General features: G+C 36.2%; 2 protein-coding genes across 6 annotated transcripts in view; both read left to right on the plus strand.

Annotated features, from left to right (window-relative positions):
- Window positions 1–2,412: 2,412 nt before the first annotated feature.
- SALL3 (spalt like transcription factor 3) lies at window positions 2,413–40,498 on the plus strand. 3 transcript variants are annotated; one of them, XM_014056775.2, is made up of 6 exons: window positions 2,413–2,585; window positions 15,990–18,929; window positions 19,146–19,486; window positions 21,468–21,722; window positions 28,705–28,751; window positions 38,827–40,498. In XM_014056775.2, the coding sequence occupies exons 1-5, from the start codon at window positions 2,507–2,509 to the stop codon at window positions 28,711–28,713; spliced, it is 3,624 nt and encodes a 1,207-aa protein (XP_013912250.2). In that variant the 5' UTR covers window positions 2,413–2,506; the 3' UTR covers window positions 28,714–28,751; window positions 38,827–40,498. The 3 variants fall into 3 exon arrangements, with proteins under 3 accessions (XP_013912250.2, XP_013912247.2, XP_013912249.2); XM_014056772.2 differs by lacking the exons at window positions 28,705–28,751; window positions 38,827–40,498 and having other exon boundaries at window positions 21,468–24,482; XM_014056774.2 differs by lacking the exons at window positions 2,413–2,585; window positions 28,705–28,751; window positions 38,827–40,498 and adding an exon at window positions 5,396–5,582 and having other exon boundaries at window positions 21,468–24,482.
- Window positions 40,499–49,825: 9,327 nt separating this feature from the next.
- The window catches only part of ATP9B (ATPase phospholipid transporting 9B), a 152,942-nt gene continuing 130,678 nt past the window's right edge, over window positions 49,826–72,089 (plus strand). For 2 of the 3 annotated variants that reach the window (XM_087707337.1, XM_087707338.1), the window contains exons 1-2: window positions 49,976–50,106; window positions 62,139–62,312. In XM_087707337.1, the coding sequence (XP_087563463.1) occupies window positions 50,012–50,106; window positions 62,139–62,312 (269 nt within the window). In that variant the 5' untranslated portion in view covers window positions 49,976–50,011. The other variant, XM_087707339.1, reaches the window with a different exon arrangement.

The following is a 72,089-nucleotide window of genomic DNA, read 5'->3' on the forward strand; positions in this document are numbered from 1 at the left end:
GAAACCCCTTTTTATACAAATCCCCCTAAGGCCCCTTTCCCGCGAGGAGGGGCGCTTGCTGCCTGACCTCCAGCGGGGCTACCCGGAGAGGAGAGGCTCAGGAAGTCCGCCATCCGCTTCTCGCGGAAAAGGATCCACCGGAGGTGGAGAGATATCAAATGCAAGCCAGGGAAATTAAGCACTGATTGCAAAACACTGACACGGGGGTGGCAGGAGGAGTGTCGGTGCACAAGAGGGGAAGAAAGACCCTAAACAGGCCGGGGTGGGGAGGGTGGGGAGAATTGCAGGTTTTGTTGGGAGCGCTCGAAGGACCGGGACGCAGGCGAACATGTCAGTGGATGTAGTAGCGATGCAGCCCGGTACCAAAGAGATGTCTTCAGCGTTACTTTTCCCTAAGAGAAGGAGGAAGGGGAGAGGGGGAAAACTTGTGGTTCCAGATCGCATTTCCCCTTTGGAGAGAGATCTGGCTATCAGAAGCGATTCTAACTAAGCCAGCTTCCATTCTTTCTTTGCCCCGGCCAGCCACCACGAAACAGAGCGAGGACGGGGGGAGGGAAAGAGATCCAGGCCTGGGAAGGATCGGAAGTTAGGGCAGGGAATCCCTCCCTCTTCAAAGAGAGCGAGTGTAGCGGCTGGCCTCAAAAGCCACGGGTGGGCGAGGGTTTCTGGAGGGGCGCTCTCAGTGGCGGCTGGGCGACAGCGGCACCAGCGAAGGGTGGAGACGGAGGAGGAGGAGCCGCCGCTCCAGCCACGCCGCTCTCAAAACTTGAAAGTTTCTCTTGCCGAAATCAGCGACGCCCCGGCTGTGCGCATTCCTCCTTTCCCAGCGCGCGGGGAGGCATCGATTGGCGAGCGCCCGTGTGCCAAGCCGGCCTCGCACCCAATCGAGGCTGCGGGAGCGGCGAGGAGGAGAAGGAAAGCGGAGGGGGCCAGAGGAGGAAGGCGCGGCGGCGGAGGCGAGGGGGATACCCTCCTCCGCCCAGCAGCACAACAATCAACACCTTCGCCCACCAACACACACACCCACTCCTCAAAGGCTCGCTGGGGGTCGCCGTCGGTGCCGGCTTCAGATTTTTTTGCCGGGGAAAGCGGGATTGTCTCTTTCCAAACAAAAGCGAGATCCTTGGCACGGGAGGCGCAGCAACTCAACACGAGCAGGACCAGAAGAAGCCTGGAGGAGTGGCACCTAAAGGGGCCGCGGAGAAACCTCGCCACCTGTCTCGGGGCGAGAGAGGCGGACCGGAGGGAGAGAGAAAAAAACTTCCGACCACCGGACAACAGGAAGTGACCAGCTGCAGCTACAGCGGCGAGAACCAGGCGGCTCTGGACGAGAGAGGCTGCTAAGGCACAAAGAAGGGAGGTCGAACGCAAGAAGCGAAAGGCAGAGAAGTGCTCAAAGTCTCCAAGTTTGGCTGTTTTACTTTTTTCCCTCTCCTCTTCCTCCCCCACAAGAGAAACAGAAGCCGCTTCCGGGCCAGGCTTGAAGGAATAAACTACGGGAGACTAGGACGCGAAGATTTAGGCAGCGAAAGCAAAAGTGATAAGGAGCGAAAATATTTTGCTTGCTTTTCTTTTTTTTAAAAAGTCTCCCATCAAGGACATTTAGAGGCGCCGCAGAGAAACTTAAGCGCGATGAAGAATAACTTCTGGGTAAAGAGGAACCTGGAAAAAAGACAAAGAGTGATGTAATTTCAAAAGAGAGAGAGAGAGAGAGAAACAACAGCGAGGAAAACAAGGGGAGCAGAACTACCCAAAAAAGCAAACCGCTGAGATCCTGCCCTTCTCCCAGCAGTGAAGCTTGTGCACCTATGTTGTGTAAAGTCAATTGCACCCGCAGAGAGTGGTCCCCCCGGACTGCGTGCGTGTGTTTTGCTGCCGCCTGTGTCCCCTCGGTTACTGTCGCCGTCGCAGTCGGTGCCTCTCGCAGGAGGCGCTGCCGGTGCCGGGCAGACGCAGCATTTGGCCGAGCGAAGCGTCTAATTGCCGAGCGCCCTCCCGCATTTACATATGCAGCCCGAGTCCACTGGAGCCGGGCCAATCCGCGCTTGCCCCCAGCATCATTAATCGCCATGCATTATTCACAATCATAATTACTGAGCCCCATGCGCGAGCCGCGCAGCCGCCCTATCTTTGCAAGCGCGCTCAGCACCACAACCCCGCGCAACACCCCGCCCGGCTGATCCGCCGTCGCCGCTTGGCTCGCTGGCGGATTTTATTTATTCCGCTTTCTCTTTACACGCACCACAAGCCACCCCCCATCCGCCCAACCATCCAACACCCCCCCCCGCCCCGCGCTAATTTGTTGCCGGTGAAATAAGGAGGGGGGTGCGGTGGTGGCGGCGGTCCGACGCCACCAATACACTTTTTTTCCTCGCCACCAAGTCTTTTTTTCCCCTCCCACCCACCTACCTTACCCACCCCACCCACCCCCTCTCCCCGCAGCGCTCCACCTCTCGCCGATGTCTCTGCAAAAAGCAGGCACAAGAAGCCACCCCAGCTAGCAGTTATGTCTCGACGAAAGCAAGCTAAGCCCCAACATCTCAAATCCGACGAGGAGCTACAAGCGGAGGTGCTTCCCGAACAAGGTAAGTCAGGCAGAGCAGGCAAAGGCAAAAGCAAGCGGGATTGGGCGACCGGAGTCGGGTGCCTACGTGCGCCTGTGTGTCTTGAGTGAGCGAGTGTCTGTTTATGTGCGTGCGCGCGCGGTGGGTGTTTTCTAAGCCCGGGGATCTTTATCTGGTGGATTTTACTCTCTTTGGAGGGGAGCTTGAGCCAGCCCCAGAGAAGGCCACCTCGGGGAAAAAGAGGTAGGAGAAACTCGGGTGGGAGTTTAAAGTTTAAAGCGAGCAGAAGTTTCTCGCCTCCCCCTTCCGGAGCAAGTGTTCTCTTCCACACCGAAGTCCCTGGCTGGCAAACTCGGCGTGCAGCGGAAGGCTTGAATTATGGCTGGACATCTGAAGTGTGTGTTGGGGGGGGGGGGAGAGGGAGAGAAGAGTTAGAGCGTCCCCGCTCTCGGGAGTTGGAGGGTGGGGAGTGAAGGGCGCGCTTACAAATTCGCGCTCTCCCCCCCCCGCCCCGAACGCACGCGCCGCTGTTTCTCCCCGCCGCTCTTAGCGTGGATTTGCCGCTTTTCCATTTCTTTTTTTTTTATCATCTGCGTTTCTTTCCTAGTGTTTTGACTTTTCGACCGTAACGGCCGTTTCCTTTCTTTTTTTATTCTTCCTCTCAGCCGTTCGTCGTCCCCGTTACCCGAGCAGCTTGCCTTCTTCTTTTTTTTCCCCCTCCCCTTCAACGGCAGAAAAGTTGCCAAGAGAGTTGAGGATGGGGGGGGGGGGGGGTCGGTGAAGGGGAAAGAAAACCAAGCGGCGAAAAATCGTTTCTGGGTCTTTACGGGGGTGGTCCGACCTCCCTTCCTTTCCCCCCCCCCCACCACCTCCAAAACAACAACCCCAAACCACCCCGGAAGCGGCCCTGCTGGAGGCTGAGGCGGTGGCGGTTTCCCTGGCCCTGGATAAACCCCAGCGAGGCGCTCCCGCCTTCGGCCTCCCGCGCGTCTGAGGGAGAGAGAGAGAGAGAGAAATAAATAAAAAATATCTCTTTCGCGGTTCGCTTCGGCTTTTACTCTGAAGTAAACCGCCGGCGGCGGGTTCGGCTCCTAGGCCGGCTCGATTCCGGATTAGCGTTTTAAGTGTAATTCCTAAAGTAACCGAGGGGGAAGGGCTCTTGGGGGGGGGTGTTCCTCCCCCCCCCCTCTCTCCCACTCACACACACTCTCAGCAGATTGTTTAGGGTTAGTTCTCTGAAGCAAGGTTTCTCTTTGGCCCGCCGAATTTTGGGATGTAGGCCTGGGGTGGGTGGGTGGTGGTGGGGGCCTGCTTCCAAAGGCCAGGGAGTGTCCCATAAATAAGTGGAGGTGGGTCAGATGTTCAAAGGCAAAAAAAAAGAGGTCTCTTCTAAATGTTAGGGAGGGAATAGGGGGTGACGCCTGGGAATAATTGTCAGGGCCTGGGGTGGATAAATTGTCTGCCCTGGGGCAGAGCTTAACTTGCCTCACGCCTGCTTTCATTTGCCACCACAATTACCATGAAGATGTTCTTAGGTTTTCTTAGGATTTGAGGTGGATTATAAAATGAGAATATTCGTTCCGCGCTTATTGAAAAGATTTTTTTTTAAAAAAAAAAGAATTTATTTGGGCCCCTTGAGGCCAAGAGAGCCTCCAGGCATGCTCAGGGTGCTTATAAAACAAGTTGTGTCTGGTTTGGAAATGATTTAGCGGCAGTTGGTTAAAGGGTCTTTGAGCTGTCTTTAGAAGTCAATTTGGAATAATTCTAAACTCCAAAATCTGCATATGATATTAAAGCTTACCATTCCGGGTTGCTGTTTTCCCCTGTACCTCAGATTGCATTTTTTTTTTCAATTATGAAGGCAGAATGAAGTATTTCATTCTTCCTGTGGTTATCACTTAAAATTTCCATGCTGATCAGGATAGTGATAAAGAGGCAATCATTGGGAGAATGATTCTGTTGCTCCTAAACGGCACATTTTAGCTTGATTGCTTTCATTTTTAAAAAGAATCTCCAAGGAAAATTACACAATTAAATGCTTCAGGAAAAAAAATACCCACACACTTCATTGGACAAGAGGGGGCTTGGGAAGGTCGAGAACTAAGCCACAAAAAAGATTTTTGGTTACTTTAAATCGTCACTGCAACCTTGCAGTTTAGTGCAGCATGAACTGACTTCCCAAGGTAAATGCATTTGCTACACTGGCAATTATTCAGAACTTGTAATTTCCTCCATCTTTTTTTTTTTTAAAAAAAAGAAAGTTCTTGGAAAGAAGGGAAAGTCTGACCACTTCTGATTTGAACAGCTTCTTGGATAATGGTAATAATAAAAGGAAGTGAAACAAGTCTCTTGAAGGATAGTTGCAATTAAAACAAGATATTCCTTATTTTAAAATGTTTTTTTTAAGCCTTCCGGATACTTCAGTAAAAACAGGATATTTATCTTTAGTAAAATAAAAATGATAGAAAAAAAATCTATCAGGGTAGATTGATAGATTACTTGGTTTAAGAATGTAAACAATACTCTGAATACTTTAAAAGTTAAAAAGGAAAAACCTCAGTGCCTCATTATGGCACTTCTGGTGAGTTAATAAATTGAAGAAAATTGTTCAACTAGCAGGGGTTTTTTTGTTTTGCTTAGTGAGTCTTATCTATGTAGCCATGTCACCCAAGATTAGAACAGGAGATATGCTAAAAAGAAACGCTTGCATATGGTGTGTAGATTAAGAACAAAGAATCTTTTTGTCATGGAAATGGATTTTCTCTCTCTTTTCCCCCCTTTTTGGGGGGTTTTGTTTTGTTTACTTCATCACATAGAATTTCTCACACTTGGTTTGTTTTGTATCGCCCTCAATGACTACATGATCAAATGAATGGATTTATTTCTGGCGAATAAGAAAGACAGTCTTCCCATCAAAAGGACTACATTGCATCCCAGTGAGGAATTTTAAAGCGTTATTATTGTGGCCACTGAATAGCTCAAAATCGGCTTTACCAGCAGCCTTAAAAATGCAACAATGTAAATACTTCACTATTTTAGAGAATTGTAATCAAAATGTGTTATTCTCTTGGTTAATAAATGCATGTCAGAATATAGAACATAATATATCTTGATAATTAGTTACGTGCAGAGTTCTGCAATTTCAGAGCTCTGATTTACCAAAATCACATCAGTAGCTAAATTGGTTAAGTGTTCAACATTTTTATCAGTGCAAATATTTTTCCTGCAAAAAAGATTTAACTAGTTGTGTATATTCTAGAATAAGATGATGTTGTAATTCAGATACATCAGGCCTTTTAATTTCACTTTACAATTGTAAGCAATGCCACTGTTCCTGATTCTTAGTTCAGCAACAGGCCAAAAACAACACTTTAAGCACAAAAAACAGACAAAAAAGTGCAGATAATATTTTTCAAAGATACCCACTATACTAACGTTAGTTCTCTTCAGTATTTTAATTCCTGACTCTAAAAGAATTCCTCAAGCTATTGTGGTATCTAATAAACTTACACATTTTATTATACATGGGAATGCACACAGTGCTGCATTTTAGACATATAATTCATTAAGAAAAGCTGTTAAAAGTAGGTATATCTTTTTTCTTTTACACAGTAGCAGAAAGAAACCTGACAGTTTGACAGACTGAAAGATAAATATAAGGCTATATCTAAAATTATAGGAAAGCCAGTAAATTTAGGTAGCAGTCTTAAAAATAGATGTTTTAGAAGCACATTAATAATTTGGACCAATAGAGTAATGGGACTTTTTTTTCATAAAGCAGAACATTCCCAGAGATCCCAAAACTAGCCAGAATAACAGCTATTACGTTGAAATGTTTCTTGTTGGAGAGAGAGCTCATGCTTTTGGTAATTTGGAAAATGAATGCTTACATGCGGTGATTAATTAGAATCTGCATAGTAGTTGATGCTGACAAGTCAGGAACAAAAGGTATTTATGCACAAAACATTTAAAAGGATGCCATATTGAAAGAAATGGTCACTATAAAGAGTGGCAAAATATCTGAAGGAATTGTTATAAATCCCAAGATAGTTAATTGGCTATTCTATATGCTAAATGAGTTAATCTCGAGTATCAGAAGAATTAAACATTTTAACATTTCTCTAAATCAACAGATTACTAGTGCTATAGAACAGCCTTGTTTTGTTACAACAATTGGAAACACTGCATTCACTTAGGAACCAGATGCATTCACCAATTTCTGGGGGGAGGGGTACCACATAGCACTTTCAAGTGGATAATAATTGAATAGAAATTAGCTATTAAAATTGCTAAAAGGGATTTCTAGAATGCAATTTGTACAGATTAAAGTAACATGGTTTTTTGTTTGGTTTCAGTTTAAAGTGGGTCAGCTCTTAGAATAATGATAGGTGGTTTTCAAATAATTGTAAAATGCATTTATATTGTATTAAGGATTTTTGTGGCATACTAAATTTATTTTAAAAACCTGTTCATCAAAATTCTTATATTTAAAGTATACATCTTTCCAAAATCCAGTTGCAACATTTTTTTATTCCAGCTCATCATTCATTTATTTTGTTGATTTATTCCTTTGAATGTATTCTTTAAAAAAAACGTTCCTGTTTACTCTGAAGTAAGTTCATTTAAATTAGTAGGCTTATTCCAGTAGATATAAGATAGTAGGATTAATGTTCATAAAACTCATAAATAGAATGTGATGCTTTCTATTATACTTAACCTATAATAGCCTTAAGAACATTGAAGATGATGTGAAACATTTAATTAAGCATTAATTTTTGTGATTTTTAGCAAATTGCCTTTTAAAATAATAAAAGACCATTGTATTTTCCCATTTTAAAACAGTTCTTTAAGATATTAGATTTATTATTAGTGTGAGGGAGGAAAATTACCCTATATTATTGCTGTATAGTAAATTTTCACATTATATTTTATATACTATTCAAACTAAAGGATAGTTTAATAACATGTTAATTAAAATTTGCTTATTTTAGTATACAAATGCAAACATAAGATGTGTCATTTCTGCTGGGAGGAGAAGTATATATGTGCTCCTATAAATAAAAACATTCCAAACATTAATTATCTGTATAATGATTAATATCAGCTGAACATTCATGTTCTTAAATATAAATATTGGTTACTTATTTCTAAAACTATTTTAATACTTTATTGAAATATAACTTTAAAATAAAAGCAATGCAAATAAATTTGTTACTGTGGGTGAAACACTGAGAAAGCAAAAGCTTTCAATTTTTTTGCATGACTTATTGACTGAGTGCCAACCCAACAGAACTATCTAGAGAATATTGAAATAGATTACTGTGAATGATATAAATAAATAGCTTGTTACATAGTTTAAAGAAATCAAAAAATTAAACAAACTGAAATGATACATTTTGCATTCAAAATGGCTTTAAGCTTTAGAAATACAATCAAATTATCTAGGACAAATAAAAAGTAACTATTTTCACAATAAATAGCATTAGTGTAGATCTAAAGTTATATTCACAATATTGCAATTTATATTATGGGGTTAAGTTTCTCTGCAGATAAAAAGTATTCATTTCATTTTACCACATTATTATAGAAAATGGTTTTAAATGGATGTATTTATACGTGAAAAGTGAAAAAGTAATACATTCTTATAACAATTTGAGAACAATGCCTTTGAAATCTATTGATCTTTATTCAGAGTAAAGTCAGGATTGTTATCAAATTCATGAAAAATCATGCATTATTTAACTTATGAAATGTAAATACTTTTGAGAACATTTCTATTGTTAATTGCATGCAGAAAACAGCAACTACCATGGAGAAGGCAGTCCTGTATAAAGTTTTCATTATTATTCGAGAAAATAAGAACATCAATAGAAGCTTAAAGCCCATTTTTATGACAACAGAATGCCTTTATATTTTAAAAAGTAATATATGCATGTTATTTTTAGTGTTTGAAACCAAATTGTTTCTATTTCCTGTGTCTAAATGTTGAGTGGAGGAGAGAGTTTTTTGTTTGTTTTCAGTGAAAAGGTAGGATTGCTGGAGTGCCAACAAGCTCCCAATGAACTTTCCCTGAGGGTGGATAGTTAGAAGTGCTTTGACAAGGTTTGCTGATTTAACCTTTGCTTGTTTTGCCCTGCCAGGGGTGGCCACTAGTTGTCAAGCTCATAATACAATTAGTACATCTGTGTAGTTGACCTTGGCAGCATGGCTTACCACTTGTTGTCTTAAGTGTTAACATCAAATCTGAGTGTCAACTAGAGATGCTTATGAATTTTTATATATGATTTTGTACAGCTTATCAAATACCTGTGTAGTTCAATTCCCAAGCTGGCAGTACTAAGAAAAGAGTTGTGGTTTCACACAGTATTTCATTGCTTAATTAATCTTCTATAGTGTCATTTACTTTGGTTAGGAAAATAACAGTGATTGGTCTTTCTCTAAGGTTATCTTCATTATTTAGGTGCATCACTATTTCATTACATATGCTTTATTAGTTGTATAAATTTATCTATGTGAATATTATGAGAAATTTTATAATGCTCCTTAGCTAGATTTTCAATCTTGATCATTTAGCACAAAGATATGCAAACAGCTGTCCTGCTTTCAATGAATCAGTGCTCTATAGAAAATTTCATAGTATCAAACCTGGATATATCTTCTAGTGTTCCGCCTATTGGTTTATGTCTTTGAAAATAGAAGATTATACAAAAATGAATCAGTCTCTTATATTATTTAGATTCCTGTTAGGCCTGGATTCCTATTTCACCTTAAATTAATGAAATAGTCAACGTTTAATACTGCATTAATTCCCAATAAAATATTATATCACTGTAGTCTAAATATTGAACACCAGCTAGTTTACATGGAACTTTGGGGTACAACTGAATATTTGAGATTTCAATCAAACAGATACATTAATTACATTTTAATATATGATACGCTGATAATATTTTATCAGTAGACAAAAATGTAGAGTTCTTGATCTGTTCTTAATCTGAATTCACAAAGCCTTAGCAGTTGTTTAAATATTGCATATGCTTTCTGCAGAAGGCACATGATGACTATGCCACAGGTGGCTGTTAACTTAAATTGTGAAATTTAGGCCACTAAATAGATTGAAAGAAATGTATCAGGGCAATGCAATTTTTGCATAGCAAGAGTGCCCTCCACTGTTCAGATTTATATTGTCAGTTTATGAGGCCTGTAGGAAAAGGATAGAAATTTTGCTATTGCACTTGAAATTTCTTCTACATTGTTAAACACAGTAGGGGTCTCTATTTGTCTCCTCCTGTTTCACAGCTTGGGCTCTGTGTGTGATAATTCATCTTTCTTTATGGGATTCAAAGCTATCATAAAAAAAATTAAAAGAATTAATTGAGAAAAAAAAGGGGGAGAATGAAATCAAAATGTAATGTTTTATTTATATATATATATATATATATATATATATATATATATATATATATATATATATATATATATATATATATATATATATATATATATATATATATATATATATATATATGAATTGTTTGATGAAAGAACTGCAACACTAGTTCTTAATGAGGAAAATTGTTTTTGATAACATTAAGGAAACATTATCATTGTACAAACTAAATATGTTAAAATATGTTGAGATTTATTTTAGTTATTACTAAAATCTAATTGAATTATTTGCCAATGCCCATATTAAAAGGGAGTTATCCAAGATCTTTTCACATTGTTTGTATCAGTGTAGAGATAAAGGCATTTGCAGTTGCATTTTTTCATTGCACATGTTCCTCAAATTGGCTAATTGGGCCATTAGAGGAAAATGAATATATTTATAGATCAGTGTTGGGATTTTCTGTCCTGACATGCTGAATGAATGTATTTATTCATAGCCATTTACTGTGGAATAAGTGTAAAGTGTAATTTTATAACTGTTATTATTGTTGTGGTTGGTAGCAAAATGAAGCCAACTTACTCTTGCAGGTGAGCAAGACTGCAATCCTAGGCAAGCCTATTTGAAAAGGTCCATTGAATGTATTGTAGCTACATTCTGCATAGATACATCTTATTACTATATCTTATTATTTTGTTAAACTCTGCCTATCTTGCACGTGCCTTTTCAATGATGCAATCATTTAAAGGAATGTAAAGAAACAGTTTCCTTGGAGAAAATGTAATGACCTAAGTAATAATTTAAAAGGTTCTCATTTTAAAAAGTAACACTGATACAATAAAATAGAGAAAGTGCTTACTGAAACTAGAATAGTTTTCAATATCCTTTCTGTTTGAAAGCTGTTTTGCACAGTTAAGAGTTGTTTAGGGGAGCACTCATTTAAGATTTTTGTTTTTGTTCATCCATTTATCTTAGATGTTTCAGTAATAGTTAAATGTAATAGAGGTTAGTTACATGACCACTGGGCCTTCTCTCTAATGGATAACCTGTACTACTTACCGTGGAAAGGAATAAATGTCCTAATATTGTTCTCATAAAATAAATATATATTGGGACAGAATGTATTATAATACATTCACTGACACTGTTGCAAACTGAAAATTTTTAATGCTGCTCACCAAAGATATCCCCACTTCCGTTTCTTTCTGCCTTTTTTCTTTTTTGTAGAGAGGGATATGTTTCATGCAGGAATGTAATAAGGATAAACTGTAAAGACAATTCAGTAATTACCCATAACAATATTTTTCCACTAATGCAGTTGGAATTACTGAAGTGTCGGTTTTCACTCTTGTTCTTTACATACAGTAAAATTCACAGTTCAGATGCCCTTAATGATTATTGGCTTCTGCCCAAATATTTTGATTAAATTATTTCAGAACATCAGACTGTATATGACATGAATAAATATCCAAGTCAAGTTATATCATGAAAAAGTCATGAGTAACGTGATGATCTAATGAAGAAAACTTGAGATATTTTATATTGTTATTACCTTATTTTTCCACTTAGATTAAATATTGACTTGGCCTCAAAGCTGAAGCAGATTCCGTAGTTTTGTGGAATATAATTACAATAATTGGTTTATAATTGCAGTAACTTTCTCATAATTTATAATTCATTTCCACATTCAGTGTTGTAACGACCAGTTTTTCAAATATATTTCTTTATAAGTCATGAGTCATTCTTAATACAATCAGACTTTAAAGCCCATTAAAAGATTTTTTTTAAAAGATGTTCTATTTCAGTTAAAAGAGGGAACTCTGTATACAATTCCCAATTTGTAGTAATGTTTCTTTAAAAATAATAAATAAAATTAACTGAAAAGCTCATTTAATGCATATTTTTTCATTCCTAAATTAATTTATCCTTGTTATACAAAATAACAGCACATGAAGTATTTTTACACACTTCTGAGGATGTGTGCAGGTATGACTACATTTGCATATTAAATCTTGAATAAGGAATTTGTTGTATATGAATCTTGAGGACAACTTCAAGTTTCTGCATTTCAAAAGGATTTAACCATAGTTGTTAATCATGAAACATTAGATGTATTTTCAATATTAAGTTATGCTATTGGTAGATGAATTTTTTTTTAAAAAAACCCTGTTCCTGGCTAAAATAAGTCTGTTCTTAATAGACTAAAATATGTGTCAGTTTTTAAGAGACAATTTATTTTCATGTCAGTGCACTGAAATTTAAAATGCAAGTGCAATTTCAGGAGGGGGGAAATAGTCAATATCATAAAATGTAATTTGATTGTCTCCATTATTTTTATATGCCCATGATAAACTTGAGACCAAACTGTCTGGGAGAAGCAGTTATAAAATTCTATATTTAACATAGGAATTTTAATTCATTTTAAAATAATTCATTTTAAAACTCCAGTACATACTATCTTCTAATAGTGATGCCCTAATATTTCTGTATAAAATGTTGGTAAGCACATACATATATCCTATTTTATCCTTAGAGCATTATTGAAAAAAGTCATTTCCTACCGAATATCATAATTGAATAAGATTTAAACTGAAATTTCTTTTATCACATCTAGTTTTATACATCATTTTGATTCTCCTATATTGTTCTTTGGGACTTAAATATGCTTACTAGTGCTAACATATAGGTTTTAGATTGTGTGGTCAACAAGAACTGAAATGATATTCAATATAAAAACAATGTAAAACTTTTATATACATGAAGATTCTATCCTAACCATCTAATACACCCTTTACTTTTGCATTTAAAATTAGTACAAAACCTCATGCTTCAACTATAATTTGAACTCCCAAACATACCAGCAGACCATGTTTGGACAGCTTGTTTGTTGTAACATTGTCATAGATGCCTAGCACTTGAGTATCCATGCCAGTCTTTCTAAAGATGACTAGTATCTTTACATGTGGAAAAAGTAGGCCATAACTGTGACTTGTCAGTCAGATATTATCATATTAGCAGAAAGAACACATGAAATAATAAATTTCTTATTTTTTCAATATAAAAGATGCCAGGCCAAAACAGCTTTTTAAGAATAAGCTACTTCAAGAACACTGATTTGAATTGTTGCCATAATAACTCTTAAACAGGTAAATTGATTAGGAGGATAGACTGAAGTCCACAATAGTTACAGTGATAGTTTTCCTATTTTCTGATTATTGAACATAAAAGGAGAGATGTTTGTGAGACAGAAAGACGCACTCAAATAATTACACCACATAAAATATGTGAGGATGTTTTGAATTGCAAAGTGATACACTCCCGACCAAGTGGATTTGTCTTAAACTTTTGGTTTTTGTTTTCCTTTAAAAAAGCCTTGCTTTTGTAAAGTTTGAATTAAAAACTTGCAGTAGCATGCAATAAAGGGTTTGCAAAAACATTTTGCTCTAAATTCTCATAGGTAGTACTATTTTGATTAACACTGTGTTAGAATGACTGGAAACTATTTTTTTCATATGTGTTAATTAGATTGCAGCTATGAGCAAGCATCACATTTGTAGATAGAGCTAGTTCTTAAATTTTACGGGATGAATATATAGGAAATATTGTTCATTATTATTTTGTATATTCTATACTTTGATGACACATAATTTTAATGTGAAGTTCCATTGATGTAGATTAATATTTAAAATAATTTCCTATTCATTTTAGAGACTCATGAATATGAATTAACAAAACAAAAATAAAATCACAAATACAAGCTAAGCTTTTATCTTCTGCTGTTGTGTTTTTAAAGAATGCTGATTCTTCATTTGAAAGCCGGTATGACTAAAACGTGTAAACACCTGAAATTAAATATTTCAAAAAATATTTCCTAAGGCTGTAAGATTTAATCTTTAGGCGATCTCTTTGGAGCTATGGCTTTTCCCACTAATAAAATGCAGTTTAAGGTTGTACTTTCTATTTTATGAAATTAAGTTACCATGAGTATATTATTACAATAAGAACATTTTAAAAATTAAAAATTAAATTTATCTGTAATTGTCAGTACTGAGTACTTGGCAATATATAAACAAGATTCATGTAATCAACACAATGATTAACATTAATAGCAAGTTTTCTCTAAACTGCAAAATGTTTTGGAGATGGTCTCTGAGATTATTTTTCATTTGCACAACAGAGAGTTCAAACTCCAGGTACAATAAAATTACAATTAAACCCTTAATTTTCTTCTCTTCCTATATTTTCATGTAAGTTATTTGTAGTTTTACTTCCACTAAACACAATCAAATTCCAAATATTTATTAAATTTTTTGCTAAGGTGTAACTTTTAGCTGATCTGAGTTGTAATATCAAAATATAATTCAGATAAAAAGCTGAGACACTTGCTGCTTAGAACTCTCTATTTGTTGTTGCTTGGGTTTTCTTAGTGATGTAAAAAAATTAAAATGCAAGAGAGAAAAGAAAACCACTTGAAATACCAAGATTAAAGTGTTTATCTGTCATGAAAATATTTTATATTCTAAGAGGAACATTTAAAATGAGCAGGATTTTTCTTGAATATTCTTTCTAAATGTAAAAATGAAATTAATTAATTGCTCCTTTAATGTGAAAGAAACTGACGTTTGCACAAACTGAAGTGGATTTTCTCACACTTCTGTGTGTAAAGTACAAAATGATTTATATCTATCATTTTGCTGTGTGTAACTGATTTGCTCCTGTCATTTTATCTGTAAGCTAACAAAAAACAGTTATGCTTCAGTAATGTCCAGAGCATCAAATTGAATCTGTATAATTATGGTACACTGAAGCTGCACACAGCTTTCAAAGCATACAAGTGCTTTTATATATTACAGTACTCTTAAAGTGAAGCCTTACAGTCTCATCAAATGTTGATTTTTAAAGTTTGTCTTCAGCTATTAATATGATCAGGTGTGAATTAGAATTCTGTTCATTAGATATGCTTGTTATTCAGCACAAGAGAGTAATGCGAGTCAGAGGAAGTAGCTGCCTACAACAGTAATTAAACATGTGTAACCAATTAGTGGGTTTTCCACTATGGCACAAGCATATAATTTGCCGAGTCTTTCTATGAGAACAGAAGAAAAAAGGTACTAAAAGTGTGTCTTGACTACAACATTCTCATGTTAAACATGTCAATGTAAATGAACTTTAAATATATAATTTCTAGTTTGTTAACAAACCACTGAACTCTATTGGCTAACAACAGTAACATGTAATTTTAGCACTTCTTGCCAAAAAGAAAAGATATTAATTTGATTTATATAACATTTTACATACTTTTAACAATTATGTAATATTTGCTTTTTGGAATGTATAGGTAAAGTACAAAAACAAGAGAGGTGAAAGTAGTTTAATTTTTTTTTAAAAAAGGACTTTCTGTATATCAGGCGTGTACATATACATCTTTTAAAATTAAATAAATTGTTGATTTAACAAGTTATGTGGAGTTATACTGTGCCTATGGTGTCTCTGTGCAGTATAAAGATAATAAATCTAAGTAGCACAAAGACCCCACTTGAGTAACAGAAGCTCAGTTTGTCGTGTCAGGTGCTGATTTGAGTTTGAAAGGTTACAGATTAGTTTAGCAATGTTAAGTGAACTGGCAAAGGTATCTCTAATTTTGCTGGAAATGAGGAAGCGTGGTGGCGAAGGAGAATCCTAATGAGTCCATCGAAAGCTTGCTTTGTACCCAACAGACAAGGTAGCTGTGAATTGTATGAAAATATTGGAAATCAATTGCTTCTATGGAATTTCATTAAGAAGCAGTATCCACAATTGATAGGGCCTCATAATTTGATGGATTGCACTAAGAAAATGATTAGCTAGGTAGAAAGAGTCATAGAATACACACACTGAGGGACCTCAGAAATGTTGAAGTGGTGTAATTTGTACAAAATAAAAAAATATTGATTCTTACTCATGTGCAAAATTCTAAAATGCAGGGAGGGTTCTTTTGCAAGTCATTGGCTGATACAATCTTCTGATTTCCCTCCCCCCCCCTCACTGCCTCCCCACAGTGCCAGGAGAAGGAGCAGATGATGGTGATAGTGGGAATGAAAGCCGGAGTGGAAGCGAGGAAACAAACGTTTGTGAAAAATGTTGTGCAGAATTCTTTAAGTGGAGTGATTTCCTGGAACACAAGAAGAACTGCACTAAAAATCCACTGGTGCTCATTGTGAATGAAGATGAAGCCACCCCAGCTCCTGAAGAATTTGCAGAGCCTTCTCCTGCAAGCTCACCTAGCGATCAAGCGGACAGCGAGGCTTGTGAAGAAAGCGTTCAAGCTGAGAACAATGAGATCTGTGAGATAAAGAATACAGAAAAGGAAGAAGAACCCATGGAGGTAGAACCTTCTATAGAAAAAAGCTACTCCAATCCAGGCACCTCTAGTACAGCTACGCCACTACCTCAAATTAGCGAGCCACCTTCTTTGACAGGTTATAACATGCCAAACACTAATGTAACCTTAGAGACATTGTTGAGCACTAAAGTGGCAGTTGCACAATTCTCGCAGAGTACAAGATGTGCAGCTAACGCAACCGCAGCGAGTGGGGTTACAGCAATGGCCATCCCAATGATTCTTGAGCAGCTGATGGCGTTGCAACAGCAGCAGATTCACCAGTTGCAGCTGATCGAACAGATCCGGAGTCAGGTGGCCATGATGAACCGACAGCCATTACGTCCTACTTTAAACACGACTCCTTCCCAAAGCACTCCTGTGCAAGCCACTAACCAGCTCCAGGGATTTGCCGCAAACTCTGCTCTTCAGTTAGCAGCAGTTGTTCCTTCTGCCATAGTGGCCCAAGCCACTGGCAATCCACCAACTGCCTTTGAGAGTACTCAGCACATATCAAGGCCCACGTCAGGTGCAAGCACTCCTAACATGTCAAGCAATGGTTCTTCTGTCCCAAATGAAACAAGCACACCATCTTCATCTAATGCAATTACTACTTCTTCATTAACACCGGTTTCTGTGTCAAATATTACTAGCAGCTCTTCACAGCCCCCAAACCCTTCAACTCCACCTTCAGTAGGACCTGGAAATCTCCTCGCCTCAACTTCCAGCCTGCCAAACCCACTTCTACCTCAGACTGCATCTAGTAGTGTAATTTTCCCCAACCCGCTGGTTAGCATAGCTGCAACAGCTAATGCATTGGATCCTCTCTCTGCTCTTATGAAGCATCGCAAAGGAAAGCCACCAAATGTATCCGTTTTTGAGCCTAAGACAAGTTCTGAGGACCCTTTTTTTAAACATAAATGTAGATTTTGTGCCAAGGTTTTTGGGAGTGATAGCGCTCTACAGATTCACCTGCGTTCGCACACAGGGGAAAGACCTTTTAAGTGTAACATTTGTGGCAATCGGTTTTCTACTAAAGGCAATCTAAAAGTTCATTTTCAGAGACATAAAGAAAAGTATCCACACATTCAGATGAATCCATATCCGGTTCCAGAATACCTCGACAATGTTCCCACTTGTTCCGGAATTCCATATGGGATGTCATTGCCACCAGAAAAACCAGTTACTACATGGCTGGATAGCAAGCCCGTTTTATCAACTGTCCCAACTTCAATTAGTCTGCAACTTCCCCCTACAATACCAGGCGTAAACAGTTATGGGGATTCCCCAAGTATTACTCCCATGAACAGATCACCCCAGAGAACATCCCCCGTGTCAAGTGAATGCACTTCTTTATCCCCAAGCCTAAACAATTCTGAGTCAGGCATTCCTTTGTCTGCAGAATCCCCACAACCAATTCATGGTAGTTCAACCATGACTAAAACTGAACCTGTTAATATTCCAGTAACAAATGCAAGGCTGGGAGATATTTCTATAAGTGGTCAGGTTTCTGTAGTACCCACCTCTACAGCTTCTAGTGCTGTTACTGAAAGCAGTATTTCTACAAGCCTCCCAAACACTGTGCTTCCAGCATTGTCTGACCAGTTCAAGGCTAAATTTCCATTTGGTGGTCTATTGGACTCTATGCAAACATCAGAAACCTCAAAACTGCAACAGCTAGTAGAAAACATTGATAAGAAGATGACAGATCCAAATCAGTGTGTCATTTGTCACCGTGTGCTCAGTTGTCAGAGTGCTCTCAAGATGCATTATAGAACTCATACAGGAGAAAGACCATTTAAATGCAAAATTTGTGGACGTGCATTTACTACAAAAGGCAATCTAAAAACACATTTTGGAGTTCATCGAGCGAAGCCACCACTTAGAGTACAGCATTCATGTCCCATTTGTCAGAAGAAATTTACAAATGCTGTTGTTCTTCAGCAGCATATTCGCATGCATATGGGTGGGCAAATTCCAAACACACCATTACCAGATGGCTTCCAAGATGCTATGGACTCAGAGCTTTCTTTTGATGAAAAGAATGCAGAGACACTGAGCAACTATGATGATGATATCGATGAAAATTCCATGGAGGAGGACATCGAATTAAAAGATAATATAAGAGACCCCTCCATGCCTCTTCTACCTTATTCTGGATCGTGTCCCTCTTCTCCCCCATCTGTAATTTCTAGCATTGCTGCTCTTGAGAATCAAATGAAAATGATCGATTCTGTCATGAACTGCCAACAGTTGACCAATTTAAAATCTTTAGAAAATGGGTCAGGGGAAAGTGACCACTTAAGCAATGATTCTTCATCAGCTGTTGGAGATCTGGAAAGTCAGAGTGCAGGGAGTCCTGCCATGTCAGAATCATCTTCATCCATGCAAGCGCTGTCTCCTGAAAATAGCAACTGTGGAAGTTTTAGATCTAAGTCACCAGGTTTCAGTAACCACGAGGAACCACAAGAAATACAATTAAAGAAAGAAAAACCTGACAGTCCCCCACCACCTACTATTGAAAATGGAGGCGCATTGGATCTGACAGCCACCAACCCCGGGAGGCCAGTCATCAAAGAAGAAGGTCCTTTTAGCCTGCTGTTCCTGAACAGAGAACGTGGTAAGTTTAAAAGTACCATTTGTAATATCTGTGGCAAGCCTTTTGCTTGTAAGAGTGCATTGGAAATTCACTACCGCAGCCATACTAAAGAGCGTCCATTTGTATGTACAGTCTGCAATCGTGGGTGTTCCACTATGGGTAATTTAAAACAGCACTTACTGACACACAAATTAAAAGAGCTGCCTTCTCAGTTATTTGAACCCAACTTTACTCTAGGTCCCAGCCAAAGTACTCCTAGCCTGGTCACCAGCACTGCGCCTACTATGATCAAAATGGAAGTGAATGGTCACAGCAAGCCGATCTCATTGGGCGAGGTTCCATCGCTTCCAGCTGGAATCCAGGTTCCTGCTGCACCACAGACAGTGATGAGTCCTAGCATCACCCCTATGCTGGCACCCCCACCACGTCGAACTCCAAAACAACACAACTGTCAGTCATGTGGGAAGACCTTCTCGTCAGCAAGTGCGCTACAGATACATGAACGCACCCATACTGGTGAAAAGCCATTTGGATGCACTATCTGTGGTAGAGCTTTTACCACAAAAGGGAATCTTAAGGTAAGAAGGTAAACTTCATATTAAAAGAAATCCTGTATAAATACATAAAGGGTTCACATTGAACCTGTAAACTTCATATTAAAAGAAATCCTATATAAATACATAAAGGGTTCACATTGAACCTGATTGCTCAGCAGATGCTGGCTCCTCCTCCTCTTCGTCTTCCTTGAGTCCAAATCGGAGCAGGAGAAATGGATTGAATTCAGATGTTAGGCTAAAGTATTGTTTTGAATATAAATGATTTTTTGCAAGGTAGAGTTTCACTTGCTTTTCCTATCTTTCTTGTTAGTAACTGCAGTTTAGTATTTAGATTAATACTAAACTCTGGTTTAGTATTAAATAGTATTTAATCTTGTTTGTGAATAATGGGAACAAGCCAATTTCATAAAGTTAATCTGAAGATCAATCCAGTTTGTCAGGTTCAAATGACAATTCAGGTGGAGGCTAATCAACGAGAGATGTGAACTCTTCTAAACCTCTTGAACCCACCTTGGAGGGTGGAGGGAGAGAAGAGATTTGCGAGATTGTGGTTCATTCTCATTCATCCTCAGGCTAAAGTATGATTTGGCCTCATATCCAAACCCCACCATTCTAAATCAATGTAAAATCAAATACTCCATATATATCATCACACATCAAAAATAAATTTTTACTTATTCATTTATCATGTTTATATAGCTGCCTATCTCAAAATCAAGTGAAAATTCTGTTTTCGTAGACAAGGTATTCTATGTTTAAAGTGTGTTTCTTCTTCCTTTTTAAAAAAATAATGGTTTTTGAATTATTGGAATTATTATTTTAATATTCAAAAATGTTTATAATTAAAAGAATCCCCCAAAAAATTCAATTCATGAAATAATTTTATGTCCACATTTATGAACCAATTTTCATTCCATTTTCCTGCAAGTTTCAGATTGCAGCTTCTTTCACCATTGTGTCTTAGAGAAGCAGGGCTTTCAGTAATATTTTCCAGATACTAAGATTATATAGAGGGATGTAATCCTTCAAAATTGGCAAATGCTCAGTGAGAAGCTTTCTTGATATTTGCAATGGTGTTTTATTTTTCTATTATTTAAGGGTAATACAATTTTTATACTTAAGAAATATGAAAAGTACACCTATAACATTTTATATCTTCGCATAATCCAGGTAATTATAAAATTATGGGCAATCAAGGAAGAGCCCTTTAACTCATGTTGGCCCAAATCTAATATATAATTATATAAAATCTATTTATAAGTAGTACAAAATAAATGAGTTGTTGTAACAAATATATTTGAATGTTTTTTAGGATATTTGTTCCTGGGAATTTTAGATGAATCAAACCTAACAGTTTAGGTAGAAAAGGTCTATTAATGTAAATAGAAGATACCGAGACTTGTTAGAGCAGTCTTCAGTTCCTCTAAAAGATACTCTGAAGGGTTCTTGAACATCTGGAACTATTTTTAGGAGAAAATGAAAACTTGCATGCGAGCTGAATCAGAAAATTCCTTCTGCTTGACTGACAGGAAGTTTGCATTCAGACCATTACTGATAGAGAAAATATTTATTTTGAGAACAAGCAAAAATAGATAATCTTTGCTTAATCCTTTTTATTTTATAACTATTTGCCATGGGTCTTGTGTCATTGGGCAGGGACATCTGTGCGTAGTTGCTTTGCTGGAAACTTCATATAACAGAATTGCTCCCAAGTAAATATGAGTATAATTGAGTTACAAAAATTCACATATTAATTCTTAAAAGTTAATGAGATTTACTGGTGTAGGACATAAAAAGCTCCTTGAAATACAACGCAAGCCTGATGATCTTGAATAATAATAATCTTGTGCATGAGAAAGTTAATGTTTAACATTACTTGACATTTTAAATTGTGAAATTAGAATGTCTTCTATTGCCAGTTGTATGCCTTGCATCTTTGTAAATCGTGTAAATCTTCCTGCTTGTTTGCCCATTTTTTTCCCTGTCTGTTCTTCCTCTAAAGGTTCACATGGGAACTCATATGTGGAATAATGCTCCTGCACGGCGTGGGCGTCGACTGTCCGTGGAAAATCCCATGGCTTTGTTAGGTGGGGATGCTTTGAAGTTTTCAGAAATGTTCCAGAAGGATTTAGCAGCTCGGGCAATGAATGTTGACCCAAATTTTTGGAACCAGTATGCTGCAGCTATTACTAATGGACTTGCTATGAAGAACAATGAAATTTCTGTCATACAGAATGGAGGCATACCCCAGCTCCCAGTAAGTTTAGGCGGAAGTGCCATTCCGTCTTTAAGTAACATTTCCAGTGGAATGGACAAAGCTCGTACTGGTAGTAGCCCTCCCATCATTGGTTTGGACAAAGCGAATTCTGAAACGGGAGCCAATCGTCCATTCACAAGGTTTATTGAGGATAATAAAGAGATTGGCATAAATTAAAAGCATTCAGTACAAATAACTGTTGGACCACTGCTCAGATACAACATTTGTTCTTTCATGTACAGTTTGGGAAATTAAACTTTAGTTTTGTGGCCTAATTGCCTAGATAACTCTTATGATTTATCAATAGCAGAAATACAATAACTTTGTGTCTGCTGAAAAGTTGTCTCTCAAGATTGCATGGTACTACTTCAAAGGGAGCTGACCATTAGTGAGAACTTATGAACCTTTTTTTAAAAAATTTAAGCAAATGATAAATCATTGGATAATTCCATTAGGGACTGAAGGAGGCCAAATTGTTTCAAATTTTGTTTCAAAAAAAGCAAAGATGCCACCAGTTGAGTAAAAGTGGGGTTTCACAATGGCATTTCAGTCCAGTTCTATCTTTGCTGATTTTCTTCGACTCAACTAGAAACTTGAACTGTTTTTAGAATTCCTCTAACATTCAATAAGTGATTTAGTACCCTAATGCTGTCTAAGATTACAGTATTCTTGTCTGTAGTATTTATAATGTAAAGATAATGCGGGTAACAGACAATATACTAGCCCCATTCTTAAATGAAGCTTTTGTATGGCAAAATACACCTGGCTATGTGACTTTTTTTTAAAGCAAGTTTTGTTTTACTATAAATAAGTGGTTTATTTTGATGCAGGCAAAATTGTGAAGTTTTATTGGGAAAGATAGCATGCTTTCAATGTGCAAGTACCTGTCAGTAACAAACCATTTTAATTTAAATCTTTGTAGCTGCTATGTGGACAGTTGTTCTATTAAATGGAAAAAGTGTAGTGTGAACTTCAGTTCATAGTTGGAAAAACAAGTTACAGACAAACCTTATTACAGTAGATTATTCACAACACTATAAGCAGTTGTGAATAAAACACTTCATGTTATCAAAGGCTGTACAATAAAAGGCAGTGTTTGTATAATGTGGTTGCAAACTCTTAATTTATACTATTGCACTTTTAGTATTTTATATTTAGGGAGGTTTGTCTATAATTTGAATCTGAACAAAGATGTAAACTATTTTATAAATAGTACTTTGGCTTGAGGAAAAATGGGAGAAGGGTTTGTTGTGTTTGTCTTTAAGGTCAAACAGTATGAAAGATCTGTGCTCCTTTTAATAAAAAAAAATCTGCTAAGAACTGTCAGATTCTTGGATATAATGGGCCCTGCCATTTCTTAGACCAAAATGATTCATTTAACTTTTTTGTAAGCCCACCCTCCAACAGACCTTTGATATGTTAATCTTAGGGCTGTGATATCAGTGCAAGTCTAAGAGAGGCTAAAGAAAACATTGTGTAGGCTTAATTTTGCTGTAATCGGTTCTGTCTCTTTCACTCCCACCCACAAACTCGATGCTGACTGCTTAATAGCACTGGTATGTAAAGCAAAACAGAAAACAAAAATTCTAAAAACTTGTACGCAAATTCCCAATCTCTCTGTTTTATTTAATATTCTAAGATTTACTACAAAGCACAATGTACTCTGAATACGCTAATATAATTTTCATGTGTTTAAAGCATTGTTTAAAATTGTGACTAAAGGGAATGTTTCCACTCTGAACTAGAGTGCTGGTGTGGTTGGGGCATAATCAAAACTTGAACAGTAAATGTTTTTGTGTACTACCTCATTTTTGTGCATTACAAGCATGGTGGAATCTGACAGTAGGATCCTCCGTTCAACAAAATTGTTCAAGGGACATTATGGGTAGCTGGGAAACAGCACACAATGTTTATGCCCCTGAAGAAAGAATCAGACAGTGAGGTCTTCTCAGTTGTGACTGGAAAAAAAAATAGGACAATCTCTTTCTTGTGCAACCACAACAAAACATTACTATAAGAGGATGGACTGTCTCTGCCATCATATCACTGAATGGAAAGTTTAAAAGACTTACTAGTGGTTTGTTACTATTTTGAAATGAACAATGAATTATTACAGCTCTGTTTTCTACAGCAATGATAGATAAAATATAAATATGGACATGTACATATTATTAAATATGTATGTGGGGTGTGTGTGTGAGTGTGCGCAGACATACCACACACCGATACACACACAGACATCTGTATATTAAAACACATTCTATTATCAATGATTGAGTAACATTTGTGTTTGGGGTGTTTCAAAATTGGAAAACAAAGAAAACTGAGGTGGCTTAGTGTTGCTGTTTTTTTCAGCAAATGAATGTTTTTATTTATCTGTGTCCATTTCTGGTGTGCTTTATTTTTTAGTGTTTGGTACCATGTAGTGTTATTTCTTCTCCCTAAAGGATGTGCATATCTTAAAAAGAGATGTAAAGTGTTGTAAATAAGATGGCTGATGAAGATACAGTAAGACTGACCCCACTTTGTATTCAGGGTTAGGTCCTTCCTCTCTGCATGGTGAAGAGAGACACTTATTTTTATACTGTGATACCATGTAGGGCTAGGAGCCTCCCTGAACCAGCTGGGAATTGTTACCTAGATCCAATATTTTTTATTATTAAATCTGTTGGCTCGACACATCTACTGATTGAAATGGATGTCTTAGTCTAGGTTACTATTTTTGTCACATGAAATTGAATAAAATGCAGGATGTAATATTATTTATGAATTGTGTTCCATGCTTATTCACTAATAGGTTGTGGTACAGGAGTGAGGCTGTTCACACAGCTCTGCAGTTAAAAGGCTCAATACCTTGTATTCACCTTCAGCACTTATTTTCACATATGCCTAATATTGAGAAGCTACTTCTTCAGTTAAAAAAAAGCAACTACAAATTTACCATATCAGCAATTGGCGGGGGGGGGGGGAGAGAGCTGTATCAAAAATGACAATGTTTTAAAACAGTTACTTGTAGTTGCTTACCTTGGAAGCAATCATTGTATTAAATTCAATTTCTGCAAACTGCAATGCATACTCTGCTCTGAACTAGTAATTTCATGATGCATCATTGAACTATTTTTGTGCAGTTTCTATGTCCCTTCAGAGATGCTGAAGGAAAAATGGCAAGAAAACTTGAAGGGTGTTGTGTAGAATCTTGAATATATTCCAGTGGGTAATTGAAACACAGCTTCATTATAAATAGAGATATAGTTTCTAGCAAGTGAATTGGCCATGAATCTGGTTGGATGCAAAGAAGTATTACTAAATAGATTAGTCATAGTAAATTTTCTTCAACTAACAGAGTAATTAATCAGCTGTAGTTTCATAGGCATCTGTTTGAAGCTATGATGTCAAAATGGCATAAGCAATGGGAAATGACAATATTACTGTACGTAACTGCATTGTGACGTCTGATGCAGGAACAAAAGTTATGTTGCTTACCTGGTAATGTTGGAAACATTTCTTTTTCTCCCACAGAAACCCATGTGTAGCAACTTTTAGAGCGTAGCACATACTCTGACAAAATATATATTTGTATCTAGAAAGCTTACCTTATAAGAAATATATATCTCATATAGATAGGGAAATGCCTGAAATGGCTTTATATTTGACACAAAAGTGTATGATCTGAGTACACTGTTAAATAACACTCTTTAACTTTCAAGATGGAAATGAATCCTTAGTGGGGATGTTATTGGCTAGTAAAATTATACTATAACACAGCCTGCAGATGTTAATATTTTTAGACTAAAATGTTCTAAAACATGGGATTTCTCCCGCCTCATATTAAAAGGAATAGTCATTTTGTAGAACATGGAAAAAATAGAAATAACATTGAAAATGAATCTGCTTGTGTGAATGTTCACCACTCATCTCTATTCTACTCTCTTTATAACTCATATAATCTATATTAAATAACATTTTGGAAAAGTCAACATCAACCATATTTAAGGCTTTATTTCCTGATGTGAAACACTTCAGAATTTCCAGTCACTCTGATATTTGGCTGACCTGGAGAAGTTGAAATGTTCATTGTTGAACACCTTCTGTGAAAATAGTGCTATTGTAACCATCAAATTCCATATTAAGGAATCCATATTAAGTAAAAAAATGATGAATTAATAGATCATTGGAGTATTTCATCCTACTTAGTGTACCTGCCAAAGATATGTATAATGTCTGTGGCATACTATCTATAGAAGTAAGGCTTTCCCATTTTTCATACTCTACAAGATATTTAAATAAAATTTCTATTAATATGTGACTCAACATGAAATAAAGATGTTTGAAATTTAAAAAAAAAACATTTTCACATATTCTGTTTTTGTCTTCAAATTATATGGAAAATAAAAGTAAACTTTTAAAAATTGGGAAAGGAAGACAATGATTTACCAATGTGGAAAAAAGCAACTGTTGTCACAGAAAATAAGATAATGTTAATGACTGATAGACATGAATTGTCAATTTAGATAAACATAGATAAACATCTATGAAATGATTAAAAGGAAATTACATAAAGCTATCTTACTGGATTTTCTGCAATAAGGCAAAAGTATAAATTCTCCATAACTTGTCAGGTTAAATCCAGATAGACAAAACTTTTTGAGGTGAAATATTTTTCTTTGTTGGTAAAATAGGTTTATCTCATGAGCTTCATGTCTTCTTCCTACAAATGAATGTGAAGCCAAAGATGCAATCCTAATCCAATTTATGTGGAAATTGCTATGCAATCCTATAACAATTCTCTCAGAAGCAAGTTTCACTGACTTGAGTGGAATTTACATGGTAAGCATGTATAGGACTGAATTACATATCCCATTTGTATTTATGGTAACATCTTTGTTAGAATTCTTAGCTGTTATTAAGGAAGTGAGCCTTAATTTACAATGTATTTGTACTTATTTGTCAGGCCATTATTTTTGTGTTCATTTCTCAAACCCACACAAGTTTGAGATCTTTTCAAAAATATAAACAATTTATTAAAAAATATTTAGATGATTGGTTCTTATTACTAATTATAGTTTTATTGTAATCTGAATTTCAATGGTTCATACAAATTCATTTATCATTTCAAGGAATCATGACTCTGCAAAGTGTGAGACACACACACACACACACAATTAAGAAATGGCTGATATAACTCTGAGCTCATGTTCTATTTCATATGAGGGAATTTCCAAAATTACTATGATCGAGTATTATTACTGTAATATTCCCAATAACTTAGAGGTGCCATTCATTCCCAAGAACAAGTAAAAAATCATGAAAATGTTCCTGCTCAATGCAGGGAGAAAAATGATGCTGAAAAATTGGTATAAATCAGGTAATTTAAGTAGGAACAAATATATATGGTCCATGCTAATATACACTAATAATCTAACAGACATATACACCTATGATTTGAAATATCTACTTTCCATGTTCATAGGTGTCTGTTAGAGTTGCTGCTTTTGTCAAAATGCTGAAAGCAATGGCATGCTGCATGCTCTTCTCCTTTGATATAACATGTGTATAAAATAATTATTGCAACAGCCGCCTGTGGATACTATTGAAGTTTACACTGCAAAATGTTATTTTCACATTGAAATTATCTTAAATTAAGCACACAAAATGATCAAAGATGGATGTGTTGTCTAGCTAGGAAAATCATATCGTTGCAGCATTAAAAGCTGTTCTGAACCAGTTGAGAGAAGCAAAGTTCTGGTCTAAATGCCCAGAATTACTTTTCCAGAACTTAACTTACACTGACCATTTCCCGTTTTACTCAATTCTATACTCTTGTAATCCTAGAACATGCATTCAGCCAGCAGCCCTTAATAGTAGGAAACTCAAGACAAACAAAAGTGCTTCAGAGATAGAACATAATTCAGCAATACAACTGACTACCACTATCATCCAATAAATTCAAAATGAATTGTGCAATATATTACAGGTAGTTCTTTACTTATGACCACAATGGAGCCCAAACTTTCTGTTGCTAAGTGAGACATTTGTTAAGTGGGGTTTGCCCCATTTTATGATCTTTCTTGCCACAGTTGTTAAATGAATCACTGCAGGTGTTTAGTGAATCTGGATTCCCTATCAACTTTGCTTGTCAGAAGGTCGCAAAAGGGGACCAGATGACCCTGGGACACTGCAACCGTCATAAATATGAGCCAGTTGCCAAGCATCTGAATTGTGATCATGTGACTATGGCAATACTGTAATGGTTGTAAATGTGAAAAATGGTAATAAGTCACTTTTTAAAAGTAATGTAACATTGAACGGTCTCTAAATGAACTGTTGTGAGTCAAAGACTACCTGCACTGCACAAGTGCAAAAATTATGTAATTTATGTCATGGGAAATGTATTTTCATTTGCTCCCCTTCTCCCATATAATTGTTTATGTTCAGTAAATACTAATCATAATGAGGACTGCCGATGTTATAGAAGATAAGACTGTCACTGGCTATTAGTCATTATTGCCAAACAATACTTATATATGCTATTTAATATTATTAGAGATGGCATGATTCCTGATACCATTTATAACAAGCTTCAAAAAATTAATTGATCCAGAAAGGTACTGTTTTTAAAATGAATTTGAAGGTCCTTAAGAGTTTAAGACTGCATAATATAATTTTCAAAATTATTTAGGGTATGTTAAAATAGATGCCCGTCTTATGTATCATAACCCAACAATTAAGATTTTTCATAAAACTTATCATGTATGAAAAATTAATATGATTTACAGTTACTTTCTGAAGTAGATTTGTGAAAGAGGTGCACAATACTGCCTCTCTCCAGAATTTTGGCAATAGTTTTCTATAGCACCTTCAGCATCACTTTTTTAATGTTTAATTTTCAAAATGCTTGCTAATAAGATTAATTGCGTAGCACATAATCTATATGACACATTAAAAAAAAACTCCACAACTAATATGGCTGTTGTCATTCCAGATACCTTGAGCTACACGAGACTGCCATTACTCTTTCATTTTACTCAGGTGAGTTTCTTCTTTTTGGAGCAAGTTGACGATGAAGATTTCTGGGCACCATAATTTGTTACATAGAGTAGTAATGTAGAATACTTGAATATTTTAAAATAATGTATAGAAGTATACTAACCCAATAAAATATGACTATTTTCACTTGGTTAAAATTTCAGAGAAATTTCTATAAATACATGTAATTAGTATGTCTTAGAACTTACTGTAATCTCTTGTCTTCATTCAAATACCTTGAACAAAGTATTGTAAAAGGTTGTGGGTATGGCAATTTCAGAAGTACTTCTAAAATGAATAGCAAAAATGGTTTTGAAAAAGAAACTAAAATCAGCAGGTTTCTGAGGTATAGAGTAGCTATTTTGTGGCTTAATTCTTAATATGCAGAGTCAAATAAAAATTCATATTTAGGAAAGTCAAGGAGCTATCAATCGGATTTTCTTGTTTGTCTCATATTTTGCCATACAATTGTATAAGATAGATTCCACATGATTTCAGTCCTTCTTAGGTTTGTGCATATGTGCAGAATAGAAATTAAACCATTGAAAGGTTAGCAGAAAATTACATTTCCATTCCATTTTATTACTAATTCAAACAAGATTCTTTCAGATAATGGCTTGGAATACCAATTATAAAATGAGTTTGGGGAACAAATAATATAGGCATTTTCTATTAATGTTTTATTTGGACATCTTTTAAAGAGTGTTAAAATGGTTTTAGAAAGATTATTTGTAATTTTGTACTAAACATTTGAGATTTACCACTACATGAAAAAATATGGGCTTATAGAGCATCAGGACCAGAGAAGTTCACAGTTCAATGTTGAATTTTGAATGCCAAATTAAAATCTTGGATTTTGTTTTTTCGTCTTAACTGGCCATGATTGAAGTAATGGAAATAAATGAATTATTTAAATTATTTTCTCATCCAAGATTAATGATTCATTTAAGAATTAGGATGAATTATCATTTCTTTTCCTCATGTTTTTCTTTTTTTTTCTTTTTTCCTTATCTTTTTTGTACAGTAAACAATAATTAAACAATAAAAAAATAATAAAGAAATGGAAGTAGAAAATATCTAAAAATAAAATGTAGTTTGGCAATAAACATGCTCATATTCAAATGTTTCTAATATGAAGATATGATCATTCTAATTATCTGTTCTTCATTGCTTTGCAATCAATTTGGTAATATCACTTTCACTTAATCCTCTTGGCTCCAATATCATTCTTTGATATCACCCACAAGTCCAGCTCCAACTTACATAGAAGCAATAATTATACATTGAAGGCTCTGCAGAAAAGTTTTGCTTTGATTGCCTTCCAGATAGACATAAAATTAATCTACAGAGAAGTTGATCCCTAAAGTGGGACCAACAGATAAAAATATTGTTCTTGAGCTGTTCTCTCTCTAAACTTGCATACATTATTAAAATTTTAATCTAACCATTAAGATTAAATACACAGCATAAGACAACATTCTGACCTTCAAACATATTAATAGTCTATCTAGAGATGCCAGAGATTGGAGAGACATTTCTTCCCACGCCTTCTACCTCTGCGCTTTGGCTTCTTCTGGCACCCTGGAACAAAAGATCATTTGACAGGTTTTGTATTGGAGGGATGAATACATATTTGTGTTATGGTCCCTGATTAGAATTTGGAAACAAAGACACATAAAAAATGAAGTCTAAAATAAAACAAAATAAAATATAATAGATGGTGGATTCTTTATAGACAATCAGCCTAATTTTATAGCCAGTATAACAAAATGTAGCAACAAAATGTCCAAGGAAACTGAATCATGCTGATCTGATAACAGGTAAAAATGATCAGAACTTCCAGGGCTTCTTACCAGGTAAGACTTAAGTTCTTATAAAGGGTACAGGTCAGGTAGTCCTTGACTTACAACAGTTCATTTAGTGACTGTTTGGTTACAACGGCACTGAAAAAAGCAACTTAAGATCATTTTTTACACTTATGACCATTGCGGCGTCCTCATGGTCACATGATCAAAAAATTCAGACACTTGGCAACTAGCTCATTTTATGACAGTTGCAGTGTCCCAGGGTCATGTCATCACCTTTTGCCACCTTCTGACAAGCAAAGTTAATGGGGAGGCCAAATTAACTTAACAACCATGTTACTAAGAACGGCAGTGATTCACTTAACAACTGGCAGAAAAATGAGGCAAAACTCAAAAATGTCTTACTTAGCAACAGAAATGTTGGGCTCAATTTTTGCCATAAGTAAGAGGACTATCTGTATACCAATTGTCTCTTGTCCACACTTCAAGGGGAATTTTTTTGTATTAGCCTGCTAAGTTTTCTGTGGGAAGAGCATTGAAGCTTGTGCTTTTGGAATTTGGAAGCAGTTATGTAGTGTAAGAATTTGTAAAAAGAGGCTTGACTAATATTTTACTAATATTCAAAGACATTTCAGAGGCTTGGCTATCACGAGAACATTCTTACATAGAACCAACAGCTTCTGCTGGGCTTCCATATCTTTGATACATTGTTTTAAATGTGCCAAATGCATGCTCATAACCCATAATTAGCAATGCCTCTTGGGAGAAAGCTGAGATGTTGACATTTTTGTGAGATTGTCCTGAATGATGTTGTTCTCAGATAATAAGAAAATGATAAAATAATTTCAACCTGTGGAAAGAGGAAATATAGTCAACCAATATTTATGAAACAGGTTCATGCAGCGGTTTCAACTGTCCTGCCTCTATCCTTAATACTACATTTGAATGCAAGATCTACCTGGAATACAGCCCTTAGGAATTTAGATTGCATTTTTAAAGCAGATTAAAGGAAGTGTAAAGTCCTACTAGGCCAGGGGTGCCATGGGCTGGATACATCATGCACAGACCATGGCCACCTTGGCTCTTCAAAGGCAAAAAAGTTGTGATATATCATGTAACACAATTGAGTTTAACACCTGTGTACTAGACAAATATAAGAATTTTGCCTGAGTCTCACCTAAATATAGCTTCAGTACTAATGAGATATGCTGTACTCCTCTGGTAAAGAGAAAAGATTGAATTGTGGCCACTATTTTTACATAGATATACATACTTTTTTTCGAAGTTTTTAATAGACATGGTAAAAATAAATAGACTAACTAAAAGATAAAGAAGTTTAAAAAGTACAAGAAAGAAAAAAAAAAAGGGATCAGAAACAAAGACAATAACAAAGTGGTTTCCATCTTCATCATTCTTCAGTGTAAGATAACATAACTCTTTACCCTGTTTTAAAATTAAAAATAAATTTACATTTATTCCTATATCTAACTTTTATCTACACACAATCCAGGGATCTGTTGAAAGAAATGTCCTTCTGGGTTCAGCTCCAAGTGGGGAAGAAGACAGTGGAGACATGGAGGCTGCTTGGAAAGATGGTTTATTGTTGGACAGGGCCACATGGCTTGAGCCCTGACCAGAAAAGGTGATCACATGTTTCAGTGTTGATGGAGAAGAAGAGAGAAGGGCTGAGGAAGGGGCTTGCTAGGCTTTTATACCCTGTTCAGTCCCACCTCTCTGTTTCCTGTTCCTGTGTAAGAAATGTATTCTGACTGGTTGTCAGACTCCCATGGTGCCATGCAGGGGGCTACTCTCTAGGCTGTGATGAGTTCTCAGTTGCCTTGTGATCAGTTGAGTAATATCCCTTCCCCCTACAGCTGCAGTGAGGAGGTCTTTATTATGTAAAGTGGGCTAGCCTGGCCATCTTAATGGCCCATTAGCTGGGGATGGGCAGAAAGCTATAGGCAACTATTCTGCCTTTTGAAACATGTTTCTTTTCACATCCAGAGAAATATTCTGCCTTTTCAATATTTCCTAGGATATTTCATTTTTCTGGAAGAGGGCTGGATGATAACTTCCCACAGATCAATATATTTTCAGTTCTGGTTTAGCAAAATGTCCACTAGAAGCTATCAGAAATAAACAATTCATTCCTGAGCAAATAATACAACTTCATACTCCTGCATTTTGCACTTCAAATCTTGAAGTCTAAGTCATTTCAGTGGTCAGATTTGGTCTTTCATCAATCTTTGGCATTTCAAACAATTCTTCAGGTTCTATACAGAAGGATTTTGTAAAACCAGTAAAAACGCATTACCTAAGATTTCTTGTCAAAACTGCTCCTTGTCCAAGTGCTCTTCTTAATTTATCTTTTGTATTTCCATTTTAAAAATCTTTTCAATTTTATTATATTCCATACTTTCAAGTTCTGTGTTAGCTAAAACTTAATTTTTAAAATCTTCCTTAACATATTCAAAAGTTATAACTGTTGGAACATGTGTGTTAATATCTGTCCATCTTTAAATTTTTCCTTAACTCAAAATTTATACAGAATTGCCCATTTTTAAACAGATACACTTCCCCTCACATTCAAAACTGTAAAACCATTAAGTCTCTATTGAAAATTCCCTATATCAAAGAAAGAATATAAACCCAGGTATTAAAGTTGACATTTTGAAGTCTCCAATATCCATGGAATACTTAAATTCTTTTTTTTAATAAAAAATTTATTTTCAAACCAACATAAACACACAAAACATATAACATAAAAACCTATTCAACTACATACAGTGTGTCGATTGGTTATAAGATCTTTCTGCATCCTTTCCATAGTCATCACTTGTGCTTTATCAAAAATCACATATTGTCAATCAAATATATCCAATAATAAAGAATTTTTTGTATCCTATTTTAAATCATTCTATTATTTTAGCATTATTAACATTCTCTAATAATTTTAAATTCCATGTTTTTCCATTATTAGTATCATCAATCTAAGATACATTTATGCAAATTATTATAATTATTAAACATCCATTAAGCATAGCTATTATTACATCTTTTTTATATGAGGCATATTAAATTTGAAGTAAATTTATATTATGGCGTTTCATTACATCATCCTGAAATCATCCAATGATATTACATCTTTATATTTATTTATTTATCTTTTATAAAAAGGCTTTTCAACATCATCTCCATCATCCTCACTTACAGTTTATATAAAGTTTCATATTATCAATCTAGTATATATAAATGTTTTATTATCATTATTAATCATTTATCTGATTATAGCTATTATTACTTTATCTTATACATAGTACTCAAAGTTTAACTACATTTAACTAAATTTTATTGTAACATTTCATTTCATCATCCTGTATCCTTCCAGAAATAGTGCAGTCCAATATCTCTTGCCATTTGTAGAATCTGTATTCTAAGTGTTTTCTTGATAGATCTTATGTGGACTTCTCTTGAAAACTTCTTGTTCATTGGATATCTTATAAGAATTTGAAACCCTCCATCAAATCCTTTCATCTGCTTGACTTTTGTTATTACTGGTGCTTCTACAGAAATTACTCATTGTTTCTGCCAAATTTTCTCTCCTTTCTTCACCTATGTTTTGACATCTGAGATAGAGTTCCAGTTCATCGATCTCTCCTTTCCGTATTTCGCATTTATCATTTCCCTCTGCACTCGATTTGCTGTTAATGTCAAAGATTTTCTTATCACTTTCATATGTCTCTGTAATTTTTTGAACTCTGTCCTCAAATTTCATCATTGTTTTATAAGTATTTTCAACTCTTCTCTCCATACTTTCTGTATTTTGATATTTTGTGTTTTGATCTATAAATTCAAGTCTCTTTTCAATTCTCTCTGTAGTTAAGAGTTTTTGAATTTCTAACATAACTTTTTGCAATGTTAGTTCCTTTTCTTCTTCATATTGTGCCATTTTTACAGGTTATAAACACTGCCACTAAAAACATCCAAGGCTTTTGCTAGATTTCAAACAAATTCAATGAAGTTTTTTCCACTGACCCTTTCAGTAGACAAAGCCAATATTTTTGTAATATCAGATGTTGCCAAGCCTCTAGCCACTAGATGGCAGTGTTACATCTTTTCCCTTTGTTTTTGTCTCTCTTTTCTAAGCTCTGAATGGAGTTTTTCTCCGGAAGGGGGAAAAATGTTTTAAAATTACGATCCACTAAGACTTGCAAGGAAAGAGGCTTTTAATCCACAACAACAAAAAATGGGGAAAGTATAGAGGAAGAAGGGGGGAAAGACCAGTCCAGTTTAAAAGTAAGAGGCATTTGTAAAAAGTCCGTCCATAGAAAACAAACAAATTTAAAGTGGAAAAGATAACACGATAGTTTTAAACCAAGGTAAATTTGCCGCTAATTTCCTTCTGTCTTCAATTTTATTTTAACTGAGTCTTTTAGCTTTTCTCTTCTCTAATAATAAAGATTTTTCTCACCATTTCAACACACTGTCTCTCCTATACTGCTTCCGTTTCAGGGGCTTGTCCCAACCTTCTGCAGCCGTCTTGGCTGTTTCTCTTGTAGCCAGCAAAAAGAGCTTTTTCCTGGATCAATCAGGGGCTTTGCGATGCCCCTGAGATCAGCAGGACATGCCCTTCACTATCACGGTTCCTTCAGAACGGTTTACATCCAAAAAGGATCATCCAGCAACAGAGATATCGACAGCAATCCTGGAGCCCCAAGATTGCATGTTGTGTCATTGTGATGTAAAGCACCGCCTCCTCAGAATACTAAAATTCATTTTTTTGAAAGTGATTAGAAAGTGAGTGCAGCTGGCTTAGTGTCCTTTTAAAATTCTCAACTGCAGCTAAGAGCAAGATATCATATCTCTTTATTTCCAGCTACTCAATCTCACAGGAGACTGCTGTTTTGTAATCCTCTTGTAAGGAGCTGCTGTTTGGAGTTTTATAGGCAATGGCCTGTCTTAAGTTTGTAAAGAAGTTGCTGATCCTTTGTTCTTCACCATGGCTGTCCAACTCAGCAATTCACAGAAGTCTTCAGCCATGACTCTCGCTGTATGGCCACTAGTTGTTTTAGCATTTTTCTAATTATATTATAATTATAAATTTATAATTTAATTTAATAAACTGTAAGTTTGGTGTGCACTGCATTTTGTCAAACTGTGAAAAACCATGACTAAATATTTAAAAGATTTTACCTGTTCAATACTCTAGCCATTGACCTCCATGTGTGCAGTTTAGGTTTCTCTATGAAAATCAGGATCTTATAGTTGATTTCAAGTGCTTCCTCAGAGCAGTAATTGGCCAGAGCATTCAGAAATTGTCCAATTAACATTTGAGATAGAGGTACCTGCATACAACAAAGTTGCAATATATTTTCTAGTTTTGGTATGATGTTCTAATTGATTTAGTTTGGCACTGAGGGGATTTATGTACAAATTAAACAGGGATGCTAAAATACATTATTGCCTTACTCCTCTGTAGCCTGGAACCACATTACTACAGTAGCTTTACATAGTGCATCAAACTTTGATTCTAGAATTCTTACACAGATTATGCATAAGCAAAAGTAACCATCTGTCAGTTGTAATATTTTTAAGTTTAGTCCTCCTTAGCCTTGCTCTGGGAAATAGATTGAATGCAGACCTAAAATTTTCTAAATATGATAAACAATAAATAAAAGCAATAAATGCAGTGAATAATATTGACTTTTTGAGGTGCTTTTTTTTGGCCAGGTGATAAACAGCATGTCCATAAACAGAATATCCAGCCTTGAAACCTGTTTTCCCATCTGCTAAAATATGCTCTAGGTCAGAGGTGTCAGAGCCACATTGTCACGGTGGCATCACATGACACTTCCCCCCCCCCCCTTCGCTATACCAGGTGTAACTCATCCAGCCCGCAGGCCACGATTTTGGCAGACCTGCTCTAGGTCAATCCAGTCAACTAATCTTTTGGATAAGTGTCTTGCATGGAATGTACTTACAAAGTTAACAGACCTATATAAATAGTATGCAGATGTTTGGTACCCATTTTATGAATGGGCACTGTGAAAGCTAGGCCCCACTCCTCTGGAATTTGTGCAGTGGATTGATGTAAGTAAACAGGGCACTAAGAACTGGGGTCCACCATTCCAAATTATTGCATATTTCAGAGCAGTAATAAGTTCCTTGCCTGGAGCTTTACCAGGCTTTAGCTGATTTATGCATCTTTGTTTCAGCAAATAAAGCCCAATTAGGGATCAGGTTAACATTAAGACTGTCAAAGTTAGAAGACCTAGGAGGCTCCAAAGTGATCCTCTCACAAAGATGCAGTTGTGAGGTGCAGAAGTGAAAAGGGACCTGTCAATTAAGGGGGAAGCTGACAAGATGCTAGAATAGAATGGGATTTCTGGCTTAAGATGCTATTATCAGTTGCTGCCAGAAAGCTGATGACTGAGAGGAGTGGTGACTATTTCACTAATTATCTTGCTTGTGGCTTCTCTTCGGTCCATCTTATCTATTCTGGAAAGCAGTTCACCAGGAAAAGAAGGCTCCTGCTAAGAGGAATGCCTGTATGATCCATATCTGATGAAGTCCTACTATATATTGTATGTTTTCATTTTATTTGGAAGTATGACTGCAAAAGTAGAATGGACTTAATCATTCTGATAGTAAGTTTCTATATTGCCCTCCTACACCATATTTTCTTTTGGTCTTTTGGATAACAAACCTATTTCAAGTCTGACTCCATTTAATATGGTTATAGCTTGCTGCAAACAAAACAAATGTTACTCTTCATTCCAATGTAAAATAATATATGTAGTTCAGGGTTGAACTACGGGGTCCTTGGGGCTTGTTTGCTTGCAGATGTTTCATTACTGGCAAGGCAGGGGTGGGTTTCTCGCCCCGTTCCAACCGGATCGGTTGGAACGAGGCCGGCGGCGTCCTCGCGCACGCATGCGGCGCGCGTGTGCACGCACGTGGCGCGCGCATGCGTATTAGCGTCTGCACGATGCTCCAGCTGCTCCTGGAGGATCGCGCAGGCGTTCTGCGCATGCATGGAAAGCGCGAAATTCAAAAAAACCGGGTAAGGAGCGGGCGCGGGCGCGCACGGGCGCGGGGGGGGGGCTTCGCCGTTCCCGGAAGTTACGACCAACCCTGTGGCAAGGTAACATCACAAGCAGTAATGATTTTGCCTAGTCTAGTAACAAAACACCTGCAAGCAAACCGAGAACAAAAGGCACCAGGGATTCCACAGTCAATGCCATTCTTGAAGGAAGCAAGGAACAAGAGAGTTCTGATCCCCAAGGACCGCTGGGGTTCATTTTTTAAGAACTCAACATGAATGAAATATTTGAGTTAAATGGGATCTGAGCTCTCCGTTACTCTGAATTTACCTAAACTGAGAAAAAGAGTGCTTTATATTTATTGATATTCCTATAATTACACTGATAACACTCGACTGTTATTGTATGCATTTTCATATAAAAAAGCTAACATTTTTCACCATGAAATTGCATAGTAGAGATTTAAATGGATTTTGTCTGAAACATGAAAGCAAGTTTCTGACTACTTTTATGGAGTTTTCTCTTGCAGCTGAGGTTTCAAATATAATTTATTGTATTTTTGATATAATTATCCTTACCTTTCAGTTGTGCAAATGAATTTTAAATGAGTAACAAATATCAGTAGTATTTGCTTTAATCTACAGATATATCAAAGTTTAGATTTATTTCAAAATTTAGGAGCTTTGAGGCAGGGTAGTGTATTTTTCCTTAGGTGGCTATTGGCCTAATCCATATGATTTCCTTATCTTGATTCCTAATGCTCAAACAAGTACATGTTTTTAATTGGCAGTTGCAGATGTTAATATTTTTCATACACTGACACACTCACACAAACTCCAAAAAATTACAGATCAGATAAAGTTGTATCTGATTTGTGACATTCTCTTAACTTTTGACTTTGTGACTTTAGATACTTTTATAAAATTCATAACTCAATACTTATTTAAAATTGTATGGATATCTGTACCATATTTGTATTGTTTGAAACAAGGGAATCCAAGTCATCTAAAATATATGATCAACCAAATGGATACAGATAAACTGACATTTGCAAGTTGAGTTCCACCTATTGATGGCATCTGCATTCAAAAATTACAATCCTAGATTTATTGCCATAATGGAATATACAGTTAAAGCAAAGCAGTTCACATGATCTTAATACTATTTATATTGTAAGTAAAACTCAGATATAGGGTAACTGCCACAATTTTCTGTAACTCTTGTTTTTAGATTTAGATCCACACAGAAGACATCCGGATCCATTTAGAGATTAGTAAATTGGAGAATAACAGCTCTTCAATGGTTCAAGAGGAGGAATGTGCAAAACATATCATTCAAGGAATGGTATCTTCTGGAAATACCAAAATGTTCCTTCAAGCCCCTCCCCCAACTGTTGATCTGCTCTTTCCGGTGTGATTTGGCAATTTTTCAGAAGTGATTCCAGAAATGGTGCATTTTGTCCATACCTATTTCAGATTTAAATCATGGTCCCCCAGCTTTTAGAAGGTGGTCCATCAGCATTAGTATTCCCTTGCCTCCATAAAGGTATATTTATTTAATATTTACATTTTATTTATTTACTTTTATTTAGGGATACTGCACCTATCCCAAGATCCTTGGCAGATTACCACCATATCAAAAGAAATACCATAGCACCTAATAAAATATCCCTAAAACCATTCCAAACTCCAACCAGCCCAATGACATACACCTTCAAAGGTCCATCTAATTAAAATAGTTTTGACAGTCTTCTTCATGGCCAATAATGTAAGAGTCAAAGCCATCTCTTTGAGCAAGAATAGCAGAGCCACAAGAGAAAGACTGCCTTCTTCGTATCTATTTTTGAATTCAGAAGAATAGATAGTAACATTAAATAAAGTAATATTAGGTCAAAAGGATATACTGTGCACAAATGAGCTGGATAGCATAATTTGATATTAAACTCCATGTCTCGTAAAATACATTTTAGCTGCTTTGGAAATTTCTTTATCTCCAACATAAATTAGATGACAGACAGTTGGTTGATCCACTAAATACTTATGCCTGAGGCAGTTGCAAGAGACTGACTTCTCTCACTCTTCTGTGTATTATGTGTTTTCTACTGATAATGTAATGCCCTGATGAATTCAATTTCCCTTTTATAAACGATGCTTTGTTGATTCAGACAGAGATAAGGGATAAATGTATATAACTGAATTTAAGTATGATTTGTTTCTTCTGAAATAAATCAGACAGTTCTTACAGATAACTTTTGTAACCTGATACCCTCTGTCTTTGAACTGTGGTTCCAAGAACTCCTAGCAAACAAGGTTTTCAATGTCCCAAAATATTTGGAGGGCATCAGGATGTGAACAACTGAGAGAAAGAACTGTGGCTACATCACGATCCAAATGTAAGTGATTAGGAATACATTAATCTACATAATCAATAGCTTTTAGATGCCCAACTTCAGATACATTGAGAAAAAAAAAGAGAGCGACAAAAGCCTCTTCTTTAAATTGATCACTTTTATATTAATTAATAAATAAAGTTAGTTATTTACATGGCTGTAGCTTAAAATAAGGAAGTTATACCAGTAATTTTACCAATTAGCTGTATGGTAGACACATTTATAGATATATACAAATAAAGGTTAAACCAGGTATTAACCAATATGAAGTTTCTAATAAGGTCAACATTGACATATGAATATAAAAATATTGTAAATATCACACAGATAAAACTATTTTTACATGAATGTGGAATTGTGTATCAAAATGTACAGAAGGCGTTAAGTGGGTGACAGGTTTTCTTCCCAGGCTGGTAGAAATTATTGATTCAAGCCAATTCAGCTATCCCAGTTGTTTGAACATCTGCCAGGAGCTTGCTATCTAAATAACCTTCTGTTTTCCTGTGTGCTGTGTTGAGGGGTTGTGTAATTATTTTTTTGTAATAAAGACAGAGACTCCTTAAAACATCAAGACTTCTAATCTGAATTATCCCAATTCCACTCTGGGAATATATATCCAGATTACTCAATGTTCCTTTAGAAGAGGAGGCAGATGTTCATGATTGTGAAACAGATATTTTAAGTTGTGGGGTTGTGTTGCTCTCCTCCCTCGCTTTTTATTTTTCTTATTCTGTTGTTCTATGCTCAGCCATACTTTGAATACACAGTGGTAGGCATATGGACAATTTTTAATCTCCCAATGAAGTAAATATTTGCATATCCTCAGTAACAGTAGTACCCATACTGCTTAGTTTTCAATTGGCTGCCAGTTAGAGAAACAAAATTCCTTCAGAACTATAACACAAAGAAATGAAGCTTGGCTCATTATAGGAAGATAAAAGTTTTCAAATATGAGCAAATTAGAATTCGTTTAAAACATACTGAGCTCTCTTAATGACATTGTGTCTTTTTCTTCAGTATAGTTGTCATAAAAATGGCACAGCTAAGTAGATTCAATTTTTATAGGTTTAGAAAACAAACATGAATAAAATGAGAATAAAAAACCCTCTCTGAATAACATTGTACATATATTAAAAGGAACAAAAATAAAAACACCCTCATAATTTCATAGGTTTTATAACTCACTGCAGAAAAGTCCCTGGTGTTGCTAAAATATATCTAAGGAGCAGAAGTTGAAATGAATGAAAAATGCATAGACCCCTCAAAAAGTAATCCTTTTGAAAACAATTACATTCCTGAATATTTAGGGAAAGAGTGGAGAACCTCAACCTATCAGATGGCCAATCCAACCCCTCAGGGCTTCAAATTACTTCTCCCTGTCCCGATAATTAGATTTATTCATGCATACGCAAGAATAAGATACAGTAATAAGTAGGATCAACTCTGCATGTTTCTCAATTGACTATCAGGTTAAATTACTGCTGAAGACCCAGATGATTCAAACCTTCCATGTTCTGGAAGTAGATCCCATCAAACAAAACAGAATAAATTTATATCTCATTATGCATACAGAGAAAAATACTTTTGATAGAACCAGTTTGGTATTGTGGTTACGACATCTAGTAGAAACCTAGAGAGTATAAATGCTCATAAATCTGGCCTTAGATACAAAGCCAGCTGAGTGATTTTGTGCCAGTCATTCACTCTCAACCCTAGAAAGAAGGAATTGCTATGTCACTTCTGAAAATAATGCCAAAAATCCCACAGGGAATTGTCTCAAGCAAGAAGGGATCTCCCTCTCCCTCTCCCCCTCTCTCATATAATCATGAAGACATTTTCAGAGAAGGCGTGTTGAATATGCTTGCCACTTTGAATTATTTGGAGAAATAATAAAGGCAGGATGTAAATACATAAATAAAGATTGCAATGAAATCATAATGCAAACAATCAATTTTTCTTTCCAGTATATTTGAGAGCACACATGCACACAAGAGTATAAATATTGAAAAGGCATATTGGAAGACTTTAAAAAGATTTCTACAGGTATGAATGAGACACTCCCTAGATTATTGTACACTCCATTTTTGTTTTTAGGATGATAGACAGAGATAGAGGTAGGTAGGTAGGTAGGTAGGTAGGTAGTAAAGAGAGAGGAGAGAGAAAGCAGTAGAGACTCATGGTTTTTGTATTGGTAGATGTGATGGATATGAACTATTTCTATCAAGACAACTGATGATTGGAAAGGAAAGCTTTCATTTATGATATTGCAGCCAGGAAATAATAATCTCAGAATATAACTCTGTTATCAGATCCACATCTGAGAAAGAGAAAACACCTGGAGTAAGTAAACATGCCTAGTCTCATATTTAGTCTGGACTGTATTCATAAAAATAAATATTTCATATTATTTTTTTAAGAAGCTTATCTTATAATTATTATTAAATGTTAATAAATTAAACTTATTTTAAAATGATGAAGAATACCCATAGTTATGGAAATTAAGCTGTCACATAGTGTAATTTTAGAACTTCAGGTTCCAAACAGTTGTAAAAGTACAAGCTTAGCATGGTAATTTTACCTTTACACAAGTACATCAACAGCATCTCTCTGATAATCAATGAACAAAAGTACGGCGGTAGAAATTCAGCATTGCACTATTTGGGTGGGTACTTTTTAGCTTGTATCAATGTTTGGTATTAATCATAACTAACAAGTAAAAAAAGACATATTGAAGAGAATCTGTCTTTGTGGTTGCTAAGAACTGACATCACTTGATGGTGCTTAATCATTAAGTCAATCTGCAACTCTTGACCCATTTCATTGGAAAAATCCACCAACAATGAAGATAATCAGGAAGATTCACACCAAACCAAGCAGCAGAAAATGAAATAAACATTTGAAATGTATAGGTATGTGTTGTGACTCAGCAGAAGTCTCCTGTGAGTCTTTTCAGGATGCAAGATTAACAATGCAGCTGGGGCTCGTTAGTGGCGTCTTCTGGTGATAAAAGGACGGGTGGTGCCACGCCCTGGTTGCAGGAGTCAACATTCATTGATTCATTCATCATTCATCAGTCATGGTTTGTTTGTGAGAGACACTTGGAGAAGTGATTTGCTTTCTGTAACCCTAATTCAAGGAGACACTTGGAGAAGTGAATTGTTTTGTAAGAGTTTTGTTTTGCATTCTGTTATCTTCTCGTCAGAGACTTTATTTATGTTTATTTTTGGTCTCGCAGCCAGTCTGAGCCGAGGACTGATAAAGTTCTTTCCTTTTAAGTTTGTCTGCCTGTCGTCTTTGAACGAGCAAAGAAGGGGGGACAGAACAGGTATGCATAAATATGAAATAAGCATTTGAAATGCTTATTGAAAAGTTGAAAACATTTACCTCAACCTAAGGTAAATGTATCCTTTGACTGTTCATGACTATTATATTTATCCCACTGGAGATGAGGTAATAATATATAAGGATTGAAATTCTGACGTACGTACTTTCTTTTCCATCCACCATTATTTTGTCAGAAGTTTATTATCAATACGGTTTTCTAAAAGCTTAGATATTTTAATATATAAAGTAATACGTTCCTTCTAGAAGATGTCAACCACTTATCTCCCACAGGAAGGAAATGCCTCTTCAAAACCGAGATCTGCCACAACACATACAATAAAAATGCCACAATATGTACTATTTGTGATATAAAATGTAGTTAAGATCTTCATCTTACAGAGTTTTGATATGGTGGGGCAAAACTCTTATTATCTAGTCAAATAAAGATCTTTCATCTACAAATCTTATAACGCATTATTCAGTAATGCCTAGATTATCAATGCTGTTGATAGATTAATAAACAGTACATCCAGTTGTATGGCAAATTTTGCAAATGAAATCAAAAGTGCAAGTATCTATTACTTCTTTCGTATTTTTGATACTCAACGCTTACTATAACTGAATGACATACTGAGATTTAAGTATATGTGTCTTTTTCCAACCTACAGCAATTAAACTGTGCAGAATTTCAAATCAACTTTAAATCTATCAATAGCGTATTTGAATTAGTAGAACGTTGAATATCAGGAATCATTTTCTATCTATGGCAAAAGCCATGCCTTTGGTACTTGACCTATCTTTACACATCACAGAGAACAGATTACTCTTATTAAAAAGAATTTATGTTTAATTCTTTTCCTCAGAATATCAATAAAATATAAATGATCCTGTTCTATATTGCAGTTTATTTAGAATCCGCAACATAGATTAAACTAAAACAGAACAGCTGATTGAGTCATTTAGTGAGCTTCACATCTTAGTGGCAATTTAAGCACGGGCATAACTCTAGTCCAGGGGTGACATCCCACAGGCCAGATGCATCACACGCTGGTCACCCCACCACCAGTTTAGTGAAGGAGAAAAGTCACAATACGTCACGTGATGTGATGTGATGTAAGCTTGACACCCATACTCTAGTCCTATATACTAAACTAGGGGTGTCAAACTGGAGGCCCGTGGGCCGGATTTGGCCTGTAGGGTGCTTAAATTTTGCCCATGGGGTTGTCCTAGAAATAGCAAAGGACTGGCCTGAGATGTCTGCCAGCGAAAATGGAGCTTGAAACATGCAGACCTCCCAGGGTCCATTTTATACCGTGACGACCTCTTGCCATACTCTGCCAGTGAAAATGGAGCTCAGAAGGGCTGCATGCATTTCCCCAGAGGGCAGCAGGAGGCCATCATGGCTGAAAATGGAGTTCAGGAGCCTGTTTTCACTGGCGCTTGATTTGATTTTGATTTTACTTTATTTGTATGCCGCCCTTTTCCCTGAGGGGACTCAGGGCGGCTCACAATTCAGGGGAGGGGAGGAACAGACAAGTTACAAAACGTAACATGAAGATCATACACCGTTAAAAAGCACAACAGTCATACCATTCTAGTGGGGCTTTAATCTTTAGCCCCAGGCCTGTCAGAACAGCCAGGTTTTAAGGGCTATGCGGAAGGCCTGGAGGGTGGTGAGGGTACGAATCTCCACGGGGAGTTCGTTCCAGAGGGTCGGAGCAGCCACCGAGAAGGCCCTCCTCCGGGTAGTTGCCAGTCGGCACTGGCCAGCAGATGGAATTCGCTTGGGCCTAACCCTAACGCGACACAAGTGACATCAAACTAGCCATGCCCACCCCGGCCACATCCACCCCGGCTCCCAAGGTCAAACATAATCCTGATGCAGCCCTCAATGAAATCAAGTTTGACACCCCTGCTCTAAACACTATGTTAAGTTTCACTAAAATGAATTTCTATGCTATACCATAGAAAATTGCAAGTAAAATATGAATGAACTGATTTTCTTTAAAGTGCATTATTCCTTTCTTTCTTTGTTTGTTTCTTTCTTTCTTTTGCTGGAAATTAGGGAAGGGAACAACTTTGGATCAGAAAAGTAAGCAGATTTCAATCAACCAGAGTTGATCTGGATGAATCAGAAGAAAATGTGCTTCCAACCAGTGTACTTCTGTCTCTGTCTCTCTCCCTCCCCCCCCCTCTTTCTTATCCTGGGTCTGAAAGTGGAATTTAATTGGCTCAAAATTTAACAAAATAATAGGGCTGTGGGAAGAAGTTAGTTGACCTCCCTTTCCTAGTCAGTGTGAACTTAGATGGTCTCTCGGAGAACGGCAGTCAACACTACTAAATAAGATCTATAACAAGTCTTCCCTTGCATAGGTACTCTTTATTAATTCAAGGATGAAACTAATGTTTTTTGTTTTTGTTTTAGGATGAAGCAGTTAATTCTGCAGTGGAATGTGGTATCTAGCACTCCACCCCAGGCATACTAGCTAAACAATCTGAAGCAGGAGGCAAAAGAAAATACCATAACTTATCCAATTGAAACTACAGGGGAGATTAGGTAGACAGAGTAATTACCTGAATTGGAAGTTCGCCAGGACACCAGGGCCTAGCAAAGATATACTTGCACACTGTAACATAGGGTGTCTTAATGACTGCATGTGGCCGAGATCTGAGTTTTGCATCTGCTACCGCAAGATGTCAATCCTTTCCAGTCTTGTCTTAATTTAAGAATTATATATTACAGCCAAATCATAGACTTGCGTTAGCAACATTTCATAGACCCTTCTTCAGTGTAATCAATGTAAGTAATTTACAAGATAAAAGAATGTTAATAGCAAGGACTGTATAATTTGTGTGGCTACAAATTGCACCTGTCTTTCACAGGATGAAAGAGGCACCGCTGTGCTGCAATAGCAGATGAAGCGCAAGGTCAAGTGTAAGCACTTGTGTTTAACACAAAGCTTCTGGAAACATCCATCCGACTTTCAGGGAGAAGTGGAAATTATAGCCAACAAAGTTATTATAAATAATTGTTGTGTCTTCTCTTCCCAGTGGGCTTGATAAGGCAGTCATAATTGAAACCTAGAAAATATTAATTGGAAGGTGTCTTACGATGAGTCTTTTGCAAATGCAGAAGTTTTATACTTTTGCTTTATGACTTTTCAGCTTAGAGGCTGGTTGAATGAACGAACAGCATGAAATGCTTAGACTAGCTTGTATATTATCCAGCAAGAGAAGTCTCTTGCTAAATTGCAATCAAAATGCAATGGAATTCTAGTGAGTTATCTACTCATGGTTATCCCCCTCCATAATCTAGATCAGGGCTGTCAAACTCGTGGCCTGCAGGATAGATGCATCGCACTAGCCATGCCCACCACCACGCCCGGTTTAGCAAAGGGGGGGGGGGAGAGTCGTGATATATCACGTGATGACACGAGTTTGTCTGCCTTAATCTAGATTATGAATATGAGAACTGAGAGAAAATAAAGAGGAGAGAAATAAACTGCACTATATGATATAAGTAATATATCCCTTTAAGAATTATGGGATTGCTTTATTCACAAAAAACAATTTGAGAGTAGAACTGTACAATCTGGATCCTAGAATCTTATATGACCTCCAATGGCTTGGATTATATTTTATTAATGTGATTTAACAGTATCTGCCCTGGCCTTACATACATTTAGGGAATTATCTTTGTTTCCCCCCTCCCCCAAAAAGGATGTACACTCAAAGGAAAATGACTTTCATTTCAGAAAAAAAGCTAGCATGTTGACTTGTCCTTCAAAGGGATTGATATGGATATTTGAATAGGAGAGTATGATCCCCAAAATATAGGACAAATTGTAACAGTGACAAAGCATTCCCAAGACAACACTGGCAAATTAATTTTATGAAGTTGCAAAAAACCTCCAACCTAGTTACAGTTGAGGTGAAGTAAACTTGAGATAGGTTTATGTGTTATGATGACGAACCAATCTTCGGTTGATCACTTACCAATGCAAAGTAATTGGCCGATTTATATTTCATGAGTAAAAGCTAGTAACCAAAAGAGAACCGGGTAACAGGAAACTCCTTAGTATTGGGATAATACCACTTTGGGGGTTTTAGGGTGATACACACTGAATTTAAAACAAGACACACGGAGGGAGGGAGGGAGAGAGTACCAGTTGTTTTTAGGCAAAGTTTGTCAAATATAAGTGCTACAGCCTACTAAGAAAAACAATGCACTATCCAATTTGTTCTAGATATATGGTGCACAACTGCTGCAAAAAGGATCCAGAAGCCAGAGATGGTGGCTGAAATGAACTGGGTTATAATGTGGGAGTTTCAAACAGGCAGCAGAACCAACCTCAAAGATAACGGGGAGAAGGCTAATCAGAGGAAATTTCAGCAAAAGACTTAGAAACTAAATCACCTTGGAAACTGCAGTGAACAGAAAGGAGTAAAATAAGAGAATACTGCTATCACATTTGTTCTGGTTGTGTAGCATTTGATTGGGTTGAAATTCGGGGTGGGTGGGTTGTGGGATTAAGTGTTTATTAACTGAGGAAAACTTTGTTCAGCATACTGGAACCAAAAATTACCTTCAAGGTTTTGGCTTCTTGTATTTGCTTGAGGGGAAATTTAGGGGAAAGCAACTGAGAGCTTATTAGATGGTGAATGTTATTGTTCTTAGGACCACTTTTAAAAATGGTCCATAAACTTAGCTCAAATAAGTAATCTTAGAGGAGCTTGCCTTGATTACAATGAAGAGTTAATCCACTGAAAATGCCACAGGAGAATACATGATATGCCTTAAGCAAATCAATTTATGATAGTAGAGAAGGGGAACAAAGTACTCTGTTTTTGCACAACCAGAAGAACATTGGGAGATACCTATGAGTTGTGTGCATCAATTCCAGCAAGATAAGACACAACACTGATAGAACACTTGTAGGAAACAATTTACTGTAATGGAAAGTGAAGTGTATAAATAATAGTGTCTTGATTATTGTTATAATAAAAGATAGAAAGTCAGCTGGCAAGACCCAACTTTGGTTCATTAAGCATGCCATATGGACTTTTGTATTACTAATCTAGAATTTATGATGCCGAGACATATTTCAAATACTTTTTAGTTCCACGATAAAAATAGTCTTGGGTGGGAAACACTAACAAAACATGGAAAGGAAAAACAGCACAATTGATCTTTGGAATCCTGCATTTTGGTATAAATAACACTTCACTCAAAAGCAGATCATCTCAGGACAATCTTCAAATGTTCGTTTTTTGTGAAGAATAAAAACAAAAACAGCAAAATACATACATTTTCCATTGTGTACAAGTTGAAATCAATTTCCTTGGATATAAATTTTTAATGAAATTGACTGAATTTGCTACCAAGTCACGAAAAGAAAGAAACAGATGGCACCTCAAATTGATTCTATATAAAAATAAAACTTTGGGCATAGTTTATCTTTCTTAATATCTCACCCTCATACCTCACCATCTTGTTATATTAGCTGCAGCACTTTGCTTTAATGTCACTTTGTTTATCCTAGCACTAAAATAAGCAAAGTATGTGTTTCCCTACCAACACCACACACACACACATTTTGGTTTTGATTCATAATCTGAAACTTCTCCCCATTTTACTGTTCCAAATTTAATTTAATTTAATTTATCAGTGATTGCCCAAAAATCACTGCTAGAGAGTCCTGGGGAGTGAGAAGAGTTGAATGCCTCCTCTCATACTTTTCACTCAGATGACATACGGTACTATGTGCAATTATAAAATAACGCTTCAATAATAAGATCGGGTGAAATGCAACATTTATCAAAAGCACCTCGGGATACGTAGCTTGTTTAGTGGTTTGGGAAAAGTCTGCATATCTCCCCCCCCCTAAGAAATCTACACAATGCAAATTATACTGACGATCACATACATCTTAATGGAAATCATGTGACATCTCGATCATATAAAGCTTGCTGAGGTTATTAAGCATTTGATGAAGTGTGTGTGTGTGTGTGTGTGTGTATAGAGATTACAAACTCCAAAAATCTCATACCACAAATTGAAGGTTGAAGTACGTTTATCAACTAGCTCTCTACCAAGCCCGCGCAGGAGCGCAGTGTAAATTGTCCAATTCCCACTGTAAAGTTTATGATTCGTTTCTTTAAAAAAAACAAACCATACATACTACCAACTTCCTTGGCGGCTTACAAACTACGATGAAAATACGGCCAGTTGTATATAACACGCAGAAATAACTACCGTGAACAGCCTGAGAAAATAGTTTTTGAGCCCCTTCCCTCCCCCCCCCCCCCCCGCTGACCCCGCGGACTTTCACTTTCCCTTCGCTTGCACGCCTTCCCAGCTGCTCCCCGAAGCCCCGCGCGCCCGCCTCTCGCGCTCGCACGAGCCCTCCACCCACACGGGCCCGGGAAGCAAGACCGAGCGTCCCTTCTCAAGCTGATTGGTCAGGATACTCCGCCTATTTCCCTCCTCTGTCCCCGCCCCCTCGCCTCTCCCTTCCTTTCTTCCCCGTTTTCTCCTCTCTCGTCGCTTCGGCCGGCCTCGAGTCTCGACTGCGTCACCGGCGCACTACGTCTCCGTGACGTCACGGCGCGTCGACGATGACGATCCAATCCCTCCGGCTGAAGGCGGGAGGGGAAGAGTGAGTGAGAGAGCAAGAGAGGGGGGGTGGGTTGGGAAGAAAGATGGCGGATCAAATCCCTCTGCACCCGGTACCGCGCAGCACCCAACGGAGGGCGGCTTATTACACCAAAGCCTCGGCCTCACAGAGGCATAACAGGTACCGACCGGAAGCAACATGAACGGAAAGGGAAGGAGAAAGAAGGCGTGGGGGGAGTGGTCGTCAAGGAATACCTGGGGGAGGAGGTTCGACCGTGGGTACAGACCAACTTGAGTGGGGCGAGGAGCTGCTGCTTTTTTCCCTTCCACCCACCAAGGCGTGAAATGTCCTTGTGTCTTCCTGGAGGCCAGGACCCTGATCATTGGGACTCTCTGGGCCTTTGGACAGCTGCATCTGAGCAGCTGTGGGGTGCTGGGGGAGGGGTTCCATGGGTAGGACGGTTGTCCCATCTGTCCCGAGAGGAGTTCTTGCTGGTCCTGTCACAGCAGCCTTCAGTTTGTTCAATATGCAGGTGTCCCTCGTAGACCCTGCTTCCTCCCTCTTCTGCAGCATCAAAGGCTGAACCCCAGAGTCAGCTTTCAGATCTAGACCTCAGCCCTTGAACTTAGAAAGATTATTTTTTTAAAAATACTTTTTATGTTTGCCCAGAAGCTTCTGGCTGCCAAAACTCTCTGGGTCTTAAGGAAGAAAAGTTTGAGGGACTCCTGATGAGTTGCTCCTATGAGTTCTTGGTTCTTTTAACTTTAGAAAGAAGTTTGTGGAGGGCCAGAAGATTTACAGTAGTCTTTTAGCAGAAGGCACTAAGAATTAAGCCATATCATTTACCCTCTCTAAACACAAGCAATTTGTGCAAAACTGTGCAGTGTGTTAGTGTACTATGGGATTTGACCATTATGTATTTGCTTTATTCTAATGAGAATTTATTTGAGTGATTCCTAGCTTTCTCTGTTAACTGCAGGAGTTAAGGGTGCTTGCAAGAGAAAGAAGTTTAACTAATTCTCCACTTATTGATTGTGCAAATAGTTTTTTTCTTTTTAAAATTTTTTTAGCCCAGTTCAAAAATAAGAGATTTACTTGGAAGATGGTTTGGCAGCATCTTTCTAGGAGAGATTTATTGGGAGCATTTGAAACTTCTGTTAAGAATGCATATTTTGTTAAAAGTGATTTGCCTTTTGAAACAGGTGATATTTGTAAAGACACTGGCAGATTTCTTTTTTATATTCTAAAAACAAAGCTATTCATCACTGCATAGAAAGATAAGAAACGGAATCCATATGTTTGACTTGCTTTGATGGCTAATCAAGATTTCTGCTTGAAATAGACATATTTTTTTTCATGACTAAGATTGTTGATACAACTGAAGCTGAAATATTCTTGGATGAAAGTTTCTGTGATGCCAAAGTTTTAATTACTCTTCCTAGCATTTATGTGGATGAATACAGATTGCAATACCACTAGATTAATAGACAAAAACAGTTTCTGTTCAGTTTACCGTAAATTTGTTCCAAACATTTGAGCAAGTTCCTCAAATTGCTTCTATTTTTTATTGCTGTCTTTACACATTTAATGTAACAACTATAAGTTTATAACTAACATATTACCACAGATTTTGAAGTTGGTTTAAAAAGACATGTCCAACCCACGGCCCACCACATGCAGTCCTTGTCAACTACTAATGCTGCCCCACAAGATTGTAAACTTTTAAAGAAAGTTTGTTATTCATATGCATTAATTGTGCTGTATATTTTATATGAAGACAATTCACCTTCACTCAGTGTAGCCCAGGCAAGCCAAGAGGACACCTGTGGTTTCAAATGTATAACTAATGAAAAAAAAATATGTAGAAAGAAATCAGAGTTCCTAACTGAACAGTATTTTTCCAGTGGTGTTTGTTTTTGTGACAAATGCATGGCAGGGAGGAGCCCTTGCTCCTCATGTGGCCCAGATGTTACAGGCCATTGCTTGGATAATCAGACCTTTTTGGACTTGTTTATCATTTTCATCTCTGTGATGCTTCCCCATAGAAGCCGATCTTGTCTTCCAATTGCATTTGTTGCCTAACAAATAGCTTCTAAAAATAGGGACTTTTGGAAACAACCTCTGATAAAATAGAAAGAATTGCAAATAGAAAATAATCAGGGAACCCTGATTGGAACATCCTTAATGTAAGAAAAAGAGTGTGTATTTGTAATTCACATAATGGTGAATCATCTTTGGATCTTAGGCTTTGTAGACTACTATTTCAGAACTATGAAGTGAAATATTATGAGACAAACTTTAGAGAATATTAATACTGTATCTCCAATCTGAATACTTCTACAAGACTAATATATGAGATCTTAATTGCTTGAGTATTTTTTTAAAAAAATAGAAGTACTTGATGGCATTTGAACATTTGGTTCAATTTGGCATTTAAACTACTAAAATTTCTTCTATCGCTACCAAAATGTATTGAAAATAATGTTTGGATGAATACTGAGCCACATTTTGCTGTAAAACAGAGATATAGCATTCTGACATATATATTTATGGCAGACCTAGAACTCACAATCTCCTGATATTTGTTTCTAGAGATGCAGCTATTATGATTCCAGATTTAGTTATTTGTATTAACTCATACCATACTTTTAACAGCTTTGATGTAACTATGATTTTGATTGGCTGAGAAAGTAATATCTTACTAATGCCTTTACATTTTAACATAGAGATTTAACTCTATCAGTACGTAAAAATAGAATAATAAAGGATTTTAAGATGTTATTAATTAAGAACATCAAATCCAAAATCTTGCCCCACACAGGAAACCAAATTAAAACATTTACAGTTCTCCAATCTCTGCTTGAATATACCTGATGAAGGACTGCCCTCTGAGTACTTTATTTTCCTTTGCCTAATTGCTCTCATTATTAGCAAGTTTTTTTAAAATATTCAACTACCAGGATCTGCTTTTCTTTAAGTTAAGATTATTATTTTGTGAAGAGAAAAGGTATTGAACTGGCTGTTTTCTATGTGTTATCATTTGAGATATTTGATGATTGCTGTTATATCTTCTCTCAGTCTTCTTTTCTCAACATAAAACCTACCCATTTTTATCAATCTCTCACCATAGTACTGGTTGCCAACTAACAGCCAAAAAATAATTTTGTAAAAGAATTTTTGTTACTGTTGATATATCCCTCCAATTTATATCTTAGCTTGTACTAGGAACTACATGTTATTAAAATATCATAAATATTATACTGTTCTGACCCCCACCTTGCCCGTTCAGAAACTACAGCCAAACAGAATGTTCAAAGGAATGTTTTTATCAGTCCCGGCTCTTGCTGGCTGCGAGCCCAAAATAAACACAGATAAAAGCTCTGGCAAAAGTAAACTACTGCAAAACAGGATTATATAAATCAAATCACTTATCCAAGTGCTTTTTCTCGATGGTTGCAAACAAATGGAGAACTTGACTAGAACAGAAACGGAATGTTGACTTCTGCGACCAGGGCGTGGCACCATCAGTCTTTTATCCACAGGAGGAGATCCTAACAAGCCACAGCTGCTCGTTATCATCTCCTGTGAGTCCTCAATTGTTCCTTACGGTCAGCCCTTCTCCTGTGTGCATCCTGAAACCACTCACAGGAGGTTTCTGTGTCAGACTCTGATAGCAGCTCCAAAGGCTCCTACCGAGCCACAACATTATACTATACAACTAAAGGAAATGTATTTAATTTAACGGGGGTTACCATTTTTACTGTGGGTTTGCAATAATAAAGGAATAAATAACTTTCAGAAAGGTACTAAATGATGAACTTTTCTATATTAGTATAAATTCTGTTGACAAACTATTGTTAATAGCTCTTAAAGCATTCCTCTACTAAATTCCTTGAATTTTAACAACAAATGAGGGTTGTTTGGTATTGCATTTAGAATCATTCTGCATTTATTTGTCATGTGTCTTTAGAAGAAAATATTAAAGAAAAGGGACTATGTTTTCTGATATTGATTGGTGTGATCTGCATATTATATATGTGTTCTGATATGCTCTGTGAAATCAGTGGAAATGACAGCCAAATTTCTTATATTTCATAAAATGGTTAAAACATAATATTTCAGAATATATTTATTGACAGGGACTTTAGAACAAAATAAAAGCAGTTTTCTATTGTTATTACTGATCTTCTAGTTGAGGAATGATGAAACTTTTTAAACTATACCAGTTGAAAGGTCAGAGTCACTCTGTGAGTGAGATAGACATTTTTAAAAATTTGATGAATGTATGCATGAATGAATAAATAAATAAACAAACTTTTAAATTCCTTAGTACATGTTCATAAAATTACTAACTATTGTACTTAGTTATGCATTTCCTTTCTTTAGGTAAGAGTTAATGCATTTTGCAATTGAGAGTCAAGACTTAATGTTTTTGTTTTTGTTTTGTATAAACCTTAGATCCTTATAGATCTCTTTCTGAAAAAACAACACTATTTTCTCTTCTTTGAAAAATCTCAAGATCTTAAAATCTGGGCCAGTCATCTAACTGTCTTCTATGCCTAATAGAGAACAGAACTTACTATCACCCGGTTTCCAGGCCATCACCTTAACTACTACACCAAACTATCTCCCCACAAAACAAGTGTTGTTTTTTTCCTGAATCTTTCAACAGATTTTGGTATTAGCAGCCTGGTATAATTATCAGTAGCTGGACACTAAAGGTACATGGACACTAATAGGCCATGATTCTAAAGGTATCAAATTGCATTGTATGCTGTGAAATAGGTATGAAAAATAATCTGAAGATGTGGGCTTGATTGTCACCCCCATGCAGGTGATATTCTTTTGTTTTTAAATTGAATCTAGCTGAGAGATGGATTTTTTTTCCTAAATCACTGTGTGATATACAACATAAACTTCATCAAGACAAGTAAAATTTGGTAATGTATGGTTTGTTTGTCAACCTAAGAATATTGACCCAAGTCCTTTTTCAAGAGGCTATTGGACTTTAAAAAAAAACATTTTGCTTCCCCTCCAAGAAACTTCCTGGAGGAGAAGCGAAATATCTTAAAAAACAAAACCATAACACTCAGTTGCCTCTTGAAAAAAGGCACCTTTGGGACAACCATGACCTGGATGACTGAGAATCTCCGTAGACATTTAGCTGTGCACTAAGAATATTGAGAACTTCAGCTCGTTTTTGACAATCTTACATTGATTCATGGGGTTATTCATGGGCCAGCATTCAGTTTGATTCCCATCAGAATTATTTATTTTAAATTATTCCTAATTGTTGAAAAATTATAATATGGAATGTAAAAAACAAAGCAGCATAAAATAGAACAAAAACATGAACAAATATTAATAAAAGCATGCATACAATAATGTTGACAGACATAGTATAGTCTTGCTTCAGTTTAAAAATTAGCTCATGGTGACACCATGGACATGTCCAAACTTATGGAGGTGATTTACTATTGCCCTTTTCTGGGATGCCTTTAGGACTGGTATTTCCTGGGCTGCCATCCAAGTAATAACTAGGTCTGACTGCAGTCAGCTATCTAGCTGGACAAATATTGATAACAATACTACAAATTCACAACACTGTAATGTCTCCTGAACAAAAAGATACATACTCAAGAAATGTTTGAACCCATAATGCAGAGACTTTACATTCTGCATCTTCAGGAAGTGCAGGGGGGAGAGTTTACCCAAGCCAATCCCAAACCTTTTTGAACATGTATTGCAATATTGCACAAATATGCAAAATAGATGGAAGCTGCATATGTGACCCTGCTTTTGTTATTTTGATAAACGCAATAGGGTCCTATAGAATAAAATCTACAAAGAATAAAATTTCAAAATTAGAGCAAGTAAAAAAATATTGCAATCTATAGAATATAAAATTCCCCTTAATTACAGTGAACTAGTAGACCTACTAAGGTGGAGACTATCTTTCTGATTATCTTGTTGATATCTATAATTTATTTACACATTTGTACATCATACAGATTGAAGGACTAACAGCTTAAATGAAGTACAGTATGCTAAATTCTTCTCACCAATTCAGTGCAGGTACCATTTTATGGATGGGTTAATTGTTGAATAATCGTCTGTCAATTTACTTTTAGAACTGATCACAAGTCACAATGTCTGATTCAGTTCAAGAAGTTAAACCCAAACCAAATAGACCCCATTATAGTGTTAAAGTGGACCGATTGTGTAATTCTTCAGTACTCTGTTGATTCATTTTTATTGTATCTCTTTTAGAAGGAGTGTGCTTCTACATAGATGCCCTTTAAACAGGAGGAAGAAAGGTTAAAAGAAATGGATTTGTTCTTTTATTTTCCAGTTCAGCAAATCTGTTTATAAGTGCTGACTTTCTGGATGTTGTTTCCGAAATACACTACTTTAGAACTCAGGTTTAAAGGTTGTCCTTTAAAAGTATTTCTGATCTATTCTCAAGCATTTTTGATTCCTGTTTTGTTCTTAAATATGTATGTGATTCATGCTCATGTTTATTGCCTGACCTTATTTAAATCTTTCTACATCTTTAAAATATCTTTTGTTTGTTTATTTGGTTTTTTTTTTGTAATTGATATCAAACTACTTAAACCTTAGACAAAAATAGTAAGCATTCTTTAGCTTCATATAGTTAAGCTTTGTCAATGTCTTTGTATGAATATATTAATCTATTCTCAGTGTATCTTTAAGATCAAAATAAAGATTATGTCTTGTTCTCTTTTGGTGTTATCCACAAAAGAAGTAATAAAAAAGATACATCAGTTTATTGTTTCAGTCAATAGAATTGTTTCAGGCCCTATGAGTCAGAATTATAACATATTATTCCAGTTCAGTGAAGAATGCTCAAGTAAGAGGTGTGATCTCAGTTTGTATTAATGATAGCTTTCCTGATAAAACAGAAGCACATATTATAATAAATTAAAAGGCTGAAGGTTTTGAAGACATGCATTTATCTATATGGGGTCCTGATATGCTTCAGGTATGCTTATATTGCAAAATGTAAGGTATGAACTGTAAAACATGGATTTCTTTCTTTGTTTCTAGAAGTACTAAAAAATATCCTCATGATTATAGAAATTATAAATTACATATACAATCTGTCATATATGATAGTCCACATGCTCTTGCACAGGAAATTTAATGAATGGTATATACTACCTCCATAAATATAAATTTAAGTAACTGGCCCTAAAAATGTAGCATTCTGTTTGTTATATTACTTGAGAAGTGTTATTTATAATCTCTGAGCCTTTTTCTGTAGTACAGTGGTGTTACGTATGACATTTTTATTTCACAAGATATATGAACAGATAGCTATTGCAGCAAGAACTTTGTGCAGTCTGCCAGGCGATCAAAATAATGTATTATAATATAAAATAAATCATCATAGCAGAATTTTTTCAATGATGTGCTCCACTTATTAGCATTGAAAATAGCTTTATATAGGGACATTTTGTGTATGATTAATAGTTAAAGATTAAATCCATGTTGTGGAAATGAATCTACGTCATAGTTTCTCTTAATAAAACATAGAGTTATTATGTTCATTACACAACCCCTAACAATAGCAATAACATTTAGACTTATATACCTCCCCACAGTGCTTTCCAGCACACTCTGGGTGGTTATAATGTCATGATATTCTCCTAACAGTTTTACTAACCTGAGCAGGATGGAAGGATGATTTAATCTCAAGCCCTGTCAGAATCAAATTCCAGGCTATGGGCAGAGTTAGCCTGCAATACTACATTCTGACTGCTGCACTACCAGGGCTTCTCATTCAGCCAGATATTCAGACTAGATTTAGCATTACTGTCTACTTATGAAAATCCTTTTCAAGAACCTGGGATAGTTAGATATGGATTAAATTTATTTGCCATTTTGTCTAGGTAGCTCCCAACTGTTAAAGGAAGAAATAAAAAGGAAGGTTTTTTTTTTTAAAGTAAAATAATAAAAGAACAATAAAACAAACAAGGAAAAAGAAAACAAAGAAAATACATTGGGATCATGAAGTTCAGGCTTATAATCTCTGGATATCTACATTTTAGATGTACGTGTATGATATCACAATCTGTTGATACTCCCCTGTAGATTAGAATAGAAGGGATAGGAATGGAATGGGAGATTGGATACACAAGAAATTTGTCTCCAGTGCATAAGCTCTCAGTGTACATACGAACAACAAAGTAATATAATCATATTAATAGGAGAGAGTACTAGAAAAGATGAGAAGGAATCTATAATAGTAATGAATAGTCTGAATCATGAGTTTGAAATGATTTCAGAGGAAATATAGGAGCAATAGGGACCATTGCTCATGTTCTAACTGCTCCATGAATCCGTTTTGAAAGGATGACATTACCATTGTCAAATTCTCGAACCAGATCGGCTGTAGAGGTAACCTGGAATCATCTATGATTGTTCTTCTTTTAAAAAAGGGGTTTTTTTTTGTCTTTCCCTAGCACAAGTTTTCCTATTCAAATAATCTACATTCTACAATGCTTTGATAAGGCTGGTGATGGCATGATCAGGGATAGAATTTGCTAGATCCTATTGACAGTTTAAATCTGCTGAGGGCACTTTCTACTTCTGGTCGCTGAACTTTGGACTTGGGCTCTCTGAAAAAAAATACGTTGGCTTGTAAAATGTTTTAGTTTTGATAATGGAAATCTATCTTTCCTATTTCTAACCCCTGGAAAAATAATATTTTAAGGCAAAGACTCTCTGCCTACAGTAGTTTGCACAGAGTTGACTTGTCAACCAGATTTATTTATTTATTTATTTATTTCCCAAAATATAATCAGTCCCTCAGGGTCTTCTGTGTTCCTATTATTCTATGACAAACAGACAAATAAAATAGCAGAATTTTCCATGTGAAAAGTTAGTAAGTCTTACGAAAAAATTGGGAGGAAGCAAGTGGGATGAAGCTGTCAGTGTGTGCACCATCCCAAATGAGAACTAATTGTTTATCTTATTTTATATAAAATTGTCTCAGTCTTAGAAATTGAATGGTCCTATAATCAGAAGTTTGATAGTTGTATTTAAAAAATCTAAAGAAATCTTCTTCATTTGACTGCTGCTTTGAACTTATTGGAGAAGCAATTAGATATAGTTGTAATAATAGTTACTTAATACAATATTTGTAGCTGCATTTAAAGTTTTGCTGTTACTATAGTTCATGCAGGTAAAGTAAAATAACTTTTAAAATGTAGACATAAAGTGGTGATTGACAGTATTTATTGTCTAAACCAAGGGTGGGGAATGATGGCCCTTTTATGACGTGGACTTAAATTCCCAGAATTCCTGAGCCAGCGGTCTAGAGGCACATTTGGAATTTTGAGAGTATATGTGGGACTCACACTCAAAATGGTTGCCAAGATGAACACCTATTTACAAGAAAGCAAACAAGTTCCCATTTGCCACCTAACACATAGCACCGAAATTACTATGCCAGTAATAGTAAATAGGCAATAAATTCAACACCAGAAGCTGTTGCTTTTCTTTGCAAAATGCAAGCTTCATGTTTAATTTTTTCATGTTTTTTTAAAGTCATGTATCTGAAGGAATCATGTTGCCTTGTAATTTAATGTATTCTTTAGTTATCCTTTTAAAAGCTTTTGAAAATAATTGTGTATAGATTTCTCTGCAGATATTTAGATATAATTAATTTTAAAGTGGCTATTAGAATCTTTTGGTTTTTTAGAATGCTTTTTTATTTACTAAACTTTTTTAGCAAGATATCTCTCTGATTTCATATAAGTAGTGTGTTTTTCATTCTCATCTATTTATTCTAGTTACTTTTACAGCTTTTTTATTTTATAACAAAGTTTTTAATGTTACACTTAATTGTCACTCATAAAAAAGCCTCTCAACCAATTATCTAGTGTATAGGACACTAGATTACAAAGAAATCAAGGTTATTTTGCTGTGAAAAATCCATTATTCATCATTGCATTGTTTTTAAATACTGTTCTAAAATTTTTTTAACATAAAAGGAAAATTGTTTTTGGAAAAGAATAAATTGTCTGCCAGTTGAAAGGCTACATTTTGAAGTCAAGTTACTAAACATGATACTTGTTTGTTATCTCAGAAGTTGTTTATGTATATTATTAGAATAGCTATCTTGGTTTTAAAAATTTTTTTAAATAGGAGATTATTTTACAATGAATTATTAATTTTCATTCTGTAATTTCTGAAAGAATTGTAAGATATGTATGGCCTATCATATGAAATAAGAAAACATATTTTTAGCAAGTACTAAAGTAGAGGCAACATGTTAACAAAAATTTTTTTTAAGCATTATTCATTTTTGGCAACTAGAGAGAAAGAAGTTGAAGGTTAGCATTTGTCCTGCAAACCATGTTGAATTTTTTTGCTAGAATTCAGACTTTTCAGAAGTTTTATATTAATGGGACAACAATATTAGATTCAGTCTAATGACTGCACGATTTACAATTTCCAAATTTGGACAGAAATATAGTGAAAGGCAAATGGACAAGACTTTTTTCTCTCCTTACTTCTGTTGTGCAAATAGTCACATTGAAGTAGGTCAATTCGGAGAATTTCATCTATGCCAGAATTCTGTTCCCACAAGAATAAACACAGTCTTCTAGAACAGTGGTCTCCAACCTTTCTGGCTTGGCGGATCAGCAGGCGACAGCAATAGCAGGGAGGGAAGAGGGGATGGTTTTGTGTACGCAGACATGCACACATCTTTCATGAATGCAGCTTCACCCGCACGCACGCCCACCACTTCTGCAGCCTGGTTCCGAATGGCCACCAGGCAACAGACCAGGTGTTGGGGACCCCTTCTCTAGAACAATGTTTCTTAAACATTTTGTTCTCAGAACCCCTTCTCAAACAATTATGGAAGATCCCAAAACAGCTTTTGTATGGGTTATATTTATATTTGCTGTATTAAAAATTAATGTATTTGGATAATACTTAGTGTATCATATTAACACAGGTATTTTTGATGAAAAAAACTTTGTAACAAAAACTAAGTATCAGACAAATAATGTCAATTTTGTGGAACCCCCCCCCCGATATCCAAAGTCTGTAGTAGTATAATAGATTCCCAGAAACCATTATCAACAGACTTGCTGTTTCCACTGTTAATACACTGTTACAATAAATGAATATGCTTCAAATCTATTCTATAATGAAAATACTCTGTTCGTTCACTCATTCATTCATTCATTCATTCATTCACACACCCTTAATTTTTTATTAACCAAAACTCCAACTCTGATGCTAACACAAAGACCTTTTTGTAAGTGGGGAGACACTCTTGGATAGGAGAAAAGAGATTGTTGTCTCAGTTGTTTCTGCTGCTTACTGACAATTCTCCAGCCTGCATTACCTATCTTAATAGCAATAGCAGTGGACTTATATACCGCTTCATAGGGCTTTCAGCCCTCTCTAAGCGGTTTACAGAGAGTCAGCATATTGCCCCCAACAATCTGGGTCCTCATTTTACCCACCTCGGAAGGATGGAAGGCTGAGTCAACCCTGAGCCGGTGAGATTTGAACCGCTGAACTGCTGATCTAGCAGTAGCCTGCAGTGCTGCATTTAACCACTGCGCCACCTTGGCTCTTTATTCTAAATTTAATGTCTCAAATTGAAACTTTTATTGTCTTTATGAGAATGAAAAATGTAATTGATTGTATAAAATTATATTTTATACTTTTAAATATATAGTTGGATTTCTTTCCTTTGTTACTGTACATGGTGTCATGTGTAGAATCACAAATATAGATAATGCAGACTTGATCATCCACAGGGAGGTCGAAGTGGGGGGAAGTGTCAAAGCATATGAGGATGATATGGTTACACAGACATTAGGATGCCAGCATGTTATTACAGAATTTGTATGGCTATGTCAACCTGTATGTATCATCATTTTGGCATAATTGAGTGCCATTTATTGTAGATTTTTAAAACAAGTAGCACTTTTTTCCAAGTTTCACGAGTTAGGGAATATGTATTAATACATATCACTATTCTTTTTTTACTGTTTATTTTTACCTTGCTGCTCCGGCTCAGTTTATCTAACATATTAGGTATTTTCAGGAGTGCATATCAATCCTCTGTATAAACAAGGTTGCTTTCCTTGAACACCTTTTCAGCATGACAGTATTGGATTTGTATTGCATCTTAATTATTTTATTTGCTTTAATATTAATAGATACCCAATAGAAGATGAGCCCTCTCACTTGGATGAGATGCCTCTAATGATGTCAGAAGAAGGCTTTGAAAATGATGAAAGTGATTACCATACATTACCAAGAGCAAGGATTTCTCAAAGAAAAAGAGGTTTAGAGTGGTTCATCTGTGGTGGCTGGAAATTTCTTTGCACCAGGTTTGTGGCTAATTCTGTTGCTTTATTTAAATGTAAGATCTCATTTCTGCATCAGATTGAAAGAAATACAAATTATTTTAGAAAATTGGTTAAAGAAGTGTTTGTTAGTGTAAAGATTCATATATATTAAAATTTCTATGAAATCCATAGAAAGAATTTAGAAAGTTAGAAAGAATTTCCATTAAATTCAAGACAAGAATTGGCATTCAATAGCTTCGGGGAAAATCATTACATTTTGATGGAACAAGGTCTTGGGAGGTAAATTCCAATCATGATGCCTTATTGCAATGAGGATATTATCTTCTAAAAGTTAGGTGACTCCCTTAGTTTCTTAAGTTGGCCCGTAGTTGTCTGGTGCTGCTCCTTTCATTAGATATTTCATTATCAGATGTTTGTCAAATGTTCCCCAATCTTCAGTTTCACATTCACAGTATGTTGTTAAACTGCTTAGCAAGGAGTGGCTGTAGACCAGTAACTGTGCCAGAATGGTGAATATGTTGCAGAAAATGACAGGCTTTAGACTTCTCAGGATACAGGAAAAGTTTATTTGGTAGCCAGGCTCAGAAAGCTAGCCCATGGCTTAGCATTGCAAGTTCTGAACAACCTTCATTATCGAAGCACACATTCTTATACATTCTCAAACACGGAAATACTTAACACATTTCTTAGTGGTTACCTTGAGGAGGAAGCCTTAAAAGGATATGGGGTCTTACTTCTCCTTTTGTTTATGGAATACGTGTCATTAACGAACTTTAATTGAACCTTGGACTTTTGACATAGGTTTTGACATAGGGACATCTTGTGGTTAGGCACTTGCTTCCTGTTCTTTTGCAAGCTGCAACTCTGCCTATGTGGCTTTAATATAGAAGTAAAGGGGCTCTAAGAGGCTGTCCAGCCTGACCCAATAGGTTTCACACTTAATGTCCAATTCTCACTTTACGTCCTGCTTTAATATCTTATATAAATGATAAAACATCAAATCACATCAATGGAGCAGATTTAAAGTCCCAGATTTTAAAAAAGTAGTTGTTCCTATATTAAAAATAGATTTCATGTTACCCTTCAAATAATTTATATTTTACTTAAGTAAGGTATTGTTTAGATGTCTTATTGAAGAACAAGAGCATAAGTTTAGATATCTAATTTTGAGACGGTTAACAAAAGATAAAAGTAGGCTTCAGACTGACTGAAGTTTGAGAAGAAAAAGTTACATTGTTTTGGTAATGGTACTCTGTAATTTTTAAAATATACCCTTTATAGTAATGTAACTAATTTCCACTGTTTATTTATAACTTTTCTTTTTTAAGTATATATTAGCTCTACCTATTTTCATTTGTTTAAATTACAATAGGCAAAATTCTTATTTGCAGGTTTTATTCCTAACTTATTTTTATGACCTGAAAAGAAAGATGGCAGTACCCTTTCACTGATATTCCCCAGAGTCTTAACACTAATTCACTAACAGTGGGTAATATCTTGAATTGATTGATGTTGGAGAAAGGGGAAACGTAAATTCATTAACTGATGATAAGTTAACATTTCAGCTTTAAAGGTTAAAAAGTACATGTAACTGATGACTCTAGAATGAATACAAGTTTAAATTATCTCCTGGTACTTTCCTGTCATTTATAAAGCTCTTGTGTTGAATGCTTATGCTTGACTTCAGCAGAGTCTCTTGAGTAAATTAGTCTTACATTGTCAGGAGCACTCTTATTTTAAGTTTATATTAAAGCACCTTTTGCAGTAAAGAGCTGTAGTAATAGTTTGCTAAAGATCTGGGTATTTGTTTTTGGATCACACACTAGAAGTGATCCAAGTGATTTGATTTCTACATGCAAAATTTTAGTCCTGTACACTACTTTCCTCTTTCCTTTTCCTCAGGAATCTTATAACACAAAGAACTATTAAATGAAAAAAGCTGTTGACATATTTTGTTTCCATGACTATTTTCTAAAATAATGTAATAATTAGAAAATGTTTAAGATAATTGTGATCCTTCAGATGTTGGTGAAACATAATTTTCTACAATCAGCACCATCATGGTAGTTGCAAAGGTTCTTGGATGTTTCAGTAAAGCCCACAGTTTTTCAACACCTAAACTTGAACATGTTAGACAGTAAACCTAAAATAAAGGTTAGGAACAAATTGCTATTAATTCTAGCCATCTTCTCCTATAAAATTATTCTTTTGTTTCCTTATATTCTTTTTTTCTTAAATGTCAAGTACCATGCATAACTGTTTGGTTTCTTATAGAAAATGGGATTCCAATGTTAATATAACACTGTTATTATTATTTAACAAACTATATGTCATTGATAAATGGACTGCAGTGAAGCCAGCTTCTGCAGATTGATAAAAACATTGAATGTTGTATTCCCTTTGCTGAACTGATATATATGTCAGTCACCTAGTTTTTCTTAAGATCAGTACTTGCAGTTTAACAATTGACATGAGAAAAAAAGCATTATTTGTTCGAGCTTTTTCTCCTTGCAATATTTAGGAGAATCCTAAGATAGTCTTTCTAGGTATCTTATAAGATCTGATTTGCAATTGTTGGGTAAAGTATTATATCCATGGCAGCAATCTAGTACACATAAAATTGGCACTTCCACTTTGATTTACAGGTAGTCCTCACTTACCAACATGCAGTCATGAGGCACATGTCGTATCATCATGCCAACCTACAATGGATATGTGTTCCATGATTGTAATTCAGGCACTGGGTGATCAACTCCCAATTATTGCATTGCAGCATCCTATGGTCACTTGATCATCATTTGCAACCTTCTGCTATTGACTTTGCTTGTTGGAAGCTGGAGGGTCGCAAATGGTGAGCATGTGACCATAGGATACTGCAATGTTATAATTGTAAGATGATCTCCAAGTGTCTGAATTATAATCACGTGATCACAGAGACCCTGTGACAAATACAACTGTGGAAACCCATCATAGGTACCCCATGTTCAGTGGTGTTGTAACTTCAGTTTCTGAACAAATGGATGCAAAATAAGGACTACCTCTATATGTTTCACAATTTACTATCCATGTGATTGCTGGGCTCGGTTGAATTGTTTTAATCCGTACAACTAATTTTAATTTATGAAAAAAAATGAACATGTGGCTGCTTAGCATTGGCTAGATCATTTTTGTCTATTGGGCTTTAAAAGTGTCTTTTTATATATTTTATTTTAATGTTTTACTTCAGAAAATTAGCATTTTTAAAGAGTCTTCTCCCTATCTGATTTAAATGAATTCTTTTTCTTGAGATTGGATAATTTATAAAAAGAAAGAAGATCTTTCTATTTTAACTGGTCACAGAAGAGGAGTTTGGTTTATTTGTGAATTGTGCAGTGTTTATTGTGTGCAGTATTTAGTGCATATATTTTCCATCAACTGTACCATAATAAAACATGCATAAAAGTATTCTCTGGAATGAGCATTTAATTGAGCAATTGTTTTGCTAAGTATATTAATTATAATTCTTTTTATATCAAATCTCACCTTACTCAAAATTTGTCATATAACCATGTTGGTTTCAGTGATCTGTAAAGCATTTAATTTTCAGAAAAATGCATTATTTGCAACCTATGTTTATAACTTAAATCCTGTGAAAATAATGCGTGTTTAGCTGTAATTATTTCTCTTCATTTTAATTTGAGCATTCTCTTTTAGCTAGAGAAATTATAATGCATGTAGATCAATACTCTAGAGTTCTTTGGGCTGGATTGATTTTTTTTTCTCAAGAGATTTACATTCCATTTCTTATAAAAACACTTTATCCCTATTAAAATGATGCTACTGAATGGCATTTCCATTTGAAATGAAGGGAATACCAAATACTTGGATTAGTTTGTACTCTTAACATCGCCTCTACGCTTCTGTTTAAATGCAACATATTTGTTGTGTAGAAACATGACGGTTTTAGTATCAGATTTATTTAATAACTTCTGATTTTAAAAAAAATGCAATTTTCAAAACCCAAACTGGGGAATGTATTTTTCTTTCTTGTATTTATCACTCTAAAAAGTAATACGCAGATTTTAGCAAGCCTATTTCCCAGAGGAACCTTCCATTATGGACCATAGACCATACTAGAATATACAGAGCATACCAAAAGTTAGGCTGCATAGACCAACCATGGTATGTTTTACTAATTCATATTTTTCATGTTACTATACTTAGGAATGTTCAAATATTGTGCATTAAACAAATCTGAAGAAGAAAAGGAAAACCAAATTGAACAGTTAGTGTAATTTATATAATAAAAGTTTCTATTGGGCCTGACTTTAGGTATACCCTGTATATGCCTGTATACATGAGGCAACAAGGAACTGGCCTAATAGTAAATAAAAACAAAAGAACTCTCTACAATGTTCATTGAGATATTATGTTGTACAGTTTGTTTTAGTAAAATAAAATACAAATAATGAAGTTCTGGTTTGTGCACACTGCTTAGGCTGCATTTTGGCTTTCAGATAATACATACAGATTGTGCAAGTATTAAACTGCTAAGAAAAGATGCTATACTTGCCCTTAGCCAAAACACCCAGGAGATATTGCTGCATAAGCTGTTAACATTTTTTTTTGTATTTTATGCTACGTTTATGTGTTTCATATAATGGTCCTGGTCTTTGAGCATACTGCACATAAATAGATAAACTAATAAATTTAAATATATTGAACTATTATATAAACAGATTAAATAGACTAGGGAACTCTTGTATCTTTATGCAGCTGCTCTCACATTTTGAACCACTTTCTGAATTGTGGCCAGAAGATTGGAAGTGATGGAGTTTTGGAGGGAGGGGGAAATCTGTTGTGTTTCTTCATAAGACAGATATCATTGGATGTTATCCATAGTTTTCTGCACTAAGTTGACTCAAATGACTTTTTTCCCCTGTAGAATTAGCTGGCGTTAGTTTAAAATGTTCCATGTATAAGTTTGCGATGACAGGTGAGAGGGGTGATCCCATGGGTGCTCCTTCTATCTGTTTGTATCTTTGTCCATTATAAGAAACAAAACCTACAACCCAGTGACCTACTCGTGAGGTTCGATGTCATATCCCTCTTCACCCAAGTGCCTATAAAAGAAGTCTTGACAGCTATCCAGAACAAACACAACCCCCCTAAACACATCCTGGACCTGACCAACCACTGCCTAACCAACACATACTTCATCCATAATGGACAAAGATACAAACAGATAGAAGGAGCACCCATGGGATCACCCCTCTCATCCGTCATCACAAACATATACATGGAACATTTTGAAATTAACGCCTTAGATAAATCTGAACACAAACCCAAACTCTGGCTTAGATATGTTTATGACACTTTCGTGATTTGGCCGCACGGGAAAGAAAAACTGGACAACTTCCTCACACATCTCAACAGCGTACACCCCAAAATACAATTCACTATGGAAATAGAAGCAAACAACCAACTTCCCTTTCTGGACATCCTAATCTATAAAAAACCCAATGGCTCCCTAGGATACACCATCTACTGGGAAAAAACACACACACCAACTGCTACTTAAACGCACAATCCCATCACCATCCTGCACAGATCAACTCTGTAGCCAAAACCCTCATCTCCAGAACCAAACGCCTAGCCGACAAAGACCACCTGAAAGCTGAATTACGCACTTTCACAAATGTATTAATCTCCATCGGATTCCAAAGAAAAACAATTACCAACCTAATCCAAGGGAGACTCCTCCCAAAAACCGAGACACAGAACAGGACAACGGCATCGCCCTCCTCCCTTACATCAAAGGCACAACAGATAAAATAAACAAAATTTTCCATACAATATCAATATCAAGACAGCCTTCAACACTGGCCAAAAAATAGCCAACATCTTAAGAAACCCCAAAGATGAAGTCCAGCTAGAAAACCAAGGAGTCTTACAAAATACCATACAAAATCTGCCCTGCAACATACATAGGATAAATGAACAGGAGAATAAATGCACGCATCGCAGAACACAAGAGCGCAGTAAGAAAAAAAGAAAAAACTTCCTTTTCCAGCACCTTAAAGCTACAGGACATGAAATTAATTTTGAAAGAATCAGGTTAATCTCCAAAACTGAACACTTCAACAAGACAATAATTATGTGTTTTTAATCATGCATTGTTTTTTTTATGTCGTTTTAAATTCTTGTTTGTATCCCCCTTCCCTGGTTGAGTTGTGAGCTGCCCTGAGTCTCCTTCAGGGGAAAAGGGCAGCATATAAATAAAATCAACATTCAACATACATTCATTCATGGAATTATGGCTATCAAAATAGAGAAACACCCCCACAACATGAATAAACGTGATGATACCTCCCGCCTACCAGACATCTACCAGCTCTAGTCAACAAACGAGCCCCACCCACCACCCAGGCCGTTACAACACGAAACAACAACGGACACACAGCCAGCACCAATTAGCACCAATCTACCAATCATGATACAACCACACAACCAATCATTCCACCTTACTGAAACAAAGCCAACACTCCACACAACCCCACCAATATTTCTAGAAAGGCGGCAGCTCTGACCATGCTTTAAAGCCCAAAAACAATCAAAGAGACATCATGTTAAAAAGAACACAACAACATTTCCATGCAAAATGAAATGACTTATTTTGTTTCTGCATGGAGATGAGCTAATGATGTAGGTTTTCAGAGTATTGAAACCCATTTGCTTGTAATTAATACTTCAACATTGAATTGTCAAAATCTATAATTATTTCCATCACTGAGACCTCAGTGCATCTGAAGGCTTAAAGTGTGCTTATCTTTAAGTGCCAATCAGCTTTTCTTAGAAACATCACAACCGCTGAGCTGTGCCAAACTTTGTTCAAGAATTTGTAATGTATTGTTAAGTTGATTGTGTTACTTGCTGCCTAAGTTTGTAAGGATAGATAGGAGGGAGAAAAAGGTAAAGGGGAAAGGTTGCATGATCATCCACCATTTATGAAAGGCTCTTCATTCAAAATTTTGTGGTTTGTAATCTGAAGTGCACAAGATATTAAAAGAACTATAGAGGAAGTATATATGTGTGTCGCTTTAATTCAGCTTTTTGATTCCTGGCAACTGCATGGACTAGTTCCTGCAATCTTCCTGAGAAGGTTTTTTTCAGGAAGTGGTTTGCCATTGCTTCCATCCTAAGACAGAGAGAGACCAGTTACTAGCCCAAAGTCACCCATCTGATTTGATACCTAAGGTAAGACCAGAATTTATAGTCTCCCAATTTCTAGCCTGATGTCCCAGGCTATTCTCATAATGCTAGTAGATATTACATAGTTACGAATTAATTTTATCCAACTCACTGCCATGTTAAAATCCTATAATGATAGGGGAAATCATTAAATATATTATTTATATGATACATAGAATAATGTTTAAGACTATTTTAATAAGCATCAGATACATAACATACTATGTTATGTGTTTTTTTTATTCCTAATTAAAGTCTAGCCTTTTTATTGCAGTGTTCAAAGAAGCTATGAATACTGAACAAATATTGAGAGTGAGAACAGAGTTTAGAAATATAGCTCCCTATAAAACTCAAGACAACCTGGATCATTACACTGTAGATCCTACTGCTTTTACTTGCTTAAATTTTAGGTTTTCCAATAATATGATAACTTTTGAAATTTTATAAGCTCTTTATAACAAAAAAGTATCACATTTTTTTTTCATTTTCACCTATTTCATTTCTAGTAACATTCAGTGATAATATGCTCAGAATGAAAAAAGTGTATTCAGGACTGCAATGTTAACTAAATAATTTCTTTCATAAAGGAAGTCATTGTCCTCTCCTGCTTATCTGATCTTCAGAAAGTTCAGAGAGACATTTTTTTTTCTTTTCCAGCTTCAGCAACGAATATTTCTATATCTAACTCATATTTCTAAAGCTTGAGTTAGTTGTGAAAGAATATTGTTCACCTATCTGAGTTCAACCACTGAGCCAAGGTGGCGCAGTGGTTAAATGCAGCACTGCAGGCTACTGCTAGATCAGCAGTTCAGCGGTTCAAATCTCACCGGCTCAGGGTTGACTCAGCCTTCCATCCTTCCGAGGTGGGTAAAATGAGGACCCAGATTGTTGGGGGCAATATGCTGACTCTCTGTAAACCGCTTAGAGAGGGCTGAAAGCCCTATGAAGCGGTATATAAGTCTACTGCTATTGCTATTGCTATTCATATTTACTTGCAGATACTGTATACAAGTAGATTTTAATACTCTCTCATAAGTAATAAGTAGGTTTAGTAGAAAAGCAAAACACTTTATTATTTGATTACATTCTAGTAATTATCTTTTGTAATTATTTAATTATAAAGCAATCAATTGATTTGTTTTCATTGTCTTGTTTACTTTAATAATGTTTAGCTTAAAATCACTATAAAATATATTATTAGCTGTTAAATTTTGATTTTGAAATTATCTGTTATCAAGCCCCAAGTTCAAACCAAACTGAATACATATTATATTGGGTTATTTGCTCATGCAGAAATCTAATGAAATCATTCATCATCATTTGTCTTAATTCTGCCTAGTTTTAGCCTTGAATTTAATTTTATAATGAAATTTCCACAATTTATAATTTGTAAATTTAATTGTGAAATAAATTTATAAAATCAAAAATTAATTCATATGAGAAAAAGAAACTTGTCATTCAGATTCTATAAGCCTGTATGTTCCAGGAAGTACAAGGCAAATGCAATAGAAACCATTTGGAAGGTTATTATGCTTTAAAAATTATTCTGAACTATATTAATATGCAAATTCCATTGCCTCTTTGAAGCAGCTGTGTCTTTTTTCAGGCTTTCATTAAGGAATTGACTTCTTAAAGCTCTCAAGTGAGCAAGACTATTCCCTACAGATAATTTTTGAAACGTTAGATTTGCTGTTATATTTCAGCCAAGATTATTACTACTCAGTACAGTATTACTTTGTCCTAGTATTATAACTAAGGTGACCAGACGTTCCGCTTTTGGCGGGATAGTCACGCTTCCTCACAATTTTTCCCGTGTCCTGCAACGTTTTAAAAAAGTCCTGGTTTGAGTGGACGAAAGGGCATCGGCAGTGCAGCCAGGACCCGCTGTGCGAGGGCGAGGGAAGAGCAGGGCGGGGCCTGAGGGAAGTTGGAGGCAGGGGGCTCAGAGGGAGGGGGAGCCAAGATGGCGGTGGCTGAGGAGGAGGAGGTCTCGCGGCTGCCACCGCCGCCACCAAGGAATTGCAGGATGATAGTGGCTGTGCGCCGGGAGGACGGCCTGCAGGGCTAGAGGCTGCGTGGCAGGTACTGCCGAGCACTGACTAACAGTGTACGCAGCTCGCCTCGCTGCCCGATGGAGGCTGCCCCGCTGCTGGCGCTGCTGCGCCTCTGCAGCGAAGATGCCACCGCCACCCCCGCTGGCTCTTCCCGCCTGGACACCCGCCGCCCAGGAGCTGCCTGAAACTATCCTGCCCAACCACCAGCTGCACCGCAGCTGACTCGATCCGGGTGGGCTGGAAGGCTTTGGGCGTCCGGGCGGGAAGACTCCAGGATGACTGAGAATCCCCCCTCGAAATTATTCCGTGTTATTCCAGACAGGATAGAATATTGCCTTTTCCATTTTCTCCACTCCCCCCAATGGCGGTTAAGAATCGGCAAAAATTTGGGGTGTGTGTCTGTGGGAGAAAGAAAAGAAAGGAAAGGAAAAGGAAAGAAAGGAAAAGAAAGGAAAAAAGAGAAGAAAAGGTCTTTTTCTTTCCCACGGTTGTTTCTGCGGGGCCGCTTGGAGGC

This window comes from Thamnophis sirtalis, unplaced genomic scaffold (assembly GCF_051295495.1).
Source record: "Thamnophis sirtalis isolate CommonGarterSnake01/CBP01778 unplaced genomic scaffold, rThaSir2_p1.2 scaffold_2, whole genome shotgun sequence".
Classification (NCBI taxonomy): Eukaryota; Metazoa; Chordata; class Lepidosauria; order Squamata; family Natricidae; genus Thamnophis; species Thamnophis sirtalis.

What these genes read in the sequence shown, in the direction of transcription:
- SALL3 (XM_014056772.2), top strand. Translation starts at nt 2,507, where the DNA reads ATGTCTCGACGAAAGCAAGCTAAGCCCCAACATCTCAAATCCGACGAG. An exon ending in GGAGGTGCTTCCCGAACAAG is followed by an intron (nt 2,586 to 15,989) that starts GTAAGTCAGGCA and finishes GCCTCCCCACAG; the next exon opens with TGCCAGGAGAAGGAGCAGAT. An exon ending in GTTCCTGAACAGAGAACGTG is followed by an intron (nt 18,930 to 19,145) that starts GTAAGTTTAAAA and finishes ACTTTACTCTAG; the next exon opens with GTCCCAGCCAAAGTACTCCT.